The sequence below is a fragment of the Zonotrichia leucophrys genome, unplaced genomic scaffold, assembly GCF_028769735.1.
Source record: "Zonotrichia leucophrys gambelii isolate GWCS_2022_RI unplaced genomic scaffold, RI_Zleu_2.0 Scaffold_359_52520, whole genome shotgun sequence".
Classification (NCBI taxonomy): Eukaryota; Metazoa; Chordata; class Aves; order Passeriformes; family Passerellidae; genus Zonotrichia; species Zonotrichia leucophrys.
In genome coordinates, this window is record NW_026992564.1 from 1 (window position 1) to 52520 (window position 52520).

General features: G+C 50.1%; 2 protein-coding genes across 2 annotated transcripts; one reads left to right on the plus strand and one right to left on the minus strand.

Annotated features, from left to right (window-relative positions):
* The first annotated feature begins 13295 nt into the window (after nt 1-13295).
* On the plus strand, nt 13296-13883 carry LOC135441587 (olfactory receptor 14J1-like). The gene has a single exon (XM_064701145.1). The coding sequence runs from the start codon at nt 13296-13298 to the stop codon at nt 13881-13883; it is 588 nt and encodes a 195-aa protein (XP_064557215.1).
* Nucleotides 13884-27471: 13588 nt separating this feature from the next.
* On the minus strand, nt 27472-28236 carry LOC135441588 (olfactory receptor 14J1-like). Its single transcript, XM_064701147.1, has one exon. The coding sequence runs from the start codon at nt 28234-28236 to the stop codon at nt 27472-27474; it is 765 nt and encodes a 254-aa protein (XP_064557217.1).
* Nucleotides 28237-52520: the final 24284 nt, after the last annotated feature.

The window sequence follows — 52520 nt, forward strand, 5'->3', positions numbered from 1 at the left end:
GAGGAGGCTGTGAGGAACAGGAAGGATCCCCGGGACACCCAGGCAGGTGAGGAGGAAGTCAGTGCCCCTTTCCCCCTCTCTCCTGCTCCATCTCCCAGCCCAGCATGGCCCCCGGCTGCAGGACAGCCCCGGTGCCAACCCCGTCCTGCTGGGGATGCACTGGGGGGATCTCCTTCCCCTTCCTGTGGCACGGAGGCAAATCCCATCCTGTCCTTGTCCTTCCTCCCCCAGGGAAGGAGCTGAGGATGAAGTCCAGGGAGGACAAATCTCCACAGCAGAACCTTGTGGAAGAGACCATTTTGAGTGACTCCAGGGCACAGGAATCCAATGGGGAGGAAAAGTCACAGAGATCCCACATGAGGAGGGGCTCCAAACCCAGCCCAGGTGCTCTGAGGAGGAAAGACCCACCCTGGGCCAGGAAGGTGGACAGAGCTTCAGCCAGAGCTCAGAGCTGGTGGCCCATGAGCAGCTTCATCATGGGGAGAAGGCCCACAAGTGCTTGGACTGTGGGAAGAGCTTCAGCAGAGCAGCACCCTCATCAGCCACCAGCACATCCACAATGGAGAGAGGCCCTACAAGTGTCCCCAGTGTAGGAAGAGGTTTCAGACCAGCTCCAGTCTCCTCCTGCATGAGCGCATTCACACGGATGAGAGGCCCTTCCACTGCCCCGACTGCGCGAAGGGATTCAAGCACAACTCCACCCTCGTCACCCACCGGCGCCTCTATGCTGGGGAGAGGCCCTACGAGTTTCCCCAGTGTGGGAAGAGCTTCACCAACAGCTCTCCCTTGACCAGACACCAACGGAGGCACCAGTAAGGGAAGCCCGGGAAATGCTCCAATTGCAGGAAGAGCTTCATGCACCACTCCAGCTTCATCCCCCATGGGAGGATCCACGTTGGGCAGAGCCCTGGTGACCCACATTCAGTGATCTGTGCTGGGAGGACACCTGGCTGGTTATTCTTTTGGTTTGGCCCCAATTTCCTCTTGATTTTTCTTTATCACTTAAAACCATCTGAAATAGGACTAAAAAGAAAGAAATTTATCAAAAATATATAAAGTTCCATCAGTTAACAATTACTTGACCAGGAATTTATGGGTTTGGGACATATTCTGGAAGATTTGTGGATTCTTGGGGGATTTCAGCAAATGTTCTCCATATCCTTGCACTCCAGAATTCAAGACAGGTTGGTATGTCACCTCAAAATGATTCAATCCCATTGAAAACACCTCAATTTTACCCCAAAATTGCTCAATCCATGTAAATACGCCTTATTCTCACCTAAGAAAAACTCAGTCCCATGCCAAATCTACTTGATTCCACAGTCTCCAGGGTGAAATGGGATTGGAAGGAGATTGGGAGAAGTGGGATCCAAATTTGAGGGTGTGGGATTCAGAATGTGTAGGTCTGGGTGCATGTGATCTATTTTGATAGTAAATGAAACTTTCAGAACTATTGATTTCTATCCCATTCCTTTTCAGTCAGTTCTGGTCTGTTTTTCAGAGTGCCACCTTCTCAGCTTATTGTGTTTGTGTCCTCCTTTCTCTCCTGCCTCTCTTTCCCTGCTCTGTTTCTCTTTCAGTGACTCTCTTGACCCAGGGCAGATCCCACCAACGACCCTGCCCTGATTTAATTCCCAATCCAGGAGCTACAACAACCATGGATGAAGTTATGAAGGCTGGCAGTGAAATGTCACTGTAAGATCTTGCTCCACTTGGCCTTTGGCTCCTTCTTAAGAGCTTTGCCTCCCAGGGCAGGAACATCTTTTCCTGGCTGGGAACTGCCATTCCAGCCCCTGGGACAGGGTGCCGTGGATCTCAGAGGGGCATTCCCGAGGCTCCCAGGGAGCTGCTCCTGCCGTGCCTCCCAAGGAGCTGTGCAGGGCCAGGGCACAAGGTCCAGCAGCTCTGTTGGTTCTGCAGTGCCACAAGGGCCCCTGGTTCCATGAGTTTCCCTACTGCCAACAGTGGTTCCTTGGTTCCCATGATGCCCTGCTGTGTCACCATGGATATTTGGTGCCCTGAAGTTCTTCAGTGTCACAATGGCCTCCCTCACTCCATGAGCTTCCACAGTGTCCAAATGGCCTCCTTGGATGGGCAGTGTCACCATGGACCATTGGCTCCATGCAGCCCCACTGGGTCACATGGACACCTTGGTTCCATGAGGTTCTTTCTGGGGGTGTCTCCATGGTCTCCTTGGATCCACAGTGTCACAATGGACCACTGGATCCACGTGGCCCTGCTGTGTCACCATGGCCCCTTTGTTCCATGAGACCCCAGTGTCACAACTGGCTCCTTGCTTCCACGTCACCCCCTCAGTGTCCATATGGCCCCTTCGTTCCATGAGGAAGACAAAAGTTTTGTAGAAACATTGAGCAAATCCTGCTGAACACAGCTGGGAACCTGTGTTTGCATTCAAGAGAGAGGCTAAAGGTCAGGATGGCACCAGCAGCTTCCATCTGCAACAGAGTTCCAGGGAAAGGACAGGGATAGAGAATTCAGCTGGAATACTCAGAGAATTCTGGTTCCAGAGATCATTTCTGCTCACACTGTCCCTTGTAGAAAGGTGACACCATTCCAGGAAGCCTGGACTGAGCAGGTGGTTCCTGAGTGGGGTTTGTTGTTTCAAAAACCTGCTCAGGCTTTTCCATTCTTTCCTTTCCCACAGGAAAACTTCTCCTGGGCCTGTGTGTGGGCAGAGCCCTGACGAGAGCAGGTGGGACATGGTGCAATGGGCTGGGACATGGAGCTGCAGAGCTCAGGCGAAAAGGTTCTGGTGCAGGGCACAGGGATGTCAGTGCCAGGTGGGCCAATGTCAGACATGGTGAGGCAGGGGGTGAGGAGCAGCTTGTCCAAACAGGGTCAGCCCTCAAGGGGCTCATTCTTCTCTGTGCCCAGACCTCCTAAGGAGACATTCAGCATCAAGGTTACCTGGGGAATGCTTCTATCAGCTCTTCTCTGAACTGGGAAAAAAAAAAAAAAATACTCACTTGATTAAAGAAAAATTTTCATGAGGTGCATTTTTATATCTTCATCCTTAAAGGAAGTCCAAACTGACTCCAATCATCTGCACAAGCCCTGGAGACTTGAAGATTTGGATTTGGGGCTGGGTCCAGGACCCTCAGGTGCTGAGAGAAGGCTGAAGAAAGTGCTCAAGGAGTCAGAAGCAAAACTCCAAGTGCCTTGGAGCATGGCTGGGCCCCAGTGAGGGCAGGGAGTGCCAAAGGCTGCCCAGGGCCTGGTGAGAGCAGATCCTTGAGGCCAGGATTGCAGGCAGCCAAAGGCTCTGAGCAGGGAACTGCAATGCTGAGCAAGGCCTGGGCTGGCTGGGGGAACAGAAAGGCCAAGCCCTGAGCCCAGCCTGGGACAGCAGGGCCTGTCCCTCACGGGTGGCTCGGGGCTGTTTGTGGGGCAGTGGGATGTGAGGGGCAGCAAGGACAAATGTCATAAACCTGTGTGACACTCCAGATCCTCATGGAACCAATGGGCCAGTGGGACACAGTGGGAAGTTGTGGAACCAAGGGGATCATTGTGGCACTGTTGGGGCCCATGGAAACAAGGGGCCAGTGTGACACTGTGGGGCCTCATGGAAACAAGAGACCATTGTGAGCCTGCAGGGCTGGAACATCCCAGAACACTGAAATGCTGGGGATAACCAAAGGTTCCTTGACTTGAGTTTGGTGCACAGGAGAAACACCAACCAGATATTCTCAACACAGACAGATGCTAAAGAATACTCTTAATAGCAAGGGTTTCCCACAAGGATCATCAAGTCCAGCTCTTAAGTGAATGGCCCACTCAGGAATTGAACCCACAGCCTCAGTGATACCAGCACCATGCCCTAACCAACTGAGCTAAGAGGTCAAAATTACACAAAATTTTACTGGCAAAATAGAGACAATCAAGGAACTTGGGCTAAGCATTTAATACAACATCCACTTCAACATAAAACTCTTATCAAAGCATTACCGTCATTTACTCAGCCCATTTAACCTAAAAACATTTACCCTTAAGATGTTAAGTTAGCCAAAAATATTCCAGGTAAGTAGGATTAGAAGAAGAAATAGAGAACAGAAAGACAGAAGATCTACAGAAAGACACACACATAGGTGCCAAGTGCTGGGGTTCCAGCATTGCCAACAGAGGAACCCCATTAGAAGGCAGGATCCAGACCACAGGCTGGCCTCGTGCTCCGGCTTTTAACCCCGTGGGCCTTCATGGGCCTGCCCCTGGGGTGGGACTGCCAGTCACTTGCCCAGTCAGAGTAGCACCAGCTCTGCCTGTTGTATTATTGATTGGCAGCTCTGCCAATCAGCAGAAAGTTGTAGCATTGTGTGTGTTTTATATGGGTTATTGTAAAGCTGGTTAGTTTTTATAAGCTAAGATTTTCGTTTGACCCTCAGTTCCCCCCACGTTCTCCCTCCTAATGGTTTGTTCCTCCCACCTGTTACCTGTCAATCATTGTAACCATCTCCTCTATGTCGAGAATCTTTTATGTCAATCATTCCTCACCTAGCATATGATTTTTCTCCCAAGCCTCTTCCCTCCCCTTGGCCCTTCCTATTGGTTTAGTTGTGTCTCTCGCTCCTCCCCTGGGCTTTGTTCATTGGTCCCTCGTGTCTCCTTCCATTACCCCCTTCCCCTTTTTAAATGCCTCCCTAACGGCTTTTTCCTGACACCGTCACTGGCCCCGCCTGGGTCAAATAAAGCGCCATGGCATCCACACGCATGTCCGCTCCTTCATTCCTTTACCGCAGTTCTTCGCAGTCCTGCTCTCGCCTGCATCACCACGCCGCAGACGGAGCCACTACTCGGGATTCTCATGGAGAACCTGGGAGTGGCAGGACTCGTAGTCTCGACCAGTCACTCCGAGAGCGGCTAACCGACCTGTCAGCTCCAGTGGCCACAGAAGCAAGTCTGTGAAAGTTACCACTCCTCCTGCTGTGTGATTGACAGCTCTGCCAGGGCTGGCCTGGGGGCAGGGCTCTGTCCCACCACAAACCAAGGCCTGACCCAGCCCTGGCCCCACACGGGCATTCCGAGCATCTCAAGGTGTCCCGGGACATCGATCTCATCCAGCCTCTGACAGTGACCACGGTGACACTACAGAACCTCATGGAACCATAGGTCAGTTGTGACAATGGAGATCCAAGGAAACTATGGTGAGACTGTGGAATCCAGGAATCACGGAATCAAGGAAACCATTGTGCAAATCATGGGCCCTATGGAAGCAAGGATCAGTGATCAAACTGAGGTTTGATTGTAATTGATTTAAAATAGAAACAAGGAGCCATTGTTTCACAGCAGGTCTGCGTGGGACCAATGGACCCTTGTGACTCTGTTGGGGCTCATGAAACCAAGAAGCCATTGTGACATTGCAAGACTTCATGCAATCAAGGAGAATACAGTATGGGGTGGTAGTATGGGGACCCATGAAATCAAGGGAGCATGGAACAGGTCTGCTTGCTTTGGCCTCCTGGGGACTGTCTGAGCGGTCCCCCTGAATTTGGCACGCCAAGGGCCACTTCTCATCTGACTGTGAAGCACTGGGGCTCTGGGTTTTCCTTTCTATGGAAAAGAACAGTCTTTCTTGTCTAGGCTCCAATGGCCAAAATTAGGATTCAACCTCTAAAATTCCCTATATCCAAGGGTTACTCCCAAACAAAATTTGCCAATACAATCAATTCTGGCTAGCCTCAGCCTCTCGGGACTGCCTCTCATATGACCCGGGGCTCGGTTCTTTCCTTCCTATGGAGACCACTTTGACACTGCAGGGCATTTTTGAGCAAAAGGGCATTGTTACACTGTAGGAACTTGTGGAACCACGGGGATCATTGTGACACTGCGGAGCACCATGGAGCCAAGGGACCACTGTGACACTGTGGGGCCTCATGGAACCAAGGACATCTTTGTGTCTCTCTTGGGCTACATGGTCCCAAGGGCCCAGTGTGAAGCAGCAGGGCTTTGTGGAACCAAGAGGCCATTGCTGCATTTCAGGGCCTCATGGAGCCAAAGGGCTCTTGTGATCCTGCGGGGCGCTGTGGATCCATGGAGAGCATTGTGACATTGTAAGGCCCCATGGAATCATGGAGACCATTGTGACACTGTGGGGCCCCATGGAACCAAAGGAACATTGTGACCCTGCAGGGTCCCATGCTTCCATGAGGCTATTCTCACACTATGGGAAGTTGTGGATTCAGGGAAATCATTGTTGTAGTACTGAGCCCCAATGGAACCAAGGGGCAATGGTGACACAGCAAGGCTTCATGGAACCCAAAGGCCATTAGGACACTGTGGGGCCTTGTGGAACTATGGAGACCATTAAGATCCTTAAGGACTTGACTAAGCAAGGGGCCATTATGACACCTTAGGGCATCATGGAAGCAAGAAAACCATTGTGACACTGCAGGGCCCTGTGGAACCAAGGGAACATGAAATAGGTGTGGCTGCCTTGGTTTCCCTGGGGTCACCTGACAGGTTTGGCTGACCTTGAAATGTTGAAGGCCACTCCCATCTGCCCCTGAAACACTGGGGCTCTGGGCTCTTCTTTTTATGGAAAAGAACTGTCCATTTTTTCCAGGTATCCATGGTCAAAATTTGGATTCCACCTCCAAATTTCTGTGTATACAAGTATTCCTGCCAGACAAGTTGCCAGGACAGACAAGTCTGGCTCATCTTTGACTCCTGAGGGGCAGCACTCACCTGTTCTCCACACACTGGAAAGGGCTCTCTGCTTTTCTTTTTATGAAGAAATCCCCATCCCTCTTCTCCAGGCACAAATGTTTTAAATTAGGACTCCACATTCATATTTCAAATATCCAGGAGTTGCTCCAAGCAAACCTGCCAGGACAGACAGGTCTTGCCTTGGTGGTTGCCATTCATCAGCTCCTGAAACATGGGGGCTCTGTGGTTTCCTTCCTATAGAGACCAATGTGACATTTGGGAGCCTTGTGAAATGAAGGGGCCATTGTGACACTGCAGAGCACCGTGGATCCAAGGGACCATTGTGACACTGTGGAGCCTCGTGGAAGCCAGGACATCTTTGTGGCTCTGTTGGTCTGCATGGTCCCAAGGCACCAGAGTAAAGCAGCGATATGGGAGTTAGCCCAGCTGTAACTCAGAGTCAGTCAGATTTTACCCCAGAAGTATTGGGCGTGATTTTAAGCCCTGGGAATCATTTGTTTAACTTAGGGTGAGTTTGAGAGTTCCCCCATAAGCCTTTAGTGTTGTTATGCTAAGTTGTCCAAGTTCTCCTCCTCTATTGGTTACTTGTTTCCCCTATATGGTTATTGTTCTAGAGTGTTCTACCCTCAAGTTTATATATTGTTTCTTCGCCTTTATCTCAGGTCTTTGAATCCCACCCCTTGTACTGTGCTGGACTTCTCCATGTTTATTGTTTTTCACCCTGCTATTAAAGTTTTTTTTGACAACTCCATTGATCCTGCTTGTAGGATCACTGGGGACTAGGACGGTTGGGACGGACAGAGACAACAGATGTCTGAAGCCAGGTCTTGGAACTTGTGGTTTATTGCAAAGGGTGTGGGTGCAGGGGCCTTGTTTGGAGCTGCCAGCCACAGCGCAGAGCAGGCCCAAAAGAGGAGCTCGAAAGAGGCGCCAAAAATGGATGCCAGAAAGAGGAGGGGCGTTCCTGTTACAATACAATAAATCTTCTGTGCTGCATATTCTAATTTTCACTAAACAATATAATACAAGATACAAATCTTATAGCATTTGCAAACAGCCTATTAGAATCATTACATTACCATACTGTGTTACATTTTATACCATAAAAACTACTCTCTGGACCCCTTCTGCCAAACTAGTAGAGTCTGCTCTGACCCTTGGACCTGTCTGCAAGCAGGAGGTATTGTTTCATCAAAAGGGGATTACCTTCAGCCGGCCATACTATTGTTTTGTATTTGTTCAGTAACTAAGGCTTGGTATCTCAAAGCTTGCTTTCATTTCAATCTCGCTTATAGTTTCCATATTCTCAAATTCTTTTGCCAGGCAATCATATTTATAAGGCTTTTCTGTTTCATCTTCCCCAGCATCTGCTGCTTTTCATTTTCACCACCCTTGCCCTGAAGTTGGGGAACCAGAATGGTTTGTCACAGCCAACCTCGTTGAGACCCTTGGCGCCCAAACCTTGAGACCCTGATATTCAGTCATGTCAGCTGAGGTAAGTTGATGGATAGGCCAGCGCTGCCCGGGATTTTTGATTGTACTGGGCCAGAAGATTCATCATTGCTTCGAGGGACCTTGGCCAGGATCCACAGGGACAACGATGGTCTCACCTGCGTAGGATTGCAGGTGGGTTTGGGGAAATGCAGGACAATTATCACCATTTTGCCACTGTGTTTTTACAATACGCATCCACATCCAATAATTGATTTGAAGTGTTCCAGTGGTTGTTCCACCTGAGGCGGAGAAAGAGAAAAATGGACAGCCGGATTCCCAAAGTAGAAAGGAGCATACAGGGATGCTTTAAGTTAATTCTCACGGATCATGCCCAAATATATTCAAAGAACCAATTAAAATCAATCATGAAGTGGATCATTAAAAATTTTCCAGATACCCCTGACCCTTACCGTCCTCCCTCCATCTTGGCTCCTCCACTTCCATCTACCACAACTATCTCTTCTGCCCTGAATGAAGCTCCAGACTCCACCCCACAACTGCGGGTCACGCCCCGCCTTTCAATCATTCCATCTCCATCCTAGGCCATGCCTCCAGAAGGCCAGCCTGGAAGTCTGCCATCCTAGATAAAGTCCCTTCCTCCCCAACACCTGACAAAATGGTAGTGCCCTTTGCCTCTGCCTCCAGAAACAAAATAACCCCAGGATCAAAGATACTAAACCTCACTGTCACACTACTTCTAATCTGAATGTTTCTGCTCTGAGTTATTCTTCCTCCCCAGAGGACAGTTTGGACTCTTCAGAGCCACCTCACCCCTCAACCCCAGAAGATCCCTGGGAAAAGAAGAAGACTGGAAAATAGTCTCGAAATTCCACATTGCCCTGGTATGTTATGAAAGTAGGGGGCAGAATCCCAGCTATCAGCCATTGGTTTACAAGGAAATCAAGGATCTGTGTAGGGCAGTTAAAGACCATAGAAAAGACTTAGCTTGTTTTAATGGACAAATGAGGGCCATGTTTACAGCACATCTTAACTCCCTATGACTTAAAAAATATTATGATATGACCATGTTCTTGTCACCTACAGAATACACCCTGTGGGAAGGGAGACGAAGTGTTTACTTAATCAATTAATTGCAGACTATGCTAATAATGAGGCAAGGGTAGAATTGACAATCAACCATCTAGCTGGAGAAGGACAACACAGCCTACCAGATGATCAAGCAGCAAGTATCCTCAGAGAAGTATTGCATGATATCAAAGAGATGGTTTTGAAAGCTTTAATTCAGGTATTGGATGGTAGCATCCCCAGTGTGGACTACCTTGGGTGGCTGCAGCTAAAGCTTTAGGACAATCAGACCATCTTGGGTGCCTGTTAAGTAAGCAAAGCAATGCTACCTCCCTCACATTGAGTGACCTGCTCTCAGACATAGAGGCCATCGGACATACTACCTTGCAGAACAGTGATAAAGTTTTTACTCTAGGCACATGGGCATGGCTGTGTAGACTCTGAGGGCATGTGTTTCATGAACCTCTCCAGCCACAGTGAGTCAATCCACAAGAGCATTCAGGTACTGAATGAAGAGTTCAAGAAGCTTCAAGTGGAAAACAAAGACTCGTTCATTCCAATGCAAGGGACTAAAGGGTTGGATGATGTCTAGCTAAAACAGGACATTTAACTCTCTTAGTGGTTGTTCCTGTATTGTTAATTTTCCCATCTTTTTTTGGATGCTTTTTGAAAGTCTTACAAAATTCTTTCAGTTCCATCTTTGCTGTAAAACAGAAAGGAGGAAGATACCCAACACAGGCTCCTCATGGACTCCTTGGAAGACAGAATTGGAGGCCAGGATGGCACAAAAAACTCTCTGAGACTCAGTGTGGGAAGAAAAAATCCTTAAAGTACCTAAAAGTATTCTGAAATCCAAAAAGTATTTTAAAAACCTCGAGTATCTCAAGGCAATAATGAGCACCACTGAGTGTCAGTACAAAGCTCTCCAGGGACTCATTAAAGCCGATAATTGGGGCCATGATTGCACAAACCTCTCACAGAGCCTGTATCAAAAGGGAAACACCAAGTACCTTAAAATAACTGAAGTACCTTGAAGCATTAATGAGTCCCACTGAGTATTGTTACTGATAAAGGCTCCCCAGGGACTTATTAAAACACAAAATTGGAGGCCATGATTGCACAAACCTCTCAGAGACTCAAAGGCAAAAGCCAAACCCAAAGTCCTTTGAAAAGTCTTCAGTCCCTACAGGGAGCATTAAGGATTCCCTAGGGCCCTTCCTGAGCAAGGCTCCCCAGGGACTCCTTCCAGCAGATCCTTGAGGCCACTGGGATGTGGGCTAGGGGCGGATGCTGAGGGCAGGACAAGGGGCTGACAGTGCCCAGCCTGGCTGGGGCTGTGCCAGGAGGCCCCAGGGCCTCAGGACAAGGTGTCTCCTCACAGCCCTTGGTGGCACAGACACTGCTGTGCCCAAGGACACCAAGACTTGGCTTCTCTTTGTCCCCACCTGTCATCACTGCCTCCAGTTCTCTGCTCTGCCTGGGGCCTGGGGACAATTTCTCCATTGTGTCCCTCAGTGGGACCCATTAAAAGTCCAAGAAACTTTGGAGTTGGATTCTGACTTGGAGTTCTGGAGAGGTTTCTTCAGCTCCCTCTCAGGAACTGATGGTCAGGGCCTCAGCACAAAGCCCCAGAGGCTCATTAAAGTCCTTGTGCTGTGTCTGTGCTGCTGAGCTGGGCTGGGCTCCTGGCACAGAGGCAGCTCCTGGTAACCAAGAAGAGCTTCAAAAGCACATTTCTCTTGATGAGCAGCTCTTCTGCCAGCCCAGCAGGGCTGGGGCACTGCCTGCAGCCACCCTGGGCACAGCACAGAGGCACAGAGAGCTTCAATCAGTCAGGGCTGGGAAGGTGCTGAGAAGTGCCTGGGGCACAATCACTGCCAGCCCTAGGCACAGGAACCTCTGGCTGCAGGACAATGCAGCTGCAGCTCCTGGAGCCATCTCCTGCAGCTGGAACATCCCAATGCCTACAGACTCTGTGAGTACAACTCTGGGTATGTCTTGTGCAGGGGAGGTGAAATGCTTATTAAGGTCTGGCATGCTGAGGGGTTCTGATCAGTCATAGAATATTTTCAAAATAATGAATTTAACAAAAATGAGGACTTCTATAATAACTAAGTAGGTATTCAGTTTCCTACTATTGGAGAATGGTAGCCAAGAGGAGATAAATAATAAAGCTTGCTTATGAATTATTTTTATTAATTCTGACAAATGCCAGAAACATCTGAACTGTTACTTTTACTGATCAATAGGTTCACAGGAGATCCCTAATGTGCTTGCAGCCACTCTGCCCATGGACAGCACCAGCATCACTTTTACTCTTAACCATCAGGCTCAGTCTGAGCTGTCCTTTCTCCAAGCTGCAAATAGAACCTGCCTCCAGCCAGTGCCCTGCAAACAGGCAGGATTCTGTCAGGCCAAGGAGAGTGCACAGAGATTTGGGTTTCTCTGAGTGCTGGCAGGGGAGATCAGGCACAGGGAAACACCTGCAGGAAGAAAATCTCCAGGAAGCAGAGAGAAGAGCAGGCAATGAGAGAAAACAAAACCCAGCAATGCTGTAGCAGGGAGAGTTTAGAGATGTCCACAGGATCACTTCCAGTGCAGCCCCTCCCTCTGAACAAGCCCCCTCCCTCCTGTGCCCCAGCCCAGCCTCTGCCCTCAGGGCCGGGGCTCCAAGGCGTGCAGCCCCTCCTGTGCAGGCAGAGCTGCAGCAGAGCCGTGGGGCAGCTCTGCAGCCCCGGGCCCAGTTCCCTCTGCAGAGCACAGGGCTGGGAGCAGCTGCCCGGCCCTGGGGGCTCTGGCAGGGGGCACAGCTGGCTCAGGGTGACGCTGTCCCCAGTGCCCGGCTCTGGGCAATGCTGTCAGTGCAGCCAGGGAAGGAGCTGCATCTCCCTTAATCCAATGCCATCATAAGGACACTTGGAAGTGTCCCTGAGATTTCAGTCCAGGCTGGGAGCTCCAATCCAGGGCTCAAACCTGTCCTAGAGCCTCTCTGTGTTATCTGAAAACCCCAGGGTGAGGCACAGAAGTTCTAGGTTGAGAAAATGCCTTGGGTTGGTGAAATGAGCCCTGTGTGCCCTTGGGTGCAAATGTGGGGCTGAGACTATAAGAAGGGGATGGACATTTGGTGGACTGTGGGGGATCCATCTGCTCTCAGCAGTGTCAGGATGGTTTTTAAAGGAAACATCAGAGCATTATCATCCTCTGTCTGAGAATGCTGAAAGCGCACAAAACCTGGGACATGACTTGGAGACAGAGCACCTCCCCTCACTCTCCACTCACCACCTTGCCTCAGACAACTCACTCTGTTCTCCCTGATGGCTGCAGAAATGCTGAGAGTTTCTGACATCCAAAGATAGTCAGCAGGAGAAAGGGGAGTATAAAAACTCAAGAATATTTAAACAGACTTTCCCATTCCTGGGGGTGCAGAAGTTAACAGGGCCTTCTGTGTTAACAGGGTTTCAAAGTGGAACACGAGGACAGGTCCCTGTCCTCCTCCCACATCTGCATAGCAATGTTGAATTATAAAAACACTGTATGTAGTTGCCCTGAACCTGAAGTCCCACTCAGGCACCAACAGGCAAGGCTCCCCACTTGGAGCTGAAGGAAAATCTGCTAGAAATTCAAAAGGGTGTCAGAGGGTAACCGGAGAAGGGTCTGTAGGAAAAGCCTTTGATTTTGCTGGAAGAAGTTCCTCCTAACCTGTCACTGACTTTTCTCCATGATCAGCTCCCCAAGTACACTCTCAGCAAATGTCCAACAGCAGCTCCATCCAACACTTCCTCCTGCTGGCATTGGCAGACACGCGGCAGCTGCAGCTCCTGCACTTCTGCCTCTTGCTGGGCATCTCCCTGGCTGCCCTCCTGGCCAACGGCCTCATCATCAGCGCCGTAGCCTGCGGCCACCACCTGCACACGCCCATGTTCTTCTTCCTGCTCAACCTGGCCCTCAGCGACCTGGGCATGATCTGCACCACTGTCCCCAAAGCCATGCACAATTCCCTCTGGGACACCAGGGACATCTCCTACACTGGATGTGCTGCACAGGTTTTCTTTTTTGTGTTCTATGGTGTAACAGAGCTTTACCTCCTGACCATCATGTGCTACGACCGCTACGTGTCCATCTGCAAACCCCTGCACTACGGGACCCTCCTGGGCAGCAGAGCTTGTGCCCACATGGCAGCAGCTGCCTGGGCCAGTGCCTTTCTCTATTCACTGCTGCACACAGCCAATACATTTTCCCTGCCCCTGTGCCATGGAAATGCCCTGGGGCAGTTCTTCTGTGAAATCCCACAGATCCTCAAGCTCTCCTGCTCCAAATCCTATCTCAGGGAACTTGGGCTCATTGCTGTAAGTGCCTGTTTGGTATTTGGCTGCTTTGTGTTCATTGTTTTCTCCTATGTGGAGATCTTCAGGGTTGTGCTGAGGATCCCCTCTGAGCAGGGACGGTACAAAGCCTTTTCCACCTGCCTTCCTCACCTGGCTGTGGTCTCTCTGTTCCTCAGCACTTCAGTGTTTGCTCACCTGAAACCCCTCTCCATCTCCTCCCCATCCCTGGATCTGGCCCTGTCAGTTCTGTACTCGGTGGTGCCTCCAGCCCTGAACCCCCTCATCTACAGCCTGAGGAATCAGGAGCTCAAGGCTGCAGTGTGGACACTGAGGACTGGATGGTTACAGAAACATTAAAGTGCTGTTCAATTTCTTCCAATCACTTCTAATAAAAGTCAATTTTGATAATTTTTGTTGGTTTGCTTGAATGGTTTTTTTTCTAATTTTTTAATATAGACAAAAAAGAAATGTAATTGTTTGTGCCATATCTCATTTTGTTTCTCTCCACCTTTCCTGTGGTCACAGACTGTGTCTATGAGGGGCGTTGCTCTCAGTGCCTTTAAATGAACTAAAGGACCTCCCAGCAAAGTTTTCTGCAGAGATGCCCTTTTGTTGCCTTCCCTGGAGCTGCAGCAGCAATGTCTGTGTGCAGAGCTGGGGACAGATCAGTGCTGGCCCAGCAGCTGTGCCCAGCAGCAGCAGCACTTGGTGTTGCCAGTGCTGCTGCCGTGGCCCTGCCCCGCTGCCCTGGTGGCCCTGGTGTTGCTGCAGGGCCTGAGTGCTCTCGGGGCCGGGCACAGCCCTGGGGGTGGCAGTGCCGGGGCTGCAGCAGGGACAGGCCATGGGCACTGCTGGGGCAGCGCTGATGCCTCAGCCCAGGCCCTGGGGGCTCCAGGCTCCTTGCCCAGGCTCTCTCAAGAACACACCCAGGCCAATGCTCAGCATAGAAATACCCCCGTGAGCAGCCCCAGGCTGGCTGTGTTGCAGGCTGGGGGCAAACAGCATGACTGGGGCTCTGCAAGGGCCCTGGGGCAGATGGGAAGGAGCAGCAGAGCAGGGGCTGATCCATCCCCAGTGCGCTGCACAGCCCAGGGCAGCGTCCCAGAGCGTCCTGATGGAGCTGCCAACAACATCCCCCCTCTGCAGCCCTGGCCTCTCCCCCAGCTCACACAGGTGCCCCATCCTTGCAGGCACAGACACGGCAGCACTGGCTCAGCAGCCCCTGTTTGCATTGCACACAGCAGGGGGAGCACCCCCATGCTGTTGGTGTGGGGACATGAACCTGAGGGAGCACAAATGCCATCAGCCCCTGGGGCCAGCAAGGGCTGGGGGACACCAGGGAAACCACTCAGCTTTGTCCTGGCCTCTGCAGTCAGCCAGAGAGTTTGTTCCCATCAGCTGGGAGCTTCCTGTCCCACTGCAGACGCTGTTGCTCAGAGCCAGGGCTGCCTAGCTGCCACCCCTCAATTGCCCTGACCATTTCCTCTGCTTCATCTTTGCTTTCTCTATTCTTCGTGATTCCAGTTTCTTCCTATTGCCCACCCCTGTTCCCTCCCCTGCAAACATCCCATCTCTGTTTTCCCTTTGCTCTCTGGCCCCACTCCTCATTGCAGTTCCTGACTTGGCACCATGGGAACGTCCCTAGGCGAGCAGGATCATCCTACAAGTGCTGCAGGAATTGTCTGCAGGCTCCTGCAGTGCCTGGTGCTGCTCCCTTGCCAGAGGCACCCCAGGCCAGGGGGGCACATCTGGGCTGCTGTGTCTGGCTCTGGGGCTCCCTGTTCTGGGCAGTGAGGAGGAGCTGCAGAGGCTCTGCAGGACTGACAGGATGGGCTTTGGGGCTGGCAGGAGAAGCTGAGGGACCTGGGCTGCTGTAGCTTCTCAAGAGGAGGCCTAGGGCTCATTGTGCAAGTGCTCCAAGGGGGGTTCCAGAGAATCCCAGAATCAGCAGGGTTGGGAAAGACCTTGGAGATCATCAAGTTAAACTGTGCCCTGGCACTGCCTTTTGTCCTCTGAGCCTCCTCCTCTCCAGGATAAACAACCCCAGCTCCCTCAGCCACTCCTCACAGGACTTGTGTTCCAGACCTCTCCCCAGTCTTGTTGCCCTTCTCTGGACACGCTCCAGCCCCTCCATGTCCTTCCTAAACTGGGGGCCCAGAACTGGACACAGCACTTGAGGTGCGGCCCAGCCAATGCAGAGCACAGGGGAAGAATCTCTGCCCTGCTCCTGCTGGCCACACCATTGCTGATCCGGGCCAGGAACCATTGGCCTTCTTGCCCACCTGGGCACACTGCTGCCTCATGTCCAGCCTGCTGTCCGTCAGTCCCTGCAGGTCCTTTTCTGCCCTTCTGCTCTCCAGCCACTCTGTCCCCAGCCTGTAGCGCTGCAGGGGTTGCTGTGGCCAAAGTGCATGACCTGGCACTTGGACTTGTGAAACCTCACCTTGTTGGATTTGGCCCCTGCATCTATCCTGTCCAGGAGCCCTGCTCCTAGCATGAGCCCAGTTGCTGCCCCTGTGTGCTTCCAGTTTCCTTGTCATTCCCAGGATGATCCTGGTCACTTCCCCTCACTCCTGGCAGGATCCCTCTTCCTCCCAGTATGAGCCCAGTTGTTCCCAGTCATTCCCCATTTTGATGCAATTTGTCCCCAACGTGGTCCCAGTTGCTCCCACTTTCATCCAGTGTGTTCCCAGTTCTACCAATTGCCCCTAGTATAGTCCCAGTAACTGCCAGTATAATCCCAGTCTCTCCCAGCAGGACCCCAGTCACTCACACTTGCCCCCAGTTGCCCCCCAACACAGTCCCATTTCCCCCAGCACATTCCCAGTGGCTCAGTTTGGTCCTGTTGCCCGAATGATAAAGGACTCAAAACTCGGATAAGTTTTGTGCGGCGCTTTATTGAAGGGTCCGGGGGCCTGCGGACTAGCGTCCCCAAAAACAGAACCCCGAAATTCACACATGGGTGTTTTCCTTTTATATACATGCAATTCATAACAAAGTCTCCAAGAAACAGTGGCCCTTCGCAAAGTCTCCAAGAAACAGTGGACCTTCGCCAAACTACGGACCCTTGTAATACATTCCCTAGTTCACGAGCAAAATCATAAATCTTCTACCTGTCCTATTGTATGCTATCCCCAAACCGGTTAGTCTTCTTACTCTCCTACCCTGGCTTAATGTTTATTAGGTTTCTAAAGCTACTTGCCAGGGTTACACAAAACTCAATCACATAATATCAACGGCTACAAAATTATTTTTACAAACCAATTCACACAAAACTCATAACTAAACTATAATAAAACATTTTGCTAAATTTCATTTCTTTTCCAACATTTCCCCCCTTTTGAGCATCCTTCAGTCCTGCTGCAAGGATGCTCAACCAACGGTACTGACAGTAACATCTTCATAACGAGGTGGGGGATGTTCTTCATTCTGCCGCCCGCGGGTCATCGCCTTCAGCAACCGGAGAGATCGCTTCTTTTCCTTTACGATCACACCTAAAAGGCATCTATATACAATCCATATAGTCACCAAAAATACTAAAAGCATTAGTACATACTGTATAGCAGAAGTAATCCAGCCAGACAGGTGAAGCCCCAAAGAATCAAATACTGCTCCTATACAATTATGCTGTGCTTCCTTTTCAATTTCCTTGGTTTTTGTTTCCACTTCTGCCAATTGGGAAATATCTTTTTCCACTTCAAGTGTAACATTTGGAATGTGTACACAGCAATGATCTACTCTCCTACTCAGGTAATCACAAACTCCATGTTCTTTTAACAGTAGCAAATCCAATGCCATTCTGTTTTGTAAGGTCATTCTTGATGTAGCTTGCAATTGCAAATTTAGGTCTTTAAATCCCTTCTTAGTAGCTGCTGCCAATCTTTCTGTCTGTCCTAACAAGTTGTTGAGCATTTCTCTATTTCGATATGTTGCTATCGGAGGGAATAATGACTCTAATATCCACCCAAATTGTACTCCTGTGCCAGGTTCATGCCACTGCTCCTCTAGAGATTCTTCCCTCTTTTTAAGTCCTTTCCTTTGAATCAATCTATTCTGCTTCCAGTATGGACACAACGTGGGAACCCCTAGGGTAATTTGTGTTACTGATCCATCTAAAGATAAATGTGTGGTCCACTGTCCGTGTCCCAACACCCAGACTAGATTTCCAGGACTGTGCACTGTAGTATAGCTGCAATCTATAGGTCCATCCATGGAGTCTCTGCTAACCGTGTGATTATACCCCCTACACTCACATCTCCATTTTAATGCCATTTTCACCGGTACCAATCTAATTCGGTCTTCCGGTGTATCACATGTAAAAACCTCAGTACAATTCCAATCCTCTTTCTGCGGTCTGAACTCTCGGGAAGATGTAGACGTGATGATGGCCCTATAATGTGACTGATTCTTTACCCCTGACCATTGGATGCACCATTGTACTTCCCCAAGGTAACTATAGTGTTCCAAAACACTGGGTCCCCACAATGTCTTCTAACTTTTCCAGGTATCAAAATTCTGTGTGATATTCTGACAACTCATCTCATTTTGTTGGGATTTTGTTCTTATTCGTACTGTATTGCATGGCTCATCTACTGGGGTTGCAATCAAACACCTCCTGGTATTTTGAATCCAACCAAAATGATTTGGTTTCATTTCACATTCCTCTTTAGTCATAGCCCGAATGGTCATGCACAAATCCCTCCATACCTCTACTTGTTTGAGAACTGACTGGCAGGACCATGAAACATTCTTGAATGATTCAGGCATTTTGGTTACCGGTATTATTCCCCAGGGAATTGGTTCACCTGCAGCCTGTGGTAATGGCAGACAAGCTGTTATTTTAGTCACGTTCTGCATGATCCCAAAATCTCTAATTAATCCTACCACTAGGTTTTCCTGCTCAGCATTTCGTTCTATTGTATCATTAGCCTCCCGTCTTCTCCTTCCACCGTGTCCCTGTGAGGATGACATCATTCTGTCATGCCTCCACCATGCATTCTCTATTCTAGGATTAGTGACATTCAACCACCCACAACCTTTGCCTCCCTTCTCTCACCAACTGGTCCCGTCCTCTACTCTGTCCCAGGTCAGTTCCCTATTTTGCTTCCTCCCAGCACGATCCCTTGTCCATGGCAAAACACTCATACTCACTCTTTTGTAATCAAAACTATCCCGTATTTTGACCAAACATGTATATTCTCCTGTATCGTTTGTGGTTACCTTAGTAAGATTCAGTACCGTGTTTCCTTGTTGTTTATCCTGATCCCAACCGACTTCTGTCTTGCCTCGGCTTCTTTCAGCCCCCCGTTGCCATATTGCAATAACTTCACTGGCCTCAACTTTCTGGCTGTGAAATACAACACAAGTTAATTGAACATCCATCCCTTCTATGGCTGTAACCTTTGTTTCTTTAGCCTGTACTAAAATAGACCCTTGAACGGGTACCAGTCTCATGATTACTAGCAGCAATATAATTAAGAAGGCGGCTTTGCGCGGAAGATCATCCGGGTTGGAGACACTATCTGGGTTTTCTCATTGGAACGGTGCCTTCTTTACCCTGGTGTAATGGATCCAAGCGTCCATCTCCTGGACCTTCACCGTCGTGTAGGTCGTCATCATCACCTGGTGGGGTCTGCTCCATGATTCCCGTAGCGGATCCGTAATCTACTTCTTGATGTACACTTGGTCCCCAGGCTGGATGTCGTGGACAGAGTTCTCCAGCGTGAGCGGTTTATTCCACTGTAACGTATTTCTTAAAGAATTCAAGATTTTATTAAGTGACATAACATATTCTGCAATTGCCTGATCCCTACTCACATGTACCTCCCCTTTTAATACAGTTGCATGATATGGTTTGCCGTATAGTATCTCATATGGACTTACGCTTACCTTTTCCCTCGGTTTAATTCGAATCCTGAGTAGGGCCAAAGGCAAAGCCTGAGGCCAGTGCAGTTTAGCTTCTTGGCAAATCTTTTTGATTTGTCCTTTCAGAGTTTGATTCATTCTTTCCACCTGCCCACTAGACTGAGGTCTCCAGGGAGTATGCAAATTCTAGGTTATGTCTAACATCCGTGCTAATTCCTGCACTACCCCGGCTATAAAATGTGGACCCCTATCTGATGACAATCCTAAGGGTACTCCAAATCTTGGTATTATTTCTTTTAACAAGGTTTTTACCACCTCCTTAGCCTGATTAGTTCTACACGGAAAAGCTTCTGGCCACCCTGAAAACGTACATACGTACACTAACAAGTATCTGTATCCCTGTGCCCTAGGCAATTCAGAAAAATCAACTTGCCAATAATCTCCTGGCTGTGGCCCAATTTGCAACTTTCCCATTTGTATTTGTCTCCTAACTACTGATTATTTTTCAAACATACCGGGCACATTGCATTAACTCTTTTTGCCATTGTTAACATCTGATTAGAGATTATCTCATTCTTTAAAAATTTTACCAATGCTTCTGCCCCCCAATGGCATTTATTATGTTCTGATTCCAAAATAAATTTCATTATGCGAGTCGGTACCACTATTTGTCCCATCGGCGTAACATACCACCCGAGCTGATTCCTCTGTGCCCCTAGCAAGTTTATTAGTTTTCCATCTTCTATTGAATATTTGGGCTCCTGATTCAGGTATGGGGTAGCCGGATTTGTTCTTACCGGTACCAATGCCATTTGAGTCCATACTTCCCGTGCCACTTGCCGTGCTGTAACATCAGCAAATCGATTTCCTCTGTAAACTTCTCCTTCCGCATTCTGATGTCCTTTAACATGCATTACTGCAACTGCTTTGGGACTATGTACCACATCCAGTAGCTGTAGCACTTCCTCCCGGTGCTTGATGTTGTCCCTGTGAATTCAAAAGCCTCCTTTCTTTCCATAACGCCCATGCACATGAACCACACCAAAGGCATATTTAGAATCTGTCCAGATATTAACCCTTTTGTCCTTGCTCAAGTACAGAGCTCTGGTGAGTCCAATCACCTCTGCCTTCTGGGCCGAAGTTCCAGGTAACAAAGCCTTTGCTTCTATTACCTGATCCGATGTTACCACTGCATACCCAGCATAGCGAGTCCCATTCTCGACAAAACTGGATCCATCAGTGTATAGCTCCCATTCAGGGTCTTCCAATGGTTCATCCTTTAGGTCGGGTCTGCTGGCATACACTTGTTCAATTACCTCCATGCAATCGTGCACCAGTCCCCCAGCCTCCTGGTCACTGCGTAAAAACTCTGCTGGATTAACATGGTTAGTAGTCTTTATTTCAATATCATCCTGCTCTCTCAGGATAGCCTGGTATTGCAACATTCGACTTGATGATAGCCAGTGACCCCCCTTTTGCTCCAAAACAGCCATGACCATATGGGGAACAAACACTTTCATTTTTGCCCCCAAAGTCAATTTCCGGGCCTCTTGAATAAGGATTATTGTTGCCACCATGGCTTGTAAACATGAGGGCCACCCGGAACTTACCGAATCCAGTTGTTTAGAGAAGTATCCTACCGGCCTCTTCCATGATCCCACCTTCTGGGTGAGGACCCCCAATGCCAGTTTTTGCCTCTCATTCACATACAACTGGAATTCCTTGGTCAGGTCAGTGAGCCCTAGGGCTGGGGCCTCTTTTAGTGCCTGCTTCAATTCCTGGAAGGCCTTCTTTTGTTGTGTCGTCCATTCCAACCGATGCTGCTTCAAGGCCTCATACAGTGGCTTGGCTAGGAGACCGAAATTCATGATCCACAGTCGACACCATCCCACCATTCCTAGAAAAGATCTCAATTCCTGATGGTTACGAGGCAAAGGAATAGCACATATTGCCTCTATTCGGTTAACTCCCAAACGTCTCTGCCCTTGTGTGATCTCACAACCGAGATCAATAATGCTATTTTTGATCAATTGAGCCTTTTCCTTAGAGACCCTGTACCCTGCTTGGCCAAGCATATTAAGTAATTTAATTGTTAATTCCACACACGTCCCTTTCCTTAGTGGCCAGAAAAATGTCGTCCACGTACTGCAGGACTACATACAAGGATGGAGATATTGTTACCTGGGTTGTCTTCCATTCCTCCAGCTCCTTGGCCAGTTGATTTCCAAAAATAGTAGGGCTGAGCTTAAATCCTTGTGGGAGTCTAGTCCACGTAAGCTGCCTCTTTCTCCCAAAATCAGGACTCTCCCACTCGAAGGCAAAATATTTCCTACTCTCTACTGCCAGTGGGATGCAGAAGAAAGCATCTTTAAGATCAATCACAGAGAACCATTTAAACTCTTCCGATACAGATGTTAACAATGTGTAAGGATTAGCAACAACTGGATGTATGTTCTTTACTATTTCATTAATAGCTCCCAAGTCCTGTACCAAATGACATTTACCATTAGGCTTTTTCACTGGAAAAATTGGAGTATTATACTCCGATTCACATTCCTGTAATATTCCTTGAACCAAAAATTGTTTAATTAACGGGGCTACTCCCCTCCTTGCCTCAAGCTTCAAGGGGTATTGCTTTACCCTCACTGGTCGGGCCCCTTCCTTTAGTTCCACCTTTACTGGCTGGGCAGCTTTAGATTTTCCGGGGACCCCTGACTCCCACACCCAGGGTACTACAGCCTGCTCAATTTCTTCTGGAATAGGAGAGGCATCCACTTCCTTAATCACAAAAATGCCTGCTATTTGTTCCTCAGGTATCTCCAATTTCACCCTTCCCCCTTCAAATATTATTTTCACATTATATTAAGTCGGGACAATAGGTCTCTGCCAAGAAGGGGTGTGGGGAAATTTGGCATATACAAAAATTGATGATCTAATTCTTTCCCCCCAAACCTAAGATTTAAAGGTTGTAAAAATGGTTGTTCCCCTAGCTTCCCTGTTGCCCCCACCACCTGTACCGTTGTGTCACTCAAAGGCCCCAATAGTCTATTAAGTACAGAATATGTAGCTCCAGTGTCTACCATAAATTCCTGACCTTTCCCATTTATCTCTAAAACTATCCTCAGACCCCTGTCTAGTCAGCTCTGATTTTGATAATTTCCCAAAACTAGTGCTTGAGCGGCCTCTGCTGGTCCTCCCATAAATCCTCCCACATGAGTATTCCCTATTAATCCCATGTTACCCCCTCTAACCAGGCATTCATTTTTCCAGTGCCCCAGTTGTCGGCAAAATGCACACTGGTTTGGATCAAACCTCCCCGTGTTAGGTGCAAACCCAAATCCTCCCCGACCTCTCGCCATCCCCCTCTGTCTGTGATTAGCTCCTCCTCGACCTCGTCCCCTAATGAATTTTCCTCCTGCCCCTGTCTGTTGCATTACAGCCAGAATACTAGCTTGTTGTCTTTTTGCAGTTTCTTTTTCCCTGTTGTTGTATACCTTCCACGCTACCTCCAACATTTTATCCAAATTCTGAGTGTCCTCCCCTTCCAGTTTTGTAACTTTTTCCTAATATCCTCTTGTGATTGCCCTAAAAACAATAATGCCAATTGAAGTTTCCCTGATTGATCTTCTACATCTAAATTAGTAAACTTCCGAGCCATGTCTTTTAATCGTTCCAAAAAGGCAGACGGAGATTCGTTCTTGTCCTGCTTAACCGAATGGAACTTAGACCAATTCATAGTCTTAGGTATTCCTGTTCTAATTCCTTCCACCAACAATTCCTGATATCGTTTTACAGCCCTTATTCCTCCCGTAGAGTTTGGATCCCACCTGGGTTCCTCACTCGGCACTAACTCATCAACTGTTTCATTTAGTTGTCGCAACCGAATCTCCTCACAAGCCTTTTCTCTCCTGGCTTTAATAACCATTTCCTTTTCTGTGGAATCCATTATAGTATCTAATAATACCTGTAAATCATTCCAGTCCGGATTCTGAGTTTTTATCACCATTTTAACCACCCTTGCTACTCTTTCAGGGTCCTCCCGATAACTCCCAGCCGATTGTTTCCATATTACCAAGTCCCCTGGAGAGAAAGGCACCTTTATAAGTATCCTTTCTCCCTGTGGTCCCACAGCTTCCCTTAACGGCGCAATTAACTGTGGCCCCTTCTGCCCCTTCCTTGCTTGGCGAGTCCGCTCTGCTAACGGAGTTCTTTTAACACTCTCATTCTTTTCACCATCACTATCACTCTCACTAGATCCCATTTTTATAGATATATCAGCAGGGGGAGCAGGGAGCACATTAGGAGCAACTGGACCCCTCGGAGGTGCTACACAATAGGACAAATCTTCCTCAGTCGGGAAATACAAATCACGCTCCTTTCTTTCTTTACATCCAACACACCCTCTCTCATCATTCACCTCTAAAACCAAAATACCACACTCCTTTTTGCCATTCTTCTTTCCGATATAAAACGAAAAACAAATCTAAATATGGTATTTCATCCCATTTCTCATTCCTCCTTAAAAATTGCATCAAAGATTCCATTATCCCAAATTCCAGTGTACCATTCACCAGCCATCTCGCTTCCCCAATCTCATATTCAGGCCACCAACGATTGAAATAATCTATCATTTTACTCTTATCTAATTCTTGAGAATATCCTTCACCTTTCCATTGTTTCAATATACAACCTAATGGCGTATTTCCAGGTATTTTTTCATTGGCCTGCACTAAGGTTTTAAAAGTTTTAAAAGACATCATATTACAGCCTTTAATTTTTAATTCCACCTTTAGTCCCAATAAACCAATATACCTTCTCGCCGTCCTTCCCCAAGAAAAAAACAATAGGAGGCGAGTTCCGGACCTGCGTACCTTAGACATCTTATGGCCGGAGCCTAGGCTTTTTTTCCATTAACCACCAAATCCAAATCCAATTGTCACCTTTTTCCAATATAAAGCGCCTTTGGGCTTACCTTATGCAGTCGTCCGACCGGCGCGGGGGGGTCGGGCACGACCAGATGACTCTTCCGAGAAATGCTCGGCGCCGGCTTGGAGTAGATTGAGACGTGAGCTGCCCCAGCCACCCTCGGAGTCCTGCCGCGGTCGCCAAAAAACTGTTGCCCGATTGATAAAGGATACAAAACTTGGATAAGTTTTGTGCGGCGCTTTCTTGAAGGGCCCGGGGGCCTGCGGACTAGCATCCCCAAAATCAGAGCCCCGAAATTCACTCAAGGGTGGTTTCCTTTTATAACATGCAATTCATAACAAAGTCTCCAAGAAACAGTGGCCCTTTGCCAAACTACGGACCCTTGTAATACATTCCCTAGTTCACGAGCAAAATCATAAATCTTCTACCTGTCCTATTGTATGCTGCCCCCAAACCGGTTAGTCTTCTTACTCTCCTACCCTAGTTTAATGTTTATTAAGTTCCTAAGGCTACTTGCCAAGGTTACACAGAACTCAACACATAATATCAATGGCTACAAAATTATTTTTACAAACCAATTCACACAAAACTCATAACTAAACTATAATAAAACATTTTGCTAAATTTCATTTCTTTTCCAACAAAAGTGTCCCCCAAGAGCTTTCCCAGACCCCCAAACATGGTATTCGAGTCACTTTCGGGAGTACGGCTCCCATCATGCTCCGCGGTGCATGCCCAGCGCTATTCCAGCCAGGACTTCATCTCCCGTCATGCCCTGCTCACCACCGAGAGCCATTGCAGCTGCGCCTCGAACTCCCGTGATGCTCCGCGGCCCCTTTAAATCGTATGATACCCGCGCCTACAACTCCCATCACCCCTCGCGCCCCGTTCCAGCCCCCGTCAGAGCCCCCCAAGGGCCCGCCCGGACCCCGAAGGGCCCCAAATTCCCCTCCCTGACCTCCAAGGGCCCCCCTGGACCCCCAAGTGCTGCCCCGGACCCCGAACTGTCCCTCAGAATCCCTGAGTGCCCCTCCAAGTGCCCACCCGGCTCCCCCAAGTGTCCTCCAGACCCTCAAGTTCTCTCTGAATTCCCTCCCCAGACCCAAAACTGCCCCAAATGTGCCCCAGAAATGTCTCCATGGACCCCAAAGTGCCGCCCCTTGACCCTATTAGGGAAATAGTTTATAAAAATGGTGCCAAAAGGCCTACAAATATTATTAGTTACCATAAACAGGAAGAAATAAATAGCCAATAAAGCTTAATTAATTAATGAACGGTATTGTGTTTACTTTGAACTAATGAGAAACAATTTTTTTGGTTGCTAAAATTGTATTGATTTTAAAATATAAAAATTAGGTAGTAAAATATTGAATAATAGTATCATAATTAGAATAATTTAAACATAATTTTGTTACTTCATTAAATTTTATTTAGAAGGAAAAATGCTTAAATTTTTTTCATGTTTTGTGATGTGAGATATGGTGAGGTTTGGGGTGAGGAGCAGCTTGTCCAAACAGGCTCAGCCTGCGAGGGGCTCATTCTTCTCCTTGCCCAGACCTCCTAAGGAGACATTCAGCATCAAGATCACTTGGGGAATGCTTCTGTCAGCTCTTGTCTGAAATGAAAAGTAAAAAAATATTTCCTTGACTAAAACCAAAAATCATGAGATGCATTTTGGAATCTCCCTCCTGAAGAAAACTCCGAACTGACTCAATCACTGCACAAACCCTGGAGACCCAAAGACAATGGAAGGAGGACAAAGAGCTCGTGAGCGCTTTCTGTATTTTAATCAGTCCCACGCTGGATTTGGGGCTGGCTCCGGGAGCCTCGGGCACGCAGAGAAGGATGGAGAAGCTGCTCAAGGAGGCAGCAGCAAAACTCCAAGTCCCTTGGAGCAGCACTGGGCCCCAGTGAGGGCAGGGAGTGCCAAAGGCTGCCCAGGGACTGCGGAGAGTAGATCCTTGAGGCCAGGATTGCAGGCAGCCAAAGGCTCTGAGCAGGGAACTGCAATGCTGAGCAAGCCCTGGGCTGGTTGGGGGAACAGAAAGGCCAAGCCCAGAGCCCAGCCTGGGACAGCAGGGCCTGTCCCTCACGGGTGGCTGGGGCTGTTTGTGGGGCAGTGGGATGTGAGGGGCAGCAAGGACAAATGTCATAAACCTGTGTGACACTCCAGATCCTCATGGAACCAAAGGGCCAGTGGGACACAGTGGGAAGTTGTGGAACCAAGGGGATCATTGTGGCACTGTTGGGGCCCATGGAAGCAAGGGGCCAGTGGGACACTGTGGGGCCTCATGGAAACAAGAGGCCATTGTGAGCCTGCAGGGCTGGAACACCCCAGAACACTGAAATGATGGGGGTAACTGTTGGGGCACCAGGGTAGCTCTAGATCCAATGGCGTCAGGAACCCACGTCTGAAGAGAGGAACCCACTTGCCGCGGCAAAAAGTCCAAATATGGACAACACTGGACAAATCCAGACCAGCCTTTTTATTTATTAGCACATCAGCCTCAGAACATTGTTAGATGTTAACAGCTTGCTGGCCTAATGGGAAATGCCCCCGAAGGTGGGATAAAACGGAATGACATAAAATCATCTCAGTTTAGATTTCAGCCAATCACACCAAAACAAGACATATTGACAAGCTTTCCATCCAACCTTATAAAACATACGTAATCGTAGTTAAAACAAAGGCTATTTCATAAGAAACAAAGAACAGAGCTCTATTCACAGGAACATTCTAAAAATATACATTAAATAAACTTGTTGCCATCCTAAAACCAAACCTACAAAGTCTTATTGTTATTTGTCACGTCTACTGCTTGGGAAACTTTTCTGCTTGCTTGGGAAACTTTCCTGCTGTAACAGAAGTTCGGGCCCACATCCTGAGGCCTAAATACTCTTTTTTAACCATTTCCTAAAAACCCTCTGACTTTATGGATTCCCACACCACCAAGAATGCAGCCCCTCATTGACACAGTCTGTGGCCACAGGGAAGGTGGAGAGAAGCAAAATGAGAAATGGCACAAACACTGGCATATCTTTGTGGAGAAGATTAAGAAACTAAAACACAGACAAAAATTTTCAAAATGAAAAACAACAAGAATTATCAAAGATAACTTTTATTACAAGTGATTTGTAGAAATTGGCCAGCAGTTTAATGTTTCTGATACCATCCAATCATCAGTCTCCTCACTGCAGCACTGAGCTCCTGGTTCCTCAGGCTGTAGATGAGGGGGTTAAGGGCTGGAGGCACCACTGAGTACAGAACTGACAGGGCCATGTCCAGAGATGGGAAGGAGATGGAGGGAGGCTTCAGGTGGGCGAATATGGCAGTGCTGACGAACAGGAAGATGACAGCCAGGTGAGGGAAGCAGGTGGAAAAGGCTTTGTGCCGTCCCTGCTCAGAGGGGATCCTCAGCACAGCCCTGAAGATCTGCACATAGGAGAAAACAATGAACACAAAACAGCCAAGTGCTAAACAGGTACTGACAGCAATGAGCCAAAGTTCCTTGAGGTTGGAGTGTGAGCAGGAGAGCTTGAGGATCTGGGGGATTTCACAGAAGAACTGGCCCAGGGCATTGCCATGGCACAGGGGCAGGGAAAATGTATTGGCTGTGTGCATGAGAGCAGTGAGAAAGCCACTGACCCAGGCAGCTGCTGCCATGTGGGCACAAGCTCTGCTGCCCAGGAGGGTCCCGTAGTGCAGGGGTTTGCAGATGGACACGTAGCGGTCGTAGCACATTACGGTCAGGAGGGAAAGCTCTGCTACAATAAAGAAGAGAACGAAAAATAGCTGTGCAGCACATCCAGTGTAGGAGATGTCCCTGGTGTCCCAGAGGGAATTGTGCATGACTTTAGGGACAGTGGTGCAGATGAAGCCCAGGTCGCTGAGGGCCAGGTTGAGCAGGAAGAAGAACATGGGCGTGTGCAGGTGGTGGCCGCAGGCTACGGCGCTGATGATGAGGCCGTTGGCCAGGAGGGCAGCCAGGGAGATGCCCAGCAAGAGGCAGAAGTGCAGGAGCTGCAGCTGCCGCGTGTCTGCCAATGCCAGCAGGAGGAAGTGCCTGATGGAGCTGCTGTTGGACATTGGCAGTGCCTTGGCACACAGATCTGTATAAAAATTATCCATGGAATAGTTGGGTTTGGAGAGGACTTTAAATATCCCAGCACAGCCTGGGGGCACTTTCCCCCCACTGCCTGCCCAGGGCTCTGCTGCCTGGAGCTGTCCCTGCCAGCAGCTGCTCCCTGTGCCCAGGGCTGGGCCCTGCCAGTGCTGCCAGAGCCCAGCCCAGCCCTGGGGGCTCAGCTCTGCCCTGCAGACCCCTCCCAGCTCTGGCACTGCCCAGGGGCAGCTCTGGCTCTCCAGGCTCTGCAGGCTCTGTCAGAGCAACCCTGAGGAGGCTGAAAAAGCAAAACTGATGCAGCTTCTAGGGGGCCCTGTGCAGGTTTCTGTCACTGCCTGGCTTAGTAAGATCTGAGAAAAAGTTATTTTCTTTTTCTGAACCTTAACTGAGAGATTAATATCAATGTGCAATTTTTCATCCTGGCAACAGAAAGCAGTAGATTAAAAAAGCAAGATTTTCCAAATTATGCAGCCCCAGCCTTGCTGTGCTCCCTGTATAACCTACTTGGAAATATTCTACAGTTAAATGTCATGCTGGGAGCAGTCCTGAATAATGCAGCATCTTGACCACATAAGGAGAACACTTCCAAGCCTTACCAGCTGTCTCCTCCCACCCCGATCTTGTCCCCCAGCGCTTGGAGCAGCTGCCAGGGCTGGCTGAGAGCTGTCCCTGGCAGGCAGCAGAGTCCCTGCCCCAGCACAGCGCCCTGGGCTGCAGGACCCTGCTCTGCACGACAGCCCTGGGCACCCCTGGCTGCTCTGCACAAGAGACAATCAGAGAATGTACTCACAGGTCTGAGGCATTGGGATGTTCCAGCTGAGGAGATCACTCCAGGAACTGCAGCTGCATTGTCCTGCAGCCAGAGGTTCCTGTGTCTAGGGCTGGCAGTGATTCTGCCCCAGGCACTTCTCAGCACCTTCCCAGCCCTGACTGATTGAAGCTCTCTGTGCCTCTGTGCTGTGCCCGGGCTGGCTGCAGGCAGTGCCCCAGCCCTACTGGGCTGGCAAAAGAACTGCTCATCAAGAGAAATGTGCTTTTGAAGCTCTTCTTGGTTACCAGGAGCTGCCTCTGTGCCAGGAGTCCAGCCCAGCTCAGCAGCACAGACACAGCACAAGGACTTTAATGAGCCTCGGGGGCTTTGTGCTCAGGTCCTGAACATCAGTCCCTGAGAGCGAGCTGAAGAAACCTCTGCAGAACTCCAAGGCAGAATCCAACTCCAAACTTTCTTGGACTTTTAATGGATCCCACTGAGGAACACCACTGAGAAAGTGTCCCCAGGCCCCAGGCAGAGCAGAGAACTGGAGGCAATGATGACAGGTGGGGACAAAGGGAAGTCAAGTCTTGGTGCCCTGGGGCACAGCAGGGTCTGTGCCACCAAGGGCTGGGAGGAGACACCTTGTCCTGAGGCCCTGGGGCCTCCTGGCACAGCCCCAGCCAGGCTGGGCACTGTCAGCCCCTTGTCCTGCCCTCAGCATCCCCCCTAGCCCACATCCCAGTGGCCTCAAGGATCTGCTGGAAGGAGTCCCTGGGGAGCCTTGCTCAGCAATGGCCCTGGAGGCTCCTTAGTTCTCACAGAGTTTTTCAAAGACTTTGGGTTTGACTTTTGCCTTTGAGTCTCTGAGAGGTTTGTGCAATAATGGCCTCCAATTATCTCCTGTAATTAGTCCCTGGAGAGGATTTGTCAATAACAACATTCAGTGGGGCTCATTAATGCTTCAAGGTACCTCAGTTATTTTAAGGTACTTGGTGTTTCCCTTTTGATCCAGACTCTGTGAGAGGTTTGTGCAATCATGGCCCCAGTTATCTGTTTTAACAAGTCCCTTGAGAGCTTTGTACTGACATTTAGTGGGGCTCAATAATTCTTTGAGATACTCAAGATTTTTAAGGTACTCTGGATTTTCCTTCCCACACTGAATCTCTGAGAAGTTTTTGTGCCATCCTGGCCTCCACTTCTCTCCTCCAAGGAGTTCATGAGGAGCCTGTGTAGGGGATGGACCTCAGTGGGACGCATTCATGATTTGAGACACTTGGGGGTTTTCTTCTCACTTTGACTCCGGGAAAGGTTTGTGCAATCTCCTCTCAGGCCCTGAGATTCCACGGCTCAGCTCCAAATACACCATAGGGGTTATTAGGATCAAGCAAGCCCTGACAAACCATGGCTCTGCCTTGATTTTCCTCTGCTCTAGTGCAGTTCATCAGAAATATTTCTGTAGTGGTTTTGGTTCACCAATTTGAGATTTCTTGGAGAATGCAGCATTTATTGTTGTGGGTTCAGTGTTGGCTAATTACCAGTGCACTCACTAGAACATACTTACTCATTTCCTCCTCTGTGATAAGATTAGGAGAACAGGAAAGCAGGCTCAAAACTTTAAAAGGGTATAAGGAAAAGTTCATTAATAGCAACTAAAAGAAAGAGTAATAAGAACAAAACTTTCAGAAAACTTCTCCTCTCCCTACAACCTTTTCTTTCTTACTGACAATATAGAGACAAACCTAGAATTTTCAGTCAGTTTACCCCAACTAGAATAGTCTTTCTTGAGTTCACTTAAGGAGAGTGTTCTGGTTTAGGGCAAATTTGTTAAAGAATCTGCAAAGGAGGGCCCCTCCAGAAAGCAAAACCCACACGGCCCCTCCCCGCAGCAGGTTCGGGAAAAAATTCCTCGGAGAGAGGTGGAAAGAACCTGTTTATTTGACAGACACAGCACCCCCCAGCACACAAAATGAACAATACCAGATGACACCGCTTTGAGAAAGATGACTAAATCAAAAAGTCTCTTTCGGGGGTGGTTGCTCTGTTCTCAGTCCCTCCGGCGCTGGGGCAGCTGCTACAGCTGAACCTTCGGTGTTCCCGGGTCCCAGGCCAGAGCAGGTTCGAGATGGTCACAGAAACAGGAGAGGAGAAACAGTCCAGGAAGGAATGTGGACTGTTAAGCTGAACTAACTAATAAGCAGAGGCGAAAGCAGAGCAGAAGGAGAAGCAAGAGCAGAAAAGCGAGCCAGCAAAGCAGCAAGCTAAGTAAGAAGAGAAAAAACAGCCTGATGTACACTCTCTCTGTGTCCCTGATAAGAGAAACCCAAACAAAACTTCCACTCTTCAGAGCCGGTCTTAAAGTCACAGAACAGTTGAATGGGGATACAAACATCATAATGTCACCCTAGGACAGAGAGGAGTCTCTCTTTCATGCTATGGAGACTTCTCCAGAAGAGACACTTCTCTTGTCGCTCTCAATTTCCATGAATAGCAACTGCCCAGAAAAATCTGCAATTGTGACATCCCTCCCAGTTTTTCAAAGCTCTTTTACAGTTGTGATTATGGGCCATGTCAACTTATGGGGTATTAGTTAAAAGATGAGCTGTGTAAGAGCAAAGGTTCTCCTCATCTATTTCTGAAATCATCTTCATCTCTGAGGACATCTTTTTCTTCTCCCTGTGAAGGCACAGGATCTCATCATGCTTCCCTTTTTCAATGTTCGAACTTCTCATGGGATCACAGCTACTTTGACATTTGCTACTTCAGCATTGAGGCCTTTGCTGAACAAGTCATTTCCTCGTACTTTTCAATGCGATACAGGGAAAAAGAGAGTCTGATGTATCAGTTACATCCTTCTATATAGTTTTACAAGAGGATTTCAGCCCCAAGATCATAAACATCTCCTCATGCCTCCGATCTGGGACTCAACTTCCTCTTCGCTGCCCTCGGTGTCTTCATGTTGCTCCTCTATGTGCCTGCACTTTGTCCTTTTCTCTCACTCGAGGGAGGATGGAAGCACTGAAAGAGTTCATATCTCACCCGGGGCCTGCAGATGGTTCCGTGACCCCAGCTGGGCTCAGTACTTGCAGCCAGACCTGCTCCCTGTCCCCTCGGTTCAATGGGGCCCCACAGTGTCCCAATGGTCCCTTGCTTCCATGAGGACCTGAGGTGTCATAATGCCCTCTTGGTGTCACGAGGCCCTGAAGGGTCGCAATGGTCTCCATGGTTCCATCAGGCCCCACAGAGTCATAATGGTCTCTGGGTTCCATGAAGCCTCACTGTGTCACCATGGCCCCTTGGTTCTATGGGCTCCAGTGGTGCCACAATGATCCCCTTGGTTTCATGAGGTCCCCACAGTGTCCCAGGGATCTTCCTTCTTTCCCAAGGAAAGAACCCAACCCCAGTGTTGCAGGGGCAGCCACCAGAGGCCAAGGCCAGCCAGACTTGATGGTACTGACAGATTTACCTGAGAGCAACCCTTGGTATAGGGAGCTTTGGAGGTGGAATCCCAATTTCAGACATGGACACCTGGAGGAGAAGGATGGTTCTTTTACATAGGAAGGAAAGCAGGGAACACCGATATTTGAGGGGCAAACGAAAGGTGGCCATCAGAGGCCTAAGTCAGCCAGACCTCTCTGTTCTAGTTGCTTTTGTATGACAGCAACCCTTGGATACAGGGAATTTGGGAGGTGGAATCCCAATTTTGGCCATTTCTTTGTAGGTAAGAATGACAGTTCTTTTTCATAGGAAGGAAAGCATGGAGCCCAAGTGTTTCAAAGGCAGAAGAGGAGACAGGTGGCTCCTGTCCTGGCTCCCAAGCCAGCCAGACCTGATTGTTATGGCAGCTTTTGTCATAGAGGAGTCCTTGGATATTTGGAATTTCAGAGGAGAAATCTCAATTTTGACTTTGGACTCCTTGAGAAGAAGGATGGTTCTTTTCCATAGGAAGGAAAGCATTGAGCCACAGTGTTTCGAGGCAGGTGAGGGACAGCTCCCAAGTGGCAAGGGCAGCTAGACCTGTCTGGCTTTCATTTGGGAGCAATCCTTGGATGTACAGAGTTTTGGAGGTAGAATTCCAGGTTTGGCCATGGGCACCGGGTCAGGATGGATGGTTTTTACCTATAGGAAAAAAAAATGCCAAGTCTAAGTGCTTTGGAGAGGATGACAGGTGGCCACCCTTAGGCCAACACAGCCAGACCTGTTTGTCCTGGCACCTTTCACCTAGGGACTCTCCTTGGACATAGGGCATTTTGGAGGTGGAATCTCAGTTTTGGCTATGGGTGCCTGGACAGGAAGACAAGTCCTTTTCATTAGGAAGGAAAGCACAGAGCCCCAGTGTTTCAGAGGCAGATGATTGCCAGCCCTCAGAAAGCCAAGGCCAGCCAGACTTGTCAGTCCTGGCAGCTTTTGTCTGGGAGCTATCCTTGGATATGGGGAATTCTGGAGGCAGATTCTCAGTTTTGGCCATGGGCACCTGGTCGAGATGGATGGTTATTGGAATATGAATCCAAATATTACCAGTTAGATTGTGGCTGGGCCAGTCTGACCCTTGCTGCTAGGCCAAAGGTGGCAGCTGTGGTGTTTCACCCCAGAGACACCTTTAGCTTGCTGGTGGTTGCAGGTGGGCACTAAACAAGTCCAGGCTTGTTAGGAACTCCGTTTACCTCAGGAGGAAAGCTTCAGGTGATGGTGAAGAGAAAAAGGTGATGGATTTTGCTGGAGGGTTATATCCAGAGGTTTATTCCATTGTTACAGAGGTCTGAATCTTAGGAACAGCTCCAACAGAATCCCGGCCGCATGGTCTGATTACCTTTTTAAGCTCCCGGGGCAGGGGAGGGGAGGGGACAGGTGAGCCACCAACCACGTGAGAGGGGCGGGGTCTCAGGGGAGGCTGAGACCTAGACAGACCAATGACCTCTGGGCCTGAGGGGCATCCTTTGAACTTGACCAACCACACGACGCCTTGCTGGAATGTAAAAACTGATTGACAGCCCAGAAGGGGGCGAGGGGGGGAGAAGGGTTTTGGCACACCTGGGTAAGGGACCCGGAAGTTTAAAACACACTGCAACAGATGGTTTTTTCCCATAAGAAAGAAAAGCACATGGTCCCAGTGTTTCAAAGGCAGATGAGAGGTGGCCCCTGGGTGGCCAAGGCAGCCAGATGTGTCTCTCCTGGCAGATTTCATCTGGGAACAATCTTTGCATATAAGAAAATTTGGGGGAGGAATCCCAGTTTTGGCCATGAGCTCCTGGAGGGGAAGGACAGTTCTCTCCCATAGGAAGGAAAGCCCAGAATCCAGTGCTTCAGGGGCAGAGGAGAAGCAGCCTTGACATGCCAAGGTCAGCCAGACCTGTCCAGCAGCCTCTGGGTGACCAAACCAGCCACACCTGTTCCCTGTTGCCTTTGTTCCATGGAGTCCCACAGTGTCACAATGGTCTCCTTGGTTCCATGAGGCCCTGGAGTGTCACAGTGTTCTCCTTTCTTCTATAGTGTCACAATAGCCCCATGCTTCCCTGAGGCCTTGCAATGTCACCATGGCCCCTCGGCTCCATGCGGCCACGCTGTGTCCCAATGGCTCCTTGGTTCTACGGGCCCCACAGCTTCATCCCTGACCTTTGGTTCCACAGGGGTCCTGAATTTTGTAATGGTCCCCTGATTCTGTGAGGTACCAGAGTGTCACAATGGTCTCTCTGATTCCATGAGGTTCCATAGTGTCACCATGGGGTCCTTGGATCTGCATTGTTCCAATGGTGCCTTTAAATGAGTTCTGCACTGTCAGCAATGGTTTTTCTGTTCCAACAGGGCCTTGATGTGTCACAATGGCTCCTTGGTTCTGTGATGTTCCAGAGTGTCATGTACGGAAAATCACACTATGAAAAGCCAGTGTCCATAAAGGAGAGAGAAGAGTCCTTCAACTTTAATGGAATAAAGGGAGAGAATCCACCAGGGCACATGCCCACAGGGTTTTCTCTTTTGAGGTTTCAGAGGGTGTAGCCTCTTTTTATCCTAAGCTCCTGGCTGCATGTTGCCCTCTTCTATTCCCTATTGGTTGAGGTACGAGGAAGGTACAGCCTTCCTGAATCTCCAACCCCATATTCCCCTCTTGAACTCATCATTTTAACCCAAAGTTCATTAACTCAAGCCCATGCAAACCCACTCGCCTGTTTCAGAAGCCAAGCCATCTTGGCTCTGTAATAAACCTGTTGCTTGAAGTTAGTAGAAACATTAAGACCCAATTCAAAGATGTTAACACCCCTACATTCACCCATCAAATTGTCTGTAAAGACATCTTGCCTATCAGTCACAATGGATTCCTCAGTTCCATGGGGCTCCACAGTGTCACCATGTGTCCTGGGTTGACTATATGATGCTTTTATCCCCAATCGTCTCATTCTGTTTATGTTGAATAATAATAAGTTTTTGTACCTTTAAGAGTGTTCCAGAGAGTGAAGGGGGAGAGAGAAGAAGCGCGCAGTTTGTTTTCAGACACTGCACTCAATCCTCCACATTCATGCTCCTGACTGTGTTGTCTGCGGACAGACAGCGGGACAGAGAGCTCTTCTTTTGCTTTTTAGTTAGTGTTAGCTAGCTGAGGTAAAAAAGTTCCCTGGACTGTTTTTTTCCGTTTATTTGGATCTCTTGAAACTGCTCTGGACTGAAAACCCAGGAGAGCACCGGCAGCTGCAGCTGTGGCCCACCAGGCCAGGCCTGGCCTGCGACAATTCCAGCACTGAGGGACTGATCAGAGACTGAGTGAGCTGCTGCTTGAACCCGGGGTGTTTTCTCAGTTTGTCATCTCTTTTAGAGTGGCAAGGGGTCTCATTGTTTTGATATTGTTTTGGTCTTATTGTTTAATAAACAGGTTTTTTCCCACCTTTCTCCAAGGAGGTATTTTTTCCTCCTGGACCAGTTGGGGGGAGGGGCCGATTGGATCTGCTTTTCCCACCGGAGCTCCTTTGGGGGATTCTTCCCCAAATTTGCTCTAAACCTGGACACCATGGCCCCGTTGGCTCCATGAGGTTCTGTAGTGTCACCGTGGTGTCCCTGGGCCTGCATTGTCACAGCTGACCCATGGTTGCATGAGAAGTTGGTACGTATGTGCATGTCTTTCTATAGACTGTCTGTCTTGTGATTGTGGAGCAGAGTGGGTTGGCAACAAAGACAACCACTCACCCAATGTCCATGTGGCAACAGAGAGTATTTATTCCTCCAGCTCCTATTTATAAAGAGAGGTATGAAAAACCCAGTCTGGATAGCCCATTGGTCTGATCTTTTACACTGCCCAGCTCCTGGACCAGTGAGACGTCTGCAGCTTAGGATGCAATGTAATTAGTTGAGGTTCTGTAATTAGTTGAGGTTGACCTACCCCTGTCAGTCAACGCAGGGGTTGGTTTTATGGAGCCGGCTGGGTTTCTTATTTATAGATGAATTAATTGTGCAGTACAAACCAGCTTGTACTGTGACATAATGTGACAACACTGTCTTTCTGTTATTCTCTATTTCTTATCCTTCTAATCCTACTTACCTGGAACATTTTTGGGTAACCTCTTAAGGGTTAAAGGTTTTAAGATTAAATGGCTAAGTTAATGGTACGATAAGAGTTTCATGTTGAAGTGGGTGTTGTATTAAACCCTTTGCCAAAGTTACTTGGCTGTCTGTATTTTGCCAGTAAAATTTGGTGTAATTTTGATTTCTTAGTACAGTTGGTTAGAGCATGGTGCTGATATCACCAAGGCTGTGAGTTCAATCGCTGTATGGGCCATTCACTTAAGAGCTGGACTTGATGATCATTTTAAGTCCCTTCCTAGCAAGAATATTCTTTGCATCTGGCCTTGTTGAGAATATCTGGTTGGTGTTTCTCCTGTGCACCAAACTCAAGGGAAGGAACCTTTGGTTACCCCCAGCATTTCAGTGTTCTGGGGTGTTCCAGCCCTGCAGGCTCACAGTGGCCTCTTGTTTCCATGAGGCCCCACAGTGTCCCACTGGCCCCTTGGTTCCATGGGCCCCAACAGTGCCACAATGATCCCCTTGGTTCCACAACTTCCCACTGTGTCCCACTGGCCCATTGATTACATGAGGATCTGCAGTGTCCCACAGGTTTATGACATTTGTCCTTGCTGCCCCTCACATCCCACTGCCCCACAAACAGCCCCGAGCCACCCGTGAGGAACAGGCCCTGCTGTCCCAGGCTGGGCTCCGGGCTTGGCCTTTCTGTTCCCCCAGCCAGCCCAGGCCTTGCTCAGCATTGCAGTTCCCTGCTCAGAGCCTTTGGCTGCCTGCAATCCTGGCCTCAAGGATCTGCTCTCACCAGGCCCTGGGCAGCCTTTGGCACTCCCTGCCCTCAGTGAAGCCCAGTGCTGCTCCAAGGGACTTGGAGTTTTGCTTCCGACCCCTTGAGCAGTTTCTTCAGCCTTCTCTCAGCACCCGAGGGTCCTGGATTCAGCCCCTAAACCACTGTGGGGCTCAATAAAATAGAGAAAGCCCTCAGGGGCCCTTTCCCTTCCGTCAGTGGTCTTCAAGTTTCCAGGGCTTGTGCAGTTGATGGGAGCCAGTTTGTTGTTCTGTTAAGGAGAAAGATTTCAAAGTGCACCTCATGGCATTTTTATTAATCAAGTGTGTATTTTTATTTTCCAGATCAGAGAAGAGCTGATAGAAGCATTCCCCAGGTAACCTTGATGCTGAATGTCTCTTTAGGAGGTCTGGGCACAGAGAAGAATGAGCCCCTTGAGGGCTGACCCTGTTTGGACAAGCTGCTCCTCACCCCCAGCCTCACCATATCTGACATGGCCCACCTGGCACTGACATCCCTGTGCCCTGCAGCAGAACCTTGTCCCCTGAGCTCTGCAGCTCCATGTCCAGCCCATTGGACCATGTCCCACCTGCTCTCCTCAGGGCTCTGCCCGCACACAGGGCCAGGAGAAGTTTTCCTGTTGGGAAGGAAAGAATGGAAAAGCCGGAGCAGGTTTCCTGAACAACAAACCCCACTCAGGAACCACCTGCTCAGTCCAGGCTGCCTGGAATGGTGTCACCTTTCTCCAAAGGACAGTGTGAGCAGAAATGATCTCTGGAAGCAGAATTCTCTGAGTCTTGCAGCTGAATTCTCTATCCCTGTCCTTTCCCTGGATCTCTGTTGCAGATGGAAGCTGCTGGTGCCATCCTCACCTTTAACCTCTCTTGGAATGCAAACAGATGTTCCCAGGTGTGTTCAGCAGGATTTGCTCAATGTTTCTACAAAACTTTTGTGTTCCTCATGGAATGAAGGGGCCATTTTGACACTGAGGGGGTGACGTGGAAGCAAGGAGTCAGTTGGACCATGGAGTGCCATGGAACCAAGGGGCCATGGTGACACAGCAGCACCATGTGGATCCAGTGGTCCATTGTGACACTGTGGATCCAAGGAGACCATGGAGACACCCCCAGAACCTCATGGAACCAAGGAGTCCATGGTGACCCAGCAGGGCTGCATGGAGCCAATGGTCCATGGTGACCATTTGGACACTGTGGAAGCTCATGGAGTGAGAGAGGCCATTGTGCCACTGAAGAACTTCATGGCACCAAATATCCATGGTGACACAGCAGGGCATCATGGGAACCAAGGAACCACTTTTGGCAGTAGGGAAACTCATGGAACCAGGGGCTGTTGAGGCACTGCAGAACCAACAGAGCTGCTGGACCTTGTCCCCTGGCCCTGCACAGCTCCTTGGGAGGCACGGCAGGAGCAGCTCCCTGGGAGCCTCGGGAATGCCCCTCTGGGATCCATGGCACACACTGCCAGGGGCTGGAATGGCAGTTCCCAGCCAGGAAAAGATGTTCCTGCCCTTGAAGGCAAAGCTCTTAAGAAGGAGCCAAAAGCCAAGTGGAGCAAGATCTTACAGTGACATTTCACTGCCAGCCTTCATAACTTCACCCATGGTTGTTGTAGCTCCTGGATTGGGAATTAAATCAGGGCAGGGTCGTTGGTGGGATCTGCCCTGGGTCAAGAGAGTCACTGAGATTGAAACAGAGCAGGCAAAGAAAGGCAGGAGAGAAAGGAGAACACAAACACAATCAGCTGTGAAGGTGGCACTCTGAAAAACATAACTGGAACTGATGGAAAATAAATGGGACAGAAACTAATAGTTCTGAAAATTTTATTTACTATCAAAATACATCCCACACACCCAGCCCTCCACAATCCCGATCCCACACCCTCAAATTTGGATGCCACTTCTCCCAATCTGTATCCAGTCCCATCTCAGCCTGGAGGTTGTGGAATTGAGTAATTTTAGCATGGGACTGAGTTTTTTTGAGGTGGGAACAAGGCAATTTATAATGGGATTGAGCCCCTTGAGGGTAAGATTGAGGTTTTTTCAGTGGGACTGAGTCATTTTGAGGTGACAGATCAATCCATCTTGACTTTTGGAGTGCAAAGATAGGGAGAACACTTCCTGAAATCCCCCAAGAACCCACAAATCTTCCAGAATATGTCCCAAAATGATAAATTGCTGCTCAAGTATCTGTTAACTGATGGAACTTTAGACATCTTTGATAAATTTTTCTTCTTATTCCTATTCCAGGTGTTTTTAAGTGTTAAAGAAAAATCAAGAGGAAATTGGGGCTAAACCAAAAGGATAACCAGCCAGGTGTCCTCCCAGCACAGATCACTGAATGTGGGTCAGCAGGGCTCTGCCCAACGTGGATCCTCCCATGGGGGATGAAGCTGGAGTGGTACATGAAGCTCTTCAAGCAGTTGGGGCATTTCCAGGGCTTCCCTTACCAGTGCCTCTGTTGGTGTTTGGTCAAGTGAGAGCTGTGGGTGAAGCTCTTCCCACACTGGGGACACTCGTAGGGCCTCTCCCCAGTGCGGATGCGCCGGTGGGTGATGAGGGTGGAGTTGTCTCTGATTCCCTTCCCGCAGTCGGGGCATTGTAAGGGCCTCTCCTCTGTGTGAATCTGCTGGTGCCGGAAGAGATTGGAGCTGGTGTGAAGCCTCTTCCCACACTGGAGACACTCGTAGGGCCTCTTTCCAGTGTGGATGCTGTGGAGAGTTAGGGATCTGCGTGCGGAAGAAATCGGGCTGTACGGTCAGTCAGGACATCCTCCCCCCTGCAGTCAACCTTTGCTCCGTACCTGGCCGCACCCAGCCGGACGTGAGCAGAAGGAAAGGACACTGACTGCCCAAGCTATAAAAACCCTTGTGACCCCTCAATAAACGCCATTTGCTGCCCACCACGTTGCTGTCAGGAGCATATGGACCGAGTGACCCTGGGGTTTGGGCCACCGTGCCGGACTAAGAACCAGGTTGCCACGCCTTGAGAAGGCAACAGGGTCAATGTGCTTTTCTTTCTTATGGGAAAAAAGCACCTTTCACATCCAGGCACCCATGACCAAAGTTGGGAATACACCTCCAGAATTCCCTATATCCAAGGATTTCTCCCACACAAAAGCTGCCAGGAGAGACAGGTCTGGCTGGCCTTGGTTTCTGAAGAGCTGTCTCTCATCTGCCTTTGAAACACTGGGGCTCTGTACTTTCCATCTTAATGAAAAGAACTCTTCTTCCTATCCTGGTGCCCATGGCCAAATCTGAGAGTCCACCTCCAAAATTCCCTATATCGAAGGATTTTCCCCACATGAAAGGTGCCAGGAGAGAAAGGTCTGGCTGAGTTGGCCTCTCAGGAGCCTTCTCTCTCTGCTTCTGCCCTTGAAACACTTGGGCTCTGTGCTTTCCTTCCTGTGGAAAAAAACCATCCTAGATATCATAGATATATGCAGAAATGGCCAAAATTGGGATTCCACCTGCAAAATTCCCTATATCCAAGGGCTGCTTTCAGACCGAAGCTGCCAGGACAGAGAGCTCTGGCTGGCCTTGGCCTCTGATGGCCGCCTTTCATCTGGCCCTGAAACACCAGTGTTCCGTGCTTTCCTTACCATGGAAAAGAACTGTCCTTCTTCTCCAGGCATCAATGTCCAAAACTGGTATTCCACCTCTACAATTCCCTATATCCAGAGAGTGCTCCCAGACAAAATCTGCCAGACCCATCTAATCTGGCTGTCCTTGGCCTCTGGTGGCTGCCCCTCACCTGCCCCTGGAACACTGGGGCTTGGTTGTTTCCTTCCTATGGACACCACTGGGACACTGTGAGGACCTGGTGGAACCATGGAGACCATTGTGACACTTTGAGATACCATGGTGACACCAGGGCCTCATGGAACCAAGAGACCACCATGGCTCTGTGGGGCCTCGTGGGACCATGGAGACCATTAGGACCCTTCAGGGCCTCGTGTAACCACGGGGCCATTGGGACACCTCAGGGACTCATGGAAGCAACGGAGCCACTGGGACATTGTGGGGCCTCATAGAACCAGGGGAAAATGGAACAACTCTGGCTGATTTGGCCTCCCAGGGGGGACCTGACAGGTCTGGCAGATCTTGGAATGTCAAGGACTGCCTCTCATCTGCCCATGAAACACTGGGGCTCCATGCTTTCCTTCCTATGGAAAGAACTGTCTCTCTTTTCAGAACCCCATGGACAAAATTGGTATTCCCCACTAAAAATTTCCTGTATGCAAGGGTATTCACAAAAGAAAAACCTGCCAGATCTGCCTGGCCTGGGCTTCTGGTGGTCACATCTCATCTGCCTTGGAAGCACCAGGGCTCTGTGCCTTCCTTCCTATGGAAAAGAACTGGCCTTGTCCAGGGGCCATGGCAAAAATTGGAATTTGGTTGCCAAAATTCCATCTATCCCGGGATTGCTCCCAGGCAAAAGCTGGCCAGATAGACAGCTCTGCCTGGTCTTGGCCTCTGGTGATATTCTAAGACTATGAGCAGAATGTTTTCATCTGAAAACACCTTGGAGAAGGCGGAAATATCTCCCAGGCTGGGATTTGCAGGCCTCAAGAACATAACTCATGTATGGAGGCTGATGTGCCAGGGCTCACCTGTGAAGAGACTGAGGATAGAACAGCAGTGGCCTGGAAGGGCTGGAAGGGTGGATTAGGAAACGGTGGAGCTTTTTCTCCATAATGGGAAACAGCCAGATAGAGAAATTATACCACAAATGCAGAAGGAGAGACCAAGACTGGACATGACAAGATGAAAATTTCCCTCCCAGGGCAGGGCTGTGGTGCAACACATCCCCCAGAAGGAGCCTGGGTCAGCCGAAGGCTTTGTGTGGGCAGGCAGAGGCAGGCAGGAGGCAGAGCTGTCAGCAAAGGAAGGGCCCAGCCAGGTGGGGCAGCCGGGGGATGCCGACAGCCTGCAGGGACAGAGGCGCAGGGCAGGGACACCGTGGGACAGCCTGGGCTGCACAGGGCACAGGGATGGGCAGCAGCTGCAAGACAGCCCTGCCAGAGCCAACTTGGGCAGCACTTTGGCCATGGCTGCTGGGCCTGGGCCTGAGGCAGGAGCAGGAGACAAGGGACCCTTGCAGGGCTGGGGCCTCATTGCCTCCTTGTCCCTGCTCAGCAGCCTGGCAGGGGCCGCCCCATGCTCCTGCCCTTGGCACTGCACATCCCCACATGCCAGTGCCCATCCCGGGAAGAGCCCTGAGCAAGGAGGGAGGGACAGGATCTGCCTGGCCAGGGGCTGGGGCTCAGGCCTTGGCCCTTTGCATTCCTCAAACACATCCAGCTTTGCTCAGCACCAGAGACACCTTTGCCTTGTTAGTCCCCAGCTGTCATCACTGCCTCCAGTGTTCTGCTCTACCTGGAAACTGGGAACACTTTCCCAGTTGTGTCCATCTGTGGGACTCATTAAAACTTCAAGAAACTTCTGAGTTTCATTTTAAATTTGAGTTCTTGAGAAGTTTTTTGAGCACTCTCTCAGGGACTGAGTCTGAAGCAAACAACACCAAATCCCCAAGAGGCTCATTAAGGTCCTTGTGCTATGTCTGTGCTGCTGAGCTTTAAAGGAACAGCTCTTCCCAGGGCCAGCTCCTCTCCCAGCCCAGCAGGGCTGAGGGCTCTGCCTGCAGGCACTGAGGGGACAGGAGCCAGGCAGAGACAGTCTGGAGGCAATGAGGACTGGGAAGACATTGAGCTGAGACTTCACTTGGGGAAAGATCTTCACAGCCCTGGGCATGGTGAGTGTGTGGGTGCAGGGCAATGTCCCCTGTGCTCCTGGAGGGATCTCCTGAAGCCAGCACACCCCACAGCCTGGGGGATGTGTCAGGAGGACTCTCCCATTTTCTCTGTGGCACAGGAGGAGGAGAATGTGCTCCAGTGCAGGGCTCCCCATCTATGGGGACTTGTCATGAGCTCATTCAGGGCTGGGGTTTCCTGCTTGGGTCTCTGCTTTCCTGAATCTGTGCTAACACTTTTCCCTGGCTCAGCTTGGTGGCAATGGAAACTCAGCTGTGCTGGGCAGAGAAGGAGCTGAGGCTCTTAAACGATCACCCTGAGGATTCCTGGGAGCCTCAGCAAGTGCTTGCACCTGCCCAGCCTCCAGATCCATGCAGCATCACCTTTCCATGGTGCCCGGGCTGGGGGAGCTGTTCTTTTATCCCTGCATGGCCCATGGACGCTGCAGGGCAGGGCTGGCCCAGGGGCTGGGCTGGGCTCGGGCAGCTCTGGCAGGGAAGGAGCCCGGGGCCACAGGAGCAGCTGGGGCTGGGACAGCTCCAGCAGCAGAGCCGTGGGCAGGGAGGGAGGGAGGCAGTGCTGAGGGAAGCCCTGCTGCAGGGCAGATGTGGCACCTGCCGGGCCTGCCCTGCAGGGCAGACACTGCCCTGAGCAGCACAGCTCTTGTGTCCCCTCGCAGCCAGCACAGCCCTCAGCCCGGGAGCTCTGGGCCCTCAGTCCCTCCTGGGCCGGCAGAGCAGCCCCAGAGATGAAGGGCATCTCTGCGGCCATGTGCCCATTCCCTGCTGACCAGGGCCTGAGGGCCACTGTCCTGCCCTGCTGCTGCCTGGCAGGGGCTGGCCAGGGCTGGCCAGGGAAAGGCTTTTCCCCAGGCCCGGCTCTCTCTCTCTCCTTGCCTTGCCCAGGTGCTGCTGGCATTGCTGAGGGGCTCTCTGCAATGGCAGTTCCAGCTGCAGGGCCAGGCCCAGCCCTTGGGCTCCTCCTGTGCAGGCTGAGCACAGCAATGGGGTGTCCCAGCTCCCTGTGCCCGGGCAGCTCTGGGCAGGGCAGCCTGGGAGGCTGGCAATGAGCCCACTCTCCTGACTCTGGGAAAGGCAGGAGCCACTTTGTGTGCCAGGGATCCCTCTGCTCTCAGCAGTGTCTCCTGGCTGTGCAGGGTAACACGGGAGTGGATCTCAGAAAGGTGCAAGTGCAGGGCAGCTGGAACAGGGGAGAGGGACAGAGCAGCTCCCCTCAGTCTGCACTAAGCCTCTGACAATCCTCCTGCCTCCCTAGACTCTCTGTTCTCCCCAGATGCAGCAGAATCGCTTGTTCTGCCTTCTGTTATCCCCATCCCTTCACCCAGGCAGCTCTTCTGCCATAGGGGAACATTCTTTATCCAAGTCCCAACACCAGGACTGGCCCCCACCCTCACTGTTCCCCTGCACTGACTGAGGGTCAAGGCGGACCCCCAGGATTCCTTCAGGCCAAGGTCCAGCTCCTCACACAACATTGGCCAGCAGCAATCAGGGCTCCAGCAACAAAGGTGAAGGAAGATCTCTGAGACACAGATGGGGGGAGGTGTTTAGTGGAAGGAAAGGGTCCATGTGAAAGGGCTTTGACTCTTCTGTGAGAAACCTCCCCCCAGTTATCCCTTTATTTTCTCCTTCTGCAAGTTGATATGTGCACACACAGCACAAAATGTCCAACAGCAGCTCCATCAGGCACTTCCTCCTGCTGGCATTGGCAGACACGCGGCAGCTGCAGCTCCTGCACTTCTGCCTCTTGCTGGGCATCTCCCTGGCTGCCCTCCTGGGCAACGGCCTCATCATCAGCGCTGTAGCCTGCGGCCACCACCTGCACACGCCCATGTTCTTCTTCCTGCTCAACCTGGCCCTCAGCGACCTGGGCTCCATCTGCACCACTGTCCCCAAAGCCATGCACAATTCCCTCTGGGACACCAGGGACATCTCCTACACAGGATGTGCTGCACAGGTTTTCTTCTTTCTTTTCTTTATCACAACAGAGTTTTCCCTTCTGACCGTCATGTGCTACGACCGCTACGTGTCCATCTGCAAACCCCTGCACTACGAGACCCTCCTGGGCAGCAGAGCTTGTGCCCACATGGCAGCAGCTGCCTGGGCCAGTGCCTTTCTCAATGCTCTCGTGCACACGGCCAATACATTTTCCCTGCCCCTGTGCCATGGCAATGCCCTGGGCCAAATCTTCTGTGAGGTGCCCCAGATTCTCAAGCTCTCCTGCTCACACTCCAACTTCAGAAAAATTTGGATTTCATTGATTGCTGTCTGTTTAGGTTTTGCTTGTTTTGTATTCATTGTTTTCTCGTATGTGCAGATCTTCAGGGCTGTGCTGAGGATCCCCTCTGAGCAGGGACGGCACAAAGCCTTTTCCACCTGCCTCCCTCACCTGGCCGTGGTCTCCCTGTTCCTCAGCACTGCCACATTTGCCTACCTGAAGCCCCCCTCCATGTCCTCCCCATCCCTGGATCTGGCCCTGTCAGTTCTGTACTCGGTGGTGCCTCCAGCCCTGAACCCGCTCATCTACAGCCTGAGGAACCAGGAGCTCAAGGCTGCGGTGTGGACACTGGTGACTGGACAGTTTCAGAAACATTAAACTGGTTGCCATTTTCTGCAAGTCATTGTAATATGAGTAATCTGTAATAATTCTTTTTCTTTTTGGTTGTGGGTGTTTTTTCTCTTTGTTTTGGTCCATTAATCTTGTTCACAAAATAGAACCCTTGTTTGTGCCATTTCTTATTTTTGTCTCTTGCTGTGGCCCCAAACTGTGTCAGTGAGGAGCTGTGCTCCAGTGGCTTTCAATTAACTAAAGGATCTCCCAGCAAAGTTTTCACCTGAGATCCCCTTTTGTTTTCTCTGGAGCTGCAGCATCAATGTCTGTGTGCAGAGTTTGGGGCAGATCAGTGCTAGCACAGAAGCCCTGCTCCTGCTGGCCACACCATTCCTGATCCAGCCCAGGAGCCATTGGCCTTCTTGCCCACCTGGGCACACTGCTGCCTCATGTCCAGCCTGCTGTCCATCAGTCCCTGCAGGTCCCTTTCTGCCTGGCTGCTTTCCAGCCACTCTGTCCCCAGCCTGTAGCGCTGCAGGGGTTGTTGTGGCCAAAGGGCAGGACCTGGAACTTGGTCTTTATCAACCTCACCTTGTTGGATTTGGGGCCTGGATCCAGCCTGTCCAAGTCCCTCTGCTGAGTCCTCCTACCCTCCAGCAGATCCACACTCACACCCAGATGGTGTCATCTGCAAATTTGCTGATGCTGGACTCAGTCCCTTCATGCAGATCATCAGTGCAGATACTGAAATCCACGCTGGCTGGCTCTGATCCCTCAGCCACCATGTGGGCGTCCTGTGATGGCACTCAAGGTGATCTCTTCCATAACCTTTGTGGGCACCCAGCTCAGGCTGACAGGCCTGGAGTTCCCCAGCTCCTCCTTCCAGCCCTGCTTGGGGATGGGATCACTCTGGCACCTCTGGGACCTCCCTGCTGAGCCAGCACTGATGGTGAATGATGGAGAGCAGCTTGGGGAGCTCATCCACAGCTCCCTCATCCCGCTGAGATGGATCCCATCTGCTCCCAGAGACACCTGTGAGCATCTGAGGGGCTCAGCAGGTCCCCAGCTGCTTTCTCCTGGATTACATGGGGCTATTCTGCCCCCTGTGCCATCTACAGCTCAGGAGGATGCTTGTCCTGAGGACAACTTGACTTATTCTTGAAAATTGAGATACACAAGGTGTGAAGCAGCTCAGCCTTTTCCTTATCTGTAGTTACTCTATTCCCCAGTGCATCCACTATTGAGAAGGGGTTGTCCTAATTCCTCCTTTTGCTAATAGTTTATTTGTAAAAGGTTTTCTTTATTACTTTTTGCAGAAGTGGCCAGGTGAAGCTCTAATTGAGCTTTCATCTTTCTACTTTTCTTTCTGCATGACCCAACAACATCCTTAAACACTTTCTTGAGTTTCCTGACCTATTTTTTCTGAGTTCCCACAAAAAGCTCATGCCCAGCCAGGACAATAATTTTCCTGTCTGGTTCTATTTTGGCACAGAGGGACAGGCTGCTCCTTCCCCCTTAAGATTACTTTCTTGAGGTGTGTCCATCCTTCCTGGACACCTTTGTTTTTAAGGGCTGTTTCCCTTAAAAAGTTAGTACCTGATTCGATACTCTCCAAATCTGCATCCTGAATAGGCCAAGGTCTGCCCTTCCTGATTCCATGTTAGACATTTTGTTGATGCCCCTCCTTCTTTCACAGAATATTGAAAACTTGATTATTTCATGGTCACTGTGCCCTAGGAAGCCTCCAAGCCCCACATCTGCCACCAGCCCTTCTCTGTTTGTGAACAGCAGCAGACAGAGCTTTCCTTGGCAGTGGGAGTGTTACCAAAAATTTGGTAAAACAGAAAACTCCTTAACCCCAATGCAGCATTAAGAAGCTGCATTCTTTATTCAGCTGGATGCACGGGGGAGAGCTCCTCCCAAAGCCGTGCATGCTGAGTACAGGAAAGTTTCTGTTTATTTTCTGTATTTTGCACACATATTCATGGATTGTCCCTGACTAAACATATATATGATATTAATTTCCACAAAGTCATTAATATATTTCCCCTCCCCTTCACCCATGCATTCTTCTGTCCTGGAGGTCTCTCTGGTGGTCCCTGGTGGTTGTGGACCCCAATGTTCCAGTGGGCCTGGCTGAGCTGGCAGGACACTGAGGCTGCTGAACTTCCAGTTCCCCTTCTCACACAATGGGCATTGTGTGGTTTCCATAGGCCTGGGGTTTTGGAGAACAAGCTCCAGGTGTCAGCTCAGCTGTTGGAGACAATTTATCATCTGGTAACATGTGGTCAGAGAGTGGGCTATGACATCACAGAGCAGGTTATGTGAGGTGTTTGAGCAGCTATGACATCATATACTGCCTCTGTGTCATCACAGAGCCAACTGTGACATCACAGGGCCGAGGTCTGACATCACAGGTTCAATTATGAAATCACAAAGTTGGCTGTGACATCAGAGACCAGCTGTGTGACATTAGGATATGGGCTGTGACGTCACAGAACAGAGGCCTGACATCCCAGGGCAGACTATGACATCACAGGGTTGGCTGTGACATCACAGGGCAGGGTTCTGACATCACAGAGCAGGCTGTGATATCACAGAGGGGCTGTGTGACATCCCAGCAGGGCTGTGTCAGGTCACTGGGTTGGTCACTCTGCCCCAGCTCCCCCTCACAGTTTCTCCCAACAAGTCCAATGCTGTTCATGCCCAGCAGGGTCCCTGTCCCCCGGGATCCCTCTGGCCCACCTGGAGCCACAGCCTCCACCAAAGGATGTTCCACAAGATCAATCCCAGAGCTTGACATGGGGACAAGGGGCCAGGGCTGTGGTACCAAGACATCAAGGACAGGGATTATCCAGGTCACTGAGACCTGGTTTGGGTTCCCCAGGGCAGGAAAGATGTCTGGCAGCTGGAGCAGGGTCTGGGAAGGGCCTCCAAGGTGGGGCTGGAGCCCTTGGGCTGTGAGCAGAGGCTGAGGGAGCTGGGCTTGTCCAGCCCGGAGCAGGGAAGGCTGAGGGGCTCCTCATGCCAGCCTGGCAGTGCCAGCGAGGAGGGGATGGAGAACACAGAGCCAGGCTCTTCACAGGGGGCTGGTGGGAGACAAAAGCCAATGGGTGGAAGGGGAAAGAGGGGAAATCAGCCAGAACAGGAAGAGATGAAATGAGTCAGGCTGCTTTCAGCATTTTCTCAACACCAAGAGCAGCCTGACCTCCCTTCTCTTACCACCATTGACAGTTTTGCAAATCAGGAATTGTTTGAGCTGTTTTGCCCCCACTCCAGAATGAGCATCCTGATACAAAAACTTAATTGTATTTATATCTATCACAGAACCACGTTTGTGTGAAATAAATTTTAGTATGGAAATCATTTGTTGATGGTGGACTAATGAGATCCTGCTTGGACATTGCACATGGCTCAGAGACTAGCGTGATTGTTATTAAATTGTGTCTTGTTCAACTATGGTCTGTTGACCATGAAGAGAAACTTTCTGTGTCTCTGAGTTTCTGCAGTTCCTGGCCCCCAAAGGACACAAATCTGATGAGTTGTGGCTGTCACCCCAGTGGTGGCATCTGCATCTCCCTCCATCCCCGGAGCAGAGCTCCTTTGTCCCAGAGAGTCCCTGGTATTGCAGGGGTGAAGGAAACAGGACAGGCTGTGGGGATCAGGGGCAGGGCAGAGCCAGGGAATAGGATGACTTTTGCATTTGATGGAGCTGTGTCTTCCCTTGGCTTTGTTGGCTGACAAGAAATGAACATCCCTCTGTGTCTCAGGCAGCTCCTTCTCCAAGGAAAGCAGGTGGGAGTTGGAGCCAAGGAGCTGAAAGCTGCAGGTGCAGCCTGGGCTGGAGGGAGCTCAGATTTGCACAAGGCTGCTCTGAGTGCCAGGGCTTGGATGGGGGAAATGGTGGGGTGGGGATAGGGACAGAGTCTGATTGATTGTCAGCCATGGAGGGTCTTGATTTTCATACCTATTCAAACTGCATGAGGAGGTACTTGGATTCAGCGTAAACTGGAGATTGCACATATCAATAAATTAACAGGAAAAAAAAAACTAAACAGGACCTAAAAAACCTCTTCTCGCTTTTTTTTTTAGATATCATGTATTCATTTTGAATACACTACTGAGATCTACCTAGCCACGAATGATTTGAAAATTAAAATCAAATTATTCCCAGAGCTTGGCTTGTTAAGGTGTTCTGAATGTTAATGAGCCCTGGGACACTGAATTCCTGCACTGAAGAGCTGAAGGCTGAACAAGCCTCTGGAGCAGGAAAATTCAGCAGCAGCCTCCAAGGTGCTGAGGATGTCAGCAGCCCCCACTGAGGCCATCCCTGCCCAGAGACCGTGGGGGAATGGGCAGACAAGGAGAGCGTCCCTGGGGCTGGGGCAGCACAACTCAGAGGCACCAGCGGCTCCAGCTGGGCAATGGAGTGTGGAATGTGGCTGGGAAAGCCCTGCCTGGGCTGGGCCAAGCAGGACACACAAGCCCTGACTCCCATTCCCCAAACAATTCTCTCGAGGAGACATTTCAAAGGAATTACAATTGTTTGTGTCCTCTGAGTTAGGAGCACTGGAAAAACAAGAGTTTCTCAGGAGCTCAAAACAACATGACAGCTTTTACTGGGAACTTTAGAAAATCAGAGAAACTTTGGCAAAAGTTTTAATAGGACATTCAATCAACAAAAATCACTTTTCAAACCGTTGTCTTGGCCCATTCAACTATACAAACTCTAAGCCTGCTCAATTAATTGTTAATCAAAATTTACAAGGTGAGGTAATTAGAAGAAGGTGAAGAAGACACAGAAAGAGAGAAATACAGAAAAGAAGATACAGAGTAACACACATACCACTACCTACTCCTGGATTCCAGCAGTCTTCAGATGGAAATTCCAAGAGGAGGCAGGGTCAAGATGTGTGCTTGCCTTGTGGTCAGCCTTCAAAACCCCTTGGACTTCCTGGGCCCTTCCCCCAGGTGAGACTTGGACTCATTTGGTCCCTCAGGAGCTGGGCTGGGGCTGCAGAGGTGGCTGTGGAGCATTGCCTGTGCTGTGCCAGGGACTGGCAGCCACTGCTGGGCTGGGATGGAGGCTCTGGGGGGATTGGGGCTCCAGGGCAGGGCAGGGTTGGGCTCACAGGGCAGGGACAGGCTGGACCTGCCCCTTCCTCCCCCACACATGAAATGTTTTGCAGCCAACAATCTCCTCCAGTCTCTCAAAACAGGCAATGCTGGAGGTGAAATCCCAATTCTGGCCATGGGCATCTGGATGAGAAGGAAATTTTTTTTCCATAGTGTTGTGGTGTGTTGCAATGTCCTGTTTTACCTTCTCCCTTCCCCCTCGCCCCTCGCTGAGTGTGCCCTGTCAATCAGGCTAACATACCAGCAAGGCATCGTGTGATAGGTGTCCCTAGTCCCTTGAGACCCTGCCCCTTCACCTGGTTGGTGGCTCACCTGTCCCCTCCCTTCCCCTGCCCTGAGCTTAAAATGTTAATGAGACCATGTGGCCTCCATTCTGTTGGAGGAATTGTCCCGTGCAGACCTCTGCACCCATGGAATAAACATCTGGATATAACCCTCTGGCAGAATCCACTCCTTCCTTCTCTTCACCATCGCGAGAAGCTCTCCCCTGAGGTAAACGGAGTCCTGACAAGCCTGGACTTGCGCCTGTGCCCCGCTGCACTCTCAGCCAAGGTATCTCTGGGGTAAAGCACCAAAGTGCTGCCTTTGGCCCAGCAGCAAGGGTCAGAACTGGCCCAGGCACCATCTAACTGGTTATATTGGGATTCTTATTCCAATATATTGGCGTTCCTGTGGGTGGGCAAAGTGACTCTGCAGCCCTAGAACGGACTCGCAGTTCCTCAGAGAAGTTTCTGCCAGCCGTGCATCCAGCTGAAGGGAGCCTGGCTTCAAGACTCCCAGCCAGAGACTTTGGGAATACTCCCAGAAAAAGTTTCGTGGACTGTTCGGTGCCTTCTGGAAAGCCCAGCTTCATTGTGGTGAGCAGATTTTCCAGAGGAAGAAAAGGGCAGCCTCTCTTGCACCCAGAGAGAAGTCCTTTTCCGGTGGAGACCTGCCTGCCTAGACCCAGCCTACAGCTTCCATTTCACGTGAGTATCTCTGCTTTCGGTAGAGCAGAAGCTCTAAAACAGACTCTGCCGCGAGTTCTGTTCCTTTTTGCCTTTGCATTTTTGGCTGCGCAGCCCCACAGACGGGAATTCATAGCATTCTAGCTTTCCTGCCGCGTGTTTTACTGTCTTTTACAATTCGTGCCGGAGCGAGATCGCTCTCTGCCCTTCCCCCCCAGCTCAGTAGTGTGCTCAGACACGTGTTAGGAGATTCTCTTTCTCTTTCTCTTTGCGGGGGAGGGGGGGGCTCTCTTTCCACGTGGCCGGGGGACCTGCGGAGTCGGGAGTGCTCTGCACACGCGGCAGGGGGGGCCCCAGTTTCGGCTGCCACGTGGATTGCCTGCTCCCTTTGCTCGCGGGGGGGGCTGCATTCCACGGCGGGGGAGGCTTTGTTTCTGCCTCGGCTCGGCAGGGTGTGCCCTGCTGCTGCGGCCCGGGAATTTTAAAAGCAGTATATACAGCTGCATTGTGAAGCTTTTGTCTGCTCGTTATCGCTTTCTATCTGTGGTTTTTTTTGTAGAAATTGGTAGCTGAATTTAGCTTTGTTTTTAGTCAGGCAGGATTAAGTACTTTGCTTTTT

Coding starts and splice junctions, on each gene's coding strand:
- LOC135441587 (XM_064701145.1), top strand. CDS start 13,296: ATGTGCTACGACCGCTACGTGTCCATCTGCAAACCCCTGCACTACGGG.
- LOC135441588 (XM_064701147.1), bottom strand. CDS start 28,236: ATGTTCTTCTTCCTGCTCAACCTGGCCCTCAGCGACCTGGGCTTCATC.